This window comes from Crocodylus porosus, unplaced genomic scaffold (genome assembly GCF_001723895.1).
Source record: "Crocodylus porosus isolate Cpor-Errol unplaced genomic scaffold, CroPor_comp1, whole genome shotgun sequence".
NCBI lineage: Eukaryota > Metazoa > Chordata > Crocodylia > Crocodylidae > Crocodylus > Crocodylus porosus.
Window position 1 is genome coordinate 210,200,672 of NW_017728886.1, and position 72,089 is coordinate 210,272,760.

The 72,089-nt window shown below is 44.6% G+C and overlaps 1 protein-coding gene and 1 long non-coding RNA gene across 2 annotated transcripts in view; both read left to right on the forward strand.

The window, feature by feature from the left end:
* The window catches only part of LOC109319271, a 2,127-nt gene extending 1,636 nt beyond the window's left edge, over positions 1–491 (forward strand). The window contains exon 2 of the long non-coding RNA XR_002103454.1: positions 1–491. This exon is cut by the window's left edge and continues 220 nt beyond it. This is a non-coding gene — a long non-coding RNA (uncharacterized LOC109319271).
* A 15,178-nt stretch (positions 492–15,669) lies between these two features.
* CUNH8orf46 (chromosome unknown C8orf46 homolog) lies at positions 15,670–45,356 on the forward strand. The gene is made up of 7 exons (XM_019548763.1): positions 15,670–16,190; positions 19,189–19,450; positions 25,422–25,477; positions 38,289–38,451; positions 41,399–41,460; positions 42,043–42,125; positions 44,219–45,356. The coding sequence occupies exons 2-7, from the start codon at positions 19,384–19,386 to the stop codon at positions 44,403–44,405; spliced, it is 618 nt and encodes a 205-aa protein (XP_019404308.1). The 5' UTR covers positions 15,670–16,190; positions 19,189–19,383; the 3' UTR covers positions 44,406–45,356.
* The last annotated feature ends 26,733 nt before the right edge of the window (positions 45,357–72,089 follow it).

The following is a 72,089-nucleotide window of genomic DNA, read 5'->3' on the forward strand; positions in this document are numbered from 1 at the left end:
GCACTCAAAATCTGAGCTTCTTTTTCTGCTTCTGCCTTTTATTAATACTTCACAGACTAAAGCCTCTAGAATGTGTCTTAAAGCTTGCAAGTGCATTTGTGTTATAGCAATATCCAAATAAATTATGTTTTATTTCCTACAAATATAAGCTAATGAAAACGTTTGAAACTTGTTTAATTTGGTTGTGTTTTTCTGAACTATTAACTTAAAACACGATAATATAACTGTGAATCATTCAGAGAAAATTAGCTTTCATTAGCTGCATTGGGAAGCATGATTCTGCCTGGATAAATTGTTTGTTCAGTGAGCTGACAGTATGCTTAACAAACCATTGTATCATGAATAATAGTCAAAAAGAATGTCAAACTAGTTCCAAAATAAATAGCAAACTAACTACTATGCTTTGTCTAAACACTTAACAGATTGCACTACACTGAGATTCTGATGTTCAGTGTATGCTGTTTGAAGTTGTATTAAAAACTTAAAAACCAGCAAATTTTGAACATGATGCTGTTAACAGTAGAACTCAACTAAATGTCCACTTCTGTGGAATCAAAGACATTTTCTGAATAATTAACATATAAATCGGGGGTATGTTAAGGATCTTTCTTTTAGGAACAAATGTTTAGTGGGTCCACACAGTAAGATTTAGATAGGTTTGAGGCAAGTGCTTATACAACATAAGAACTGCCAATGTACTGGGTCAGACCATAGGTCCATTTTGCCCAGTGTTCTGTCACACAGTGGCAGAGTAGATGCTAAAAGGGAAAATGTATGAAAGGGTATGACCAGGATTTTTCCACTGTGCCTCTCTCACTTGTAGCCTCTAACATTTAAGGTTCAGGAAGTTCTGATTCAGAAGCTGTACCCCTAACTCCCATGCTCACTAGCTGCTGATGCCTCTTTTCTCCAAGAATTTATCTAAATCCTTTTGAATCTGACTAAACTGTCACATCTTTGACAATGAGCTCCACATTTTAATGTATATCCACTTAACTTGCCAGGATGCTCCAGCCCCTAATATGGGGTCCTTGGACCACCCTCTCATCCCCTGACAAAACAGTGATAAATCCCTCACTACTGTATTAAGTGAGGGAAGGGGCTTGTGGTGACTTGCTGTGTTAAAATTAAGAAAATATAATAACTTTGCTTTGGGCTCACACAGTTACTGCTGCCTACTGGACAGGTAATTCAGGCTCTGTACAGGTTTAACTTTAAACCATTTTAAAAGGTCAGGGGAGAATGAACCTGGACAAAATAGGCAGTTTTAGCTCTCTTTATACCAGCATAGGAGTAGACAGATGCAACAATTATGTCTAAACTGTTTACACTGATATAATTTAATACCAGTATAACTGTTATATATCTACACCTGCCCTAATTCTCAACTTCAGAGTCTGCACATTTATCTTTATTTTAATGGGGTGTTATATAGTAGTGTTGGCTTTGATCTTCATGCAGTTCTGATTTAAATGAACAGGTTTTGTGTGGAGGCTTCAGGGTTGTTGGTTGTAGCCATATTGGTCTAAGGACATAGGCAAGCAAGGTTCTTTGGGTAGATGTGATAGCTTTGATTAGTCCAACTAAATAGTTGGAAAAAGTTCTTTGCCAGCTTTTGGGCACAAACACGCTTAGTTAAGCGTATGGAGATGAAGGGCCTGAAAGCTTGCAAACAACTTTTCCCCAACTATTTAGTTGATCTAATCAAAGATATCACATCTACCCGAGAACCTTGCCTTGTATGAGAGCTGACATTTTCTGAGCCATCCTGGATTTTCATGAAATATTTATTTAATCTGTTTGGCTGGTGCCTGTCACAAGGCATCCAAGCCTCTTGCAGTGATTTATATTTTGCCTTTATTGCAAGTTATTAAAACTCATAGCAATTGTTTGACTTGTGAATGAATCCTGGCTGAGGTAATAACTAACCACATTCCGGAAACCCATTTAGGAAGTTCTGATTCATTCTTTGCTGTTCTAGGGCAGCACTGCATGCAGTGAAGCACTGATAAGCAACATCCTGAGAAGGATGTACTTATGTAAATATCTGGGTGCTTTCCAGAGACAGTGTGGTACATTTTTAGGACTAAATTCAACTAAGCTTGAAGCAGCATTCATCATCTTAGCTTTTTTTAATCAAATTGTTTGTGTCTTAGTTGAAACTAAAAGAGGTTTTTCATTATAACTACTTAGTTTTTTCATGCTAGTCAAAGAAAAAGTCTGGACAAGGCAGACTTTTGCACTGTGCAGCTTTTATTCCTTAAGCTTGAGGAAAAATCCATTATGATTTTTTAATTGAGATGGTCAAAAATGCAGTTGTCCTATAATATATAGGCAATAATAATGACCTTATTTTTTAACAAAACAACAAGAAAAAATCTGAAAGATTAAGGTTAAGAACAATGTAGCCTCACTGAGGACTAGTATGTGTTTGATTCTGATGAGTTTAAAAATAAAAAATCGACAAATCCTTTGTGAGCTTCTGGAATTCTTTAGAAGAGTCTGATGAAACTCTGCCCTTTTGATGACTTGGATTATAAAACTCAGAGGTCACTTACTAAAGTCAAAATGACATCAAGATGGGTGTGATTACAGAGCCTTGGAGATCAAGACTGGAATTCAAAATGATCTGGACAAATTGGAATAATTAATTCAAGTTCAATTAGTTCACATAAGTTTTTTGTGCATGTGTATTACATTATTCATGTGCATGGGCATATTGTGGTTGCTGTTTGGCCCTGTAAACAAGCAGAAGTCACTTTGTCCTAAATGTCATAGTGAAACACAGCCAAAATCCCAAAACTGCACTAATTTCAAAAGAAAAGCAGCAGTTCCCACAAATGAAACATTTCATGACAGTCTTCTATAGTCTCAGAATTAATCAAACCAAACCACCACTCTTTTTCTACCCCATTGTATTGAAATAGTTGTTATACTATAAACTGATAGAAAACATATTGCAGCCAAATTATAATAAGATCCAATTGCAATCATATACATCTCAATGGAATATTTATTTAAAAGTCTAGGTAGAGCCACTTTCATACTAGTATGATGCCAGGTCAAAAAAAATGCTCAAAACCTGATAGTGAAAAATGAACTTTTTTAAATTTTCTGATTTTTTCCAAATATTTTTAGTTCTTTTGAAAAAAAAAAAACCATAATGATTTGGGCTCCAAAGAGAAAACTGCAATATTTTCAGCTTTCACTTTCTTTTGAAAAAGTGGAAATTAAAAAAAATAGTTCACACAATCTACTTATTTTCAAACAACTCATAAGAAATAGGTGGGTTTTCTTCTTCCTTTACCTTTTCTACAGTGTGTATATTGGATGCTCAGCACTAAGCATCCAAGCTGTTGGTGCAGCTAAATAAAAAATAGTAAATCCACAAACTAAAGTTTTAAGAACAATGTTGACTCAAGTCACAATTTAAGGACAGAAACTGATTCTACTGCATTGTAACCTCATGGAAATCAGTGTTAATTTCCCTGGAGTCAATAGAGCTACAGCAGCATGCCAACAACAGAATGAGCTCATAGTCTACTCTGCTGATTAGCTGTGAACCTTAATAGAACATTATTGTATTATGCAATGTATGTCATAACACAAAGGGAATATGTACTACATCTGCATTGATTTAGAACCTTAATTTTACAGTCTGACTTCTGGTAGTTTTAACTTAGCCATATGGAAGATGTATTAGTTGTATCTTTGTGTTTTTAATATGACACTTTATTTGAATGTTTGACCTAAGCCTTAAATTAGCTATTTGATACTGAGATGCTGATTTACACCTGCAATCCAGTGGATGCTGTTTTAAAAATTGATTGTTAAAGGCTCCATGACATTGTTGCCTCATTACGTGGCAGTGTCACTTGCTTCTTTGCAATTTAAGGATACCATTGTGTGGCATTGTTGGTGTTAATGTGGACACAGCTGTGTGGGGGGTTATGCTCTGTGTAGAATTTGTCATCTGTCTTCACTTAATAGTCTGACAGAAAATCACAGATACACTGAAAGTACGAACCTGCACTTTAAATACCTATTGAATGTAAAATGTACTTCTCTGCCATAAAAGTACATCATAGAGCAAATTTTCTGTTTTGACCTTTTTCACTTCAGAAAAGAGTAATTATTGTTTAAATGCAAAATCCTAACCTGGTCCTGGGATTGGATGCCTCTGGGGACTGGGAATAACAAGCAAAGCTTTTCCACCTCTAGGTCACTAACACAGATCTTGGTAAAGCTCTAGTTCCTGTCAAATGGCCAATCAATAGCATACGTGGAATATGTTGGTGGTCTTAGTCCAGTTCCCAATGGACAGACCTCTATATCATAAAGGCTGTCACTAAAATTGGTGCCCTTACTGCTGGTATCAGCAGAGAGGCCAAAGAACGGGAAGGGAGACTTAATTATCCTTATCCTACTCTATTAAAACCAATGATGTGCCATTGACTTCAATGGAAATAGTGTAATCCTACATCCAGATGATCCTCCTGTCCTATGATTTAAGCATTACAGGCCAGTATTACTGGCATGTGTTTTCTGTGAATAAATACAGGCACTTCCTCTTCTATTCAGATTCTTACACTCCTTGCACTGGACACTTTGCATACCTACTTTAACAACATGACTAGTGTTTGTGAGGTTATGTGATTTTCCCTTCCTCTCTCCCGTTTATGTGAGGTATTTTGAGGTTGGGTTCCATCTTGGGGGTGGGGGGAGTGTTATAGGCCAGCTAGGTGCTGTGAGTGTATCAGCCATGAGGCTGCTGATTTCAGGATCGAGGAGGTGAGTCAGGAGTGAAGTAAAGGCAAATTTACTTACAGCTTAGCATACAACAGTTAACAGAAAGGTTAATGCGACAAACAGATAGTACAGTAATAAAGCGTTAATAGTGAATGGTAACAACAGAGACAGAATGACAAAGTGTTCCCACATGGGGTTGGCAACTTACCAGCAGTTCCTCTATGCCAGGTGCGCGCCAAGTTGTTCTAGGTCATTTAGGCGTCCCCAATCAACACTGTCCGAGGGGTCACTGGGAAGGTCCCTTGGTCAGGATCCAGTCCTCACTCACAGTGGGAGTCCGGGCTCCAGGCTTGGTAAGCGATGGTCCTTCTGTCCCATCTTTGATGCTGGTCACCTGACATACGTGCTTCTTTATACCTTATCTTATGCTAATCTGTTGGCTTTAGAGCCGCTCACAATCTTGCTCTATAGCTGTTACCCTACGGGATCAAAAGGTGTTAGAAATTATCATGAAAGGTTACCGCCTGAACTCGGGTTCACCCAATAAGCAAATTACACCACATTACGTTGAGGTTTGAAATTAGCATTACTCTGCCCATTGTTTCTTATTCCTGGATTCCTTGGAATGGGCTAATTATATTAGGTGGTCAGATCTTGTTATGGCTTGACCTTTAAAAAACCTGTTAGATCAGCTAATCTTCTAGCTCTGCTTATTTTGGGGGCTCAGTGGTCCCATGATCAGTGCAAACAGAGTCAACACTTTAGTTAAATTATGACAGACAAATTCCACTTGCAGATTGCAAACTTACAAGCTTTGCATAAGCTAATCTTAACTGCTTAGACCATTGCCTGAATGCCTCCAAGAGCATACATTTATTGCTTATGATAGTAACCCCTCTGGTTCTGGCTACCACAGGGGAGTGTGCATTTAACATGTGGGCTGTGCAAAATATATTTTTTCAAGGAAAAGATCAAAGCAGCAGGCTTGTGCTAGGAATGATGAACGCCAAGTCCAAGGTGGTTCCTGGATCCTGTGAGAGTTCCTTCCAACACCTTACACTGGCCTCCAGTCAAGCTTGTGTTGCTGGAAATCTGGCACATTTCATGAGCACAAAGTCTGCACTGGAAATATCCTTCTCTCCTTGTGGTGTGATACTCTTAATAAGGTACAAAGATGTAGCTGGCAGAATAGAAAATTGACAAAACGGGAGATTTTCCAAGTAAGGAAAGAACATACGCAACAAAGAAGGCATTTTTACAACAAAGGCCACAAACTAGTTACTGGAGGGCACAGGAGTTGGGTTGTGACTTTACTGTGTATCAGCTGCTGCTGCTTTTTTTTTTTTTTTTTTGAAATTCTGTGTCTCCAGCCCAATCAGCCATATCAGTTCTGAATTCTGTTGACTGAGCAGAGCTTAATCGTTCAAGTCTGTGTGGTGCTACCACCAGCAAGTATCCTGCCTCCCGGGATCTCCAACCTGGGGCTTCAGATACTCCCAAATCCATGGCAGGCATCCTATGTGCAAGCCCCAAACCTGGAGCCTTGGAGTTCAGGTTCAAAGCCCCTTTAACTGCAATGATGCAGAGTCAGACTTGAAGTGACGCTTAAACTGCAAAAGCAGAAATACGAATTTGCACTGTGACTTAAACAGCTTTAATGTATTTGTCTTTCTTTACCATATGTAGGCAAATGTTAATACGCTATTTGCTTTTGTTTAATAGATCAAAGTTGATAGTTCATGAAATGAGAGAGAGAGAAAGAGCAGATTATTTTCTTAATGTAGATTCATATATGTTAGGGGCTGAAAGGGACCTCACAAGATCATCAGGTCCAGCCCCCCTGCACTTGGGCAGGACAGACTGCTGGGGTCAGATGACCCCAGCAAAGTCGGCATCCAGACGTTTTTTGAAGATTTCCAGAGTAAGCAATTGTACCACCTCTGGGGAAAATCTATTCTAGACCCTGGACACTCGTACTGTAAAGAAGTTTTTCCAATCTAAAGTGATCTTCTAGGAGCTTGTGACCATTATTTCTTGTCTTCCCCTGGGAGGCCTTGGTGAACAGTTCTTCCCCAGGCCCTGATGTGTGCTCCTTCAATACTTATAGGTTGCCACCAAGTCCCCTCTAAGTCTTCTCTTCTCCAGGCTGAATAGTCCCATGTCTTTCAGTCTTTTCTCATATGGCCTGCTCTCCAGACCTCTGATCATAAGCGTAGCTCTCCTTTGGACTCTCTCAAGCTTCTCCACATCCTTCTTGAAGTGTGGTGCCCAGAACTAGACGCAGTACTCCAGTTGCGGCCTCACCAAAGCTGAGTAGAGTGGGAGGATGACATCCTTTGTCTAGCTTGAGATGCATCTGTAGATGCATGCCAGTGTCTTACTCACTTTGCCAACTACAGCATTGTATTTGTGGCTCGTTTATTCTGTGGTCTGTTACGACCCCCAGGTCCCTTTCAGTTGTGGTGTTAGCAAGTGTAGAGTTGCCGAGCCTGTAAGTGTGTTGTGGATTGTTTCTCCCCAGACGGAGCATTTTACAATTCTTGGTGTTAAATGTCATCAGGTTTTGATCCACCCACCTTGTGAGCCTGTCTAGGCCAGCCTGTATCCCCAGCCTATCCTCCAGCGTGACCACACTCCACCATAATTTGGTATCATCTGCGAACTTTGCCATTATGCTTTTCACACCCAAATCCAAATCATTAATAAGTTGAAAAGCACTGGTCACCATGCATCATGTTGATTCAGTTCTGTCTATTAATACTCTCTGGGTCCTGCCTCAGAGCCAGTTTCCTAGCCCCCGGACCATTAAATTGTCAAGTTCCCCAATTTTACCATGAGAACATCATAGGAGACCAAGTCAAATGTATCTTAATCCTTGTAAAAGTAACAAGTATCTAATAGCTCTGTGACTAAATTGTCCCTGTTCTTTAATATCAAAACTGCACGGATCTTTGCCCACAAGAAATCTGATGAGCCTGTTTTTTCATACTTTGCAAGCTGATGGTTATTTAGTTGTAGTCCTGCATGAAGTGGGTTTCAGTATTAATATTCTGATAGAGAAGTGTGATACAATTGCACTGTACTCACTTTACACAGGTGTAAACATTTGCAGACTGCAAAGTGGCACTCCTCTCTTCAAAGAAGATAGCCTGCAATAAGTGAGGAGATGAATCTGTAGCACACTCCACACTAACTCCTCACTCCCAAGGTAACTTTCACCACTTAGAAAGTGAAACAAATGACCACACAGGGAAGGCACAGTAAGAGGCTGTTGATTGACATTCAGTTAAGGGCATGATGGAATCTGATCTGTGATCCTAAAGATCACACCTTCAGCTATGCCACACATGCAGGTGTCTACACAGGAAGCTAGTGCAAACTAGATAATACATTCTCAATTCATTCTTTGGCTTGCTACATACTAACTTCTCCACATAGACTAGCCTTAAGTGAAGTTATTATCAATGCCCTGTGTGATTCTGTTTGTCTTTTGTTTTGGAAGGGTATGTCTCCCACCCCCACTTCTCCATTCCTCTCTGCATATAAACTTTGTGATGACTGAGAACTTGGCTGGACCCACAGATGAAATTTAAATGTCCAAATTAAAATAGTGAGAATGCAAGATCGTGACTGGGACAATGCAGAGTAGAGCTATCCCAATTGATTTCATCTCCTGTGCTAGCTGTAAATGTACCCAATTTATTATGCTAAACCATTCATAAATAACTGCATATCCCTATGTGATTGTATTCTCCTTGGTGACACATCTTCCCTTGACTAAGGCATATTTCTTAAAACAGGCATTTAGTGTCTGTCTGGGATTTTGCAAATGTGTCCTTAGACCATCACCAGTGCAGACTGCCCCACTGTTAAAAAAGTACCCAGAGACAGTGTCCTGTGATCAGTGCCCCAAGGTATTCCATCAGTCAATGAACACCCATCCCCTTTGATTGAAGCATAACCTACAGAGTGATCAAAAGCCTGCAAAAAAAAGTTTCACACCTAGACTCCCCAAAACAGGATCTGAGTGGTTAGCAATTGTAATGTGATAATCCCTTCCTACCTGCTTTGTTTGGACTTTAACTGACCAACTATCAAGAAGGAATGCTTTGAAGCTATGCAATTGAACAGTATAAGAATGAAACAGAGTTGCCAGCAAGGGGTGTGCACTCCTGGAGGGACAGAGAAATCATGCTGCACCAGCTAATCATTCCTGGGCGAGGAATCCATGCTCAGTGAAGGCTGTAAAGACAGCAACAGCTTCCTGCCTGCACTGGTAAGAGACACTTCTGCAGCTAATATATAGTAGGACTTTTGTAATAACTAATGTACTGAATATTGGAAAGGAGTCTTTTCCTGTCATTTAGGTTTATAGCTCATGCATGGTATTGTTATTAAGGTTTTTCTGACATTAATCAAATGAGGTGTTGTGTAAATCCTTAACTGCACTAGGTTGGAATCCCGTTTTTTACTGAAACAGTTGGAAACAGATATTTCTTTCAGTCGTCTTTGCAACTGACGGAATTCCATTTTCCAAACAAAACTTCCTAGAGGGGCATAGTGGAAAAAAAGTGACTATTTTGCAGTAACAGGGCTAACACACCTCAAAAATAGTTTAAAAAATCAATGTCCCACTTCTAGCAGCAGCCATCACTTTGCTGGACTTTGGGGGTTTCCAAATTTTGCCTTATGCTAAAAGGAAAAATAGCATGTAGCACTATAAACATGCTATGCTTTACAGGGTGTTCTAAGTCTAGTGTGTTATAAATAACCGTGTTAGATCAAGAGGATGTAGAATCTAAAAATATTTAATTACTCAAGAAAACATGCCATCACTGGTGTGAAGACAGGTAGCCCTTTGCTATTTTATATTAGTTAGCCCCATCCTACACTAACCTCTCCAAAGTATATCCAGCAAAGTGGGCAGGGAGGAGGTTAATTCTTCCCTCTTTCCCCTCTTCTCCCAGGGCAGCCAGGGCCAGCCTGTCTGCCCGGGAGCAGAGGGGAGGGGGCTGCAGCAGTGGCTCCTGGAGCTGGCAGACCCGGGCTGCAGGGAAGGGACGGAGGGAGGAATTAACCCTTCTCCCTGCCCCCTTCTCCTTAACGGGGCTATGCGGGGTTGGTTGTCCCGCTGGGTGGGGACTCCTCCCCTCCTCTGCCCAGGGCGGGGAGGGGGGCTCTGTGAGGCGCTGGATGGGGACTCTTCTTCCTTCTCCCCTTCCCCCACGCTGCTGTGAGGCAGGGACAGGGGGATCCGTGTGATGCTGCCCAGCCCGGGGGGGCAGCGGAAAGCTCAGTTACATGCTGGGGGGAACACTTCCCCCGCTTCTCACCCCACGGGGGCAGCGGGAGCGCAGAGCTCAGCTGGGCCGGGTGGGGGTGGGGGGTGTAGGGACCCCCACACTCCCCTCATGGCGTGCAGCAGCAGGCGGAGAGGTCAGGGTGCTCGGGCCCGGCACAGGTGCGGCTCCAGCCAGCACTTTGCGGGGGGAGGGAACAGAGCCTGCCTTCTCCCCGCGCTCTGCTCCCTGAGCCTGCAGCTCCCACACCAGCAGCAGGGGAAGCCCTGCGTTGGGGCCAGCTGTTTCCTCCGCTCCCTGCCATGCAGGTCCCCGCACTGTGCCGGGAGCAGGAGCGGAGGGAGGCCTGTCCCCTGCTTCCCTGCAGAGTCCAGCGCGAGGCTTCCTCTCTGTGAGTGCGGAGCTGTGACAGAGACAGCCACCGCTGTGCTGGGGGCGAGGAGCGCAGCTCCGCACAGCCTGCCCGGCCGCTTCTGTCCCCAGGGCCCCGCGTCATGAGCCCGCAGCGGGGAAGCCCACACTGGACTCTGCTGGGAAGCAGGGGGTGGGGATCCCTCCGCTCCTGCTCCTGCTCCTGGCAGAGCGTGGGGACCTGCACAGCAGGGAGCGGGGAAAGCAGCTGGCTCCAGCGTGGGCCTTTCTCTCCTGTGAGTGCTGGAGCTGCCGGCTGAGGGAGCAGCGCCGCCAGGGATAAGGCAGGATCCGCTCTCTCCCCCCACGCAGCGCTGGCCGGAGCCGCACCTGCGCCGGACACGAGCATCCTAACCTTCCCCCCACCCCCCATCCGCCGCTGCTGCCAGGCAGCGGGGCTGCAGGCCATGAGGGGAGTGTGTGGGGTCCCTACACCTGCCACCCTCCCTCACACCCCATACACTCGCACTCAAACCCTGCCCCGCTGAGTTCCACGTGCCTGCTGCCCCTCTGGAGGGGAGAGTCCCCCTCAGCATGGAACAGAGCCTCCCCCTGCCCTGTGGGGGTGAAGAGTGGGGGGAAGAGCCCCCCTCTGGGGCTGGGCAGCATCCCATAGAGCCCCCTCCCCCCCAGCAATGGGGGAAAGCAGGGAAAAGAGACCCCACTGGGTCTAGGCACCCCACCCCCACTCCACTGCAGGAGGGGGAGGAGGAGGGAGAAGAGCCTCCCACCAGCACGGAACAGGGCCCACTCCTGGCCCCACAGTGGTGGGAGAGAGGAAGGAGGGAGACGAGTTCCCCTCTGGGGCTGGGCAGCCCTGTGTGCTGGGAAATCCCGTTGTAAGGTAGCTGCTGGGGCAGCCGGGGCTTGGCCATGACCCGCTTCCTCAGCTCAGCTTCCCTGTGAAAGGGAGGGCTGCTCTATTGCCCCTGGGCTTCTGGCTTGAGCCACTGTAGGCATGTGCCAAATATCTATCCACTTGCAAACTAGTTCACTCTCTGCAGGTTGAACTAACCTGCAAAAGACTGAATCAATTCAGGCTCAGGCTTTTTGAATATCTGTCCCTAGCCTAAATGGATTACAACAAGGGACAAATGAAGATAAACATTTTAAAGGCAAATGGAAGAGTTCCTTGTAAAAACAAAAGTCCTTCAGGTTGGGTAAGTCAAGGGAGCTAGGCTTAAAAGCCTAGAAACCCTCCTCAGTGAGTGCATCTACACAAGATGTTCACTGCACAGTAGATTAATTAGCTGTGCAGTTAATGTCATGCATCTACGTATGTATCTCTAATAAACTAGAGTCAACTAATTTACTCTGCAGCAGGATAGTACTTGTATTGTATATTATGGAGTAAAAAACTTTGCAGCAGTATATGTGTAGACACTGGAGGGGCTGGCTGGGGCACAGAGGTGTTTCAGTGTGGGGGCTGCCTGCTAACTAGCCCCTCACTGAAGCACCCTCACGCTCCAGACAGCCCCTCTCCAGGAGCGTCTACATGTTCATTACTGTGTATTTTGTTTAGTACTTCCTTAATAAAGTACTAAATAAATGCATAGTACCTGAAGTTACTGTGCAGTAGCACTGGTGCATGGTTATTTAGTGATGCTTACTGTGCAGTAGCCTAATAACACTGTGCAGTTGGCTATTAGTATGGTTTTTGCTGTGACACGCTAATGCACAGTAAATATCTCGTGTAGATGCACCCTGCAGCATATTGAGCTGGGAGAGCAGCTGGGCTGGCAGGCTGATCACCTAGCTGAGGCTGTTCTGCCCTGGCTCAACATGCTGCAATCCTGGGCACGCATGTAAATACGTGCCCAGGAGCAATAAATTCCGGAATTTAGTTTATTGCAGCACATTAATATGCATATAGACAGACCCAGTATGTATTTGCAGCATATGTAAGTCCTGTTATCTGAGGTGATATATTTTAATCAGATGCCTAGAAACAAGTCATATGCTTAAAACAGTAAGATCTTTAAACACTCATAGTGTCAATAGAGGGGCTAGGGGTTGAATACACAGTATTTGACATATCCAATAACTATCTCAAATACAAGGAAGTTCTGCACCAAGACCACCAATCTGCCATTAATTTAGCCAGTGTCACAGGCTTTTGCAGGTTCAGCAGGGTTTCATTGCACTTACCTTGAAACTTTCCTTTTTGGTTTAAAGGTTTGGTTTAATGCCTCTCTCTGTGTTGGGTATTTCATGGTCCTGTCACATGGTATGATGCCAATGTGAAGTGACTTCTAACATTTTCATATTTTTCTGACTATGAGGGTGGTCAAGTATTGGAACAGGTTACCTAGAGAGACTGTGGAATATCTATCCTTCAAGGTTTTCAAAAGCAGGTTAGACAGGCGATTGACTGGTATGGGTGAGTCAGGAATGACCCTGCCTTGAGCAGGAGACTGGACTAGATGACCATCTCAGCTCCCTTCCAGCCTGAATTTCCTCTGATCCTATACAGGCAGTCGTCGGACTTACAACACAATTGATTCCTGAAAACCGTGTCTTAAGTCGAAATGTTGTAACTCAGAACCATTTTTCCCATAGGAAACAATGTTATAAATGGGGGATTGGTTCCTGAACCAAGGTCCAATACCCTATTTTCACCAAAAATACCCCAGAATTTTGTACTCGATCAATTATAGATGAATAATATAGCTACATTAATGTATTTATATCATAAATAGCAATCATATTGATTTGGAAGGACTTCTTTGAGGTGACTTTGCTGGACTTTTTGAAGGGCTCTTGGCTGGAGTTTTCTCGGGAGTCTTGGCTGCAGGTTTTTCTGGAGTCTTGTCTTCTTTCTTAAAGAAAGTATCCAAGCAAGTTTGGACAGATGTTCTCCAGGGAGATGAGTATGGCATCACATTGGATCAAGCATTGTAAGTCAAAACCGATGTCATAAAGCTGAAACAGTGTCAATTTATAAACTTTGTAAGCATGAAACATCGTAACTTGAAACGTTATAAGTCAAGGGCTGCCTGTATCCTCCTTTTAAATATATTTTATTGTAACTTATCTTACATTTAAGGAGAGCATAAACCAAAGAGAGCATATCCGGTGGCATCCTACAAAGACCTAAACCTGGACATTACAAATCTATGTGCTGCATGCAGCAGAGAGAGAAAGACTGATGAATGCCAACATGGCTGGACACAAGTAAGTTTTACAGTTCAAGGGGGTATCATTCTTTAGACTAATCCATGGAAAGGTGTATGGGGCATCAAATGATTTTTGCCTTTTTAATCCAGCAGTGGTTTTTGCATCAATGTAGTTTGAGCACAGGACATAAATATGCAAAATAGCTCCAATTGCAGGAACCTTCTTAAATAACTCCTCTCTTTGTCTCAAAAATCATCTTGGTTATTTTGTGAATCTGTAGCTGACCTCAATTAAGCTTTTAAATCTGTGTATGAAAAAGGACCAAAACAAACAACCAAAAAATAAAGCACATGCAAAAAGGATCTTCTTTTATTAGGAGAAAAGAAATCACTGAGTCAATATAAGTCAAATTACTTTAAAATTAACAAGTCTGAAAAAATGTCATTACAGGGTTTTTTCACCAGCATTTTCATGGTTTGTAAGTACAGCATAGTTTGAATAAATCAGACTGTTTAATGATATTTCACAAATACCTTTGGTTAATTACCAAGTTCCGGGGCTGATCTTGCAAAGTCTCTATATGCAAATTTCAGTGGGATCTCTGATCATACAGGGCAGGGCTGTCCAACAGCAGCTCAGGTGGCTGCATGTGGCCTCTGAGTGGTTAATGTGCAGCCCCCAGGCTCTCACCCAGATGCCACTGCCTGCTACCTGTATTGCTCCAGCTGCAATAGCAGCCAGTCTCCAGTCTCCAGGCTTCATTACTTTCCTCCAGAAGCGCAGGAGCTGATGGTGAGTTTGGACCCCAGGGAAAGCAGGGCAAATCATGCCTGCAGGGGCAGTGGTGGGGAGCACCCAAGTGGGTACACATTACCTCAGGGAAGATAGCTCTCATGCGAGTGCACATTGAACCAAGGTGACAGGGAATTGCACTCACACCAAGGGTGCACTGCAGCTGGAGGGAAGGAAACATATCTATATGGTTCGTCTGGTGCAGCCTACACATCATTCAGCCCCCACTAATCCAGCTCTCAGGGGCTTAGAAGTTGGACAGCCCTAATATAGAACATGTAGGAGTGGTCCTATCTTAATTATTGCTAACTTGAAACTCAAAAATGTTGACGCTAGTGTGTGTGTGAGAGAGAGAGAGAGAACGCAGATAAGGACACTATGATCTCTCCACTGACACCACTGGCATGGCTTATTAGGACCTAAACCTGTAAGCCAGTGATTCTTAACCAAGGTGCTGACACAAGGTACCACAGCAATATTAGCACTGTGCTGCGGAGTGCTGTAGAATATTAGCAGTGTTAGGTGTGCAAGCACTTACACAAGATTCATGAGATAAGTGAATCCCAGAAAGTTCACACAGGAATCCAGAGCATAAAAAAAATCCTGACCTGCATGGTCTTTCTGAGTTCTTTGCACCAAAAGAATTGCAAATTATTTTTCTGTGGTCAAAACCACTTAAGTGGGAGCTATAAGCTGGCATTATCTGTGGGGTGCCTTGAGTTGAATAAGCAGCACCTGGAGTCTAAAATGGTTGAGAACCACTTCTGTAAGCATGTGCTACCACACATTATACTTCTGACAGTGACTTACTCATAGACTTTTGCAAAACTGAAACCACAGCTTGTAAGGGCGTTGATTATCTTTGCAGACCTGTTGTATTAGATCACCAGTGGCGATGCATAGAGGGTGCACAGGTGGAGCGCTGGTGCCCCCCTGAAAGCACCGGCCAGGGAGTGGGAGTGCCAGATAAAGCACCACGGCCACTTCTGGGAGCGCCATGGCCACTTACCAGTCAGCACAATCCGGTTGGTGATATATTGGAGGGATATATTCCCCCCCCCAGTCGGTGACTGGTTGCTGGGGGGGAGCATGTGCCCCCTGACTAAGGTGGCACCAGTCGCCCATGTAGATGACACAGACAGAATAACTTTTCCCCACAATCCTGAAATATCCTTCCAATCTATTGGATGTGACATGTTGTATTTTGCAGTTGATGTTTGGGATTATTTTTCTCTTTCCTCTCTGGTTTGCAGTGGGATGGTACCTGTACTGCTCTTTTAGAATTGCACACTTTCTACCCAATCCTACCTGGTTGTCTGTTGTAGACTGTTGCAAAACATTCCATTGCAGAATGCTTTTTACATTTCTAAAACTTCTTACTCAAGTTTGGGCAACATCTATACTGCAAATTTGCAGCCAGGCACAGATTAAAATCCTTGTTTTATAAAGGAAATAGAGATTTTTAAGGTGGAAGGTCGCCACTAAAATGCTGAGAGAAAGGTGAGAGTGTTCTACAGTACACTGGTATTCCTGTGGAATGATTGTTTGTTCCTGCCTCAGTTCACCTGTAGCTATTTCTTAATTATTTTTCCCTGTTGATTACATTTCTGCAGACAGAAGTTTAAACTGCTTTCTTCCAGCAAAAAGTCTGGCACTAATATTGCACCATTGCTCTGCAAAAAAATGTTTTAGAGGACATATACTAACAGTGTCACTCTGGTTTTATCCCACTTTACTTTTAAATGGTTAACGATGTCTGTCTTTGAGTTCACAGTCCTATTCCAGAAATACCTGTGGTTTAGCCTGATCACACTGCCAAAAGTAAACATAAAAAATAAGCTCAGGTGGCTCAGTAGGGATTAGATTTACCAGTTATGCAACGAGAGTACAGGAATCATAAGACTGACTTGGTAACATCCCCTATATATACAGACAAAGAACATCCTGGGCCAAATCCTGCATTTATTGAAGATGATGGAATATTTCCCATTGACTTCACATGGAGCAGAATCATGTCTAGTTTTCTCAGAGAGAAAAAAAAACATGTTTCCCAGAGCCAGCATAAAAAAATATGTATTTCTGCATGTGTATCTCTACCGGAATTTTTTGCTAAGTTCAAATCAGTTACAGCTAAGAAAACCATGGGACTGCCCTAATATCACATATAGTGCATAATTCTAAGAGAATAAGCCTGCACAGGTATTAAGAGCCTAATCTGGCCTGCAAAACCTTGATGCAGGACAAAGACAGAAATTGGTTTGACTCATAGGGCATATGTTTCTTGGTGTTTCTGATAGCACCTCTGAAAACATGCCCTGTCTATCTACTCCTGCTTGGCACCTATACCAGACTCAGAAATAAGGCAGGGAAGCTGCCCTGAGGGCAGTCATTATTCTTGACATCTCTGTCTCCAGAGTACTGATTCTTGTAGCACAGGGCTTCATTGCCTTATTTCTGTGTTTGGTGTACACGGATCTGCAGTGGATTGGTGATGCTGTGCTCACTCAGGAGCATGGCAGAAGCAGTAGAGCCTATCTGGTGTGAGTAAGGATGAAAAAACTGAGGCTTTGCCCCTTACTATCTCTTACTTTCTTTTTACCATAATGACAAAGATCTTTCCTAAGTTTCCAGTCATAGGTAACCAATAAGAAGAATGGTTTTAAATGTGATTTATCCTGATAACAATCACTATTCTTCATTTTAATATAAAAAGAAACCTGAATAACCTTTGGCTAAATTTGGTGGGTAGTAATATATGGAGTCATATGACATTCTTCCACCAACAGTTGTCAAATTTAATAACTTAAAGCACAGGCAGTTTCCCTGAGATTCCAAGACAACTCAGTAAAAGTTGGGAATAAAATCTATAAACTTGGACCCTATTCCTCTGCTTTTGAGACTACCTTTGGATTTTGTGTAAACCCTTCCCATAGTCAATCATTTTTTTTATGGGAGCAGAGGAAAATGAAGCAGAATACCAAGTAGAGTGAATTGTATCTGTTTGTAGAGATCCAGAACAAGGCCTATGGAACATTTGAATCTGATTTGTAAGTCAGAAGTGATGTGTAGGCCATGTCCTGGTTCTCTCTGCACAGTAGGATTTTTATCAGCATGTACAAAGTCTGTTTTAGGGATGCACTTTGAAAGCAATTTGCTCAAGATACAGTATCTAAAGTATTGTGCCAGTGGGTACCAGATAGTTTTTTGTTCTTATATTTAGCATTTCGTGTTTCTACATCCAATTCCTAGGGAAAAGAGCGCAGATGTCTTGATTATTGTTACAACAAAATAAAATGTAACTGTGATTAAATAATTACCAAGTATGTTTTCAAATTGGAAAAATATTTAATGACTAAGCCCTGGAAGCATCTCTTCTTCTAAGCCTCCTAATCTCTGAAGGTTAAAAAGGCTAAATTTGTTATAGCTTATCATTTTTGTCTACAGTTCAGTGTTGGCTTTATTATTTTTTATCCCTTTTAAAGCTTTAAATCCCTACTGCATAACCTCCTCTGCTCTATTCACTGCTGAATGGATGCTCCACAGATCTTTTTATTGGTGGGCAATGGATTTGGTGTGATTGCTTGACACAAGAACAATAGAAGGATAAACAATTCCATTTGGGGCCATGAAATTCCCCATCTGTTGAGTGTGTTCATGTTTGGCGAGCACCAGGCAGAGACAGATGAGTAAGCCAGCCGAGCCTGATGTTAATGACATCAGTCATACAAGCAGAACATGTGGCACAATAAATCAAAAACTAATTGAATTTTTGGTTGATTATATTGCCATCCCACTGACCATTTTAAACACTCCAGTGTTTCCTGTAACAATAGGTCCCGTAATACATTTGCTGACCTGAGACAGCAAGAAACTGCCCTTAGAGGTAACAAGTGATACCAGGTTCTCTGTTATCTGCTTATGAAACAGGGATGCCATTCATAAAGCTGAAATATTTCTTTGTTCAGGATTATAATTTGTTTGATATTGATTTTCTTTAAAATAAAAAAGATTTGCATTAAAATGACAGTGGCATTCCATATTTCTTTAGCACTTTTAAAGCTACAGAGCTTAATAATACTTGTTAACATTTCTGGTGGGGACTAGGTTTACTTTTGTGTAGATTACACACGTGTGCTGGTAATTAATGCCACTGAATGCTCAAGTCATAAGGGCAGTGCATAAGAGAGATCACTATTACATGACCCATTTGAGGTCTCTATCAGATCTACTTAAAGTGTTTCTAATATACCCAATGTTGTAGTGTCCAAACGAAAAGATTTTAAATAATGGCATCTAAATCAGCACTTGGGCATTTAATTTTTTAGAGGTGTTTGAAGTCCTATTGATTAGTATAAGAGCCACAGTTGCCCAGCAACTTTTGATAAAGATTAAAAAGCCTCAATACTTCAAACCATTTTAACATCTTTTCTGACAAAAAATTGTCTAGTTGTCAAATAATACGTACCTGTGTATGAAATTTAGCAGACATAGAAAGCTGAAGAGCAATATACTTTTCTTACTACATGTTTCAACTGTTGGCTATGGGAGAAGAGATTTTTCCATTTATTAAAACATAGAAGTATATTTAACATTAAACTTAGACACAAAAGAATGTCTAATAGCAGTTTTGTAAATAGCAGATCTCCTTGATAATTCACAAGCTGTGTCAAACAGACCCTTGCTACTTTCTTAGTCACTTTTATTTTAGAAGATTCTGCAAAATGTGTAGTAGCTGAGACTCATAAAATAAGATGTTGCTACTCTATAAGTCCCTTATAGAGACTTATGTAACAGCCAAGTTCAATCTTTCCAGTAACAGAAGTCATACAAAGACAGATGGGAGTAGAAAATTTTGCAATGAAGAATATGGAATGAGATGAGATCACAGCATCAGTCTGTCCTTTGTAGATCTGGACAATGATCACAGAGCCCGATTGGATTAGTGAAACCTATTTACCAGAAGTTCAGAGCAGTTGCATGAAGCTGATAGGCAGTCAGTCGAGAGAAGTGGAAAATGCATCAGATTTACAGCTGCAGCGATGAAAATTTAGAAGTTTTCACCACTGTGATTTCATCCAAATGTGAGTACATGAAAGCCAGAGTAGCAGGCAACATTTCTTTTTAGATAAGATGTTTGGCCACTAGAGAATTTTTTCAAATAACACACTCACTCCTCTGTTTGTTCTACCATACTGTGCTTGCAGTTCAGAGTTCTTTGGTCACTTTTGGAGTGATACATGCAGGTGCTTAGTGATACATGCAGGTGTTTAGGTATGGTAGCTTTGTGACATATTTTCACAGGAAAAATGGGAGTTCTTGATTTTGTGTTTATATACCTAGAAGATGATCACTGATCTGCCAAGGTACAACCAAGGTTCTTTGCTGTGAGACAGAAAATAAGATGCATTTAACTCTGTTGGATCATCAAAGGAGAATTTCGAAAACTATGTTGTGGGAATAAATATATGATTAACATTAATTACATTTGATGAAAGTAAAATATTGTATTTGATTGAACACATTACTTTAAACTCAGTGACTGCTTTTTCCAAAAGAAGTCATGCAAAAGCATGGAAAACTATGTGCAAGGGCAGATGTCATCTTTATTTCCAAGCTACAATAGTGAGTACTCAGCTGTTTTATTTTTCAGAGTATAAATGGAAGCACCAATGTGGACATCACTGTAAAGGTTTTCTTTTTAAATTCTGCAGACAACATGTAAGTGTCCTTTATCAAGAAAATTCAGAAGCATCTTTCTACTTGAATTCAAAATCCCCACAAAAATGTTGAGCTGTTCTCTCCAATTTCACTGTTGCAATTGTATCCCTGTGTAAGTAGGTCACTATGGTGTACTCCAAGATTCACTTTTGTTTCAATAGCTATTTAAATAGCTGCATGTTTTCTGGCACTATGATTTCACTTTCAATGCAGTTCCTTTCTGCAGCTCATGTAAGCTGCTCACTGCTTACCCTGGTAGATGACAGGCAATGATTTGACCCGTGTCACAAAATATGCAATATTTTTGTCATTACCCACATTTGTAAGGTGCCCAGTGTGTTGTATGTGGGCATCATTCAGATAATTAAAATAACACAGTACTTCCCTAACAGCATACTACCCTGCACTGCCCAGTAAGAGATTTGGTAAGCTCATGCTGGAGAGATATGTGGGCAACTTTTTTATTGGTAAACTTTTCTGTGCTCATCTCTCATTAAAGGTTTTGCTTGTAGGACATAAGTGAATTTAGTTATCATTTCTCTGTGAAATCCTGTTTACTTTGCCCCATTGGAAATGGTGGTAATAACAGCTTCAAAATGAGTCATATCTTATTTGTGGAAAATCATCTTAATTCTTTTTGATCGCTTTTTGTCTCACTCTTGCCTTATTCTTTCACAGCAAAAGATTGTAGTGATCCTTGCAAATTTCATTGTTCTTTTGAACATGATAAAACAGTTTAACTTAGTGCATATTATTTCAGTGATGTTGTACACCCTTGTCTGTACAATGTGTTGTGAACTCGGGCAGTTAAGCATTCTGTTGTATTTTACACCTATGTGTAACTTCTTTTGTTTACTTGGTGGTACATTCTCTGTGTGGTGAGTTAACCAAGACCACACATTTTAGCAAGGCAGGAATGTAGTCATTACTGCTTAATCACAGAAGTCAAGGGACTTAGAATCTTATGTAGCCTCTGTTACTGTCTTATGAAACATCACTCAGGCCAAATATTTTGGACTTTGAGTTCCATTCCCTCATAAAGGCACCTAGAAAGCTGCCTAATTTTCAGTGGCAGTAATAACACCTCTGAAAATCAGGTCATCTATGTAATCAACCTCTAAGCTACCTCCATGTAGGCACTGCAACACCTAAAATGCAGGCAGCTTGCCCTGGGACAGTCAGCCAACTTGACAAGGCTAGGCACCAAACTGTTCTCCAGGGTATTCTAGACCAGTGTGGTTCTCAGGCTTTTTTGTACCAGGACCCATTTGTAAACATCGACAGCCAGCCCCAAACCAGTGTCCCTCACTCCCAACCCACTGCCCCTAGTCCCCAGCCCCCTACTGTGTGGGTCAGGGTGGGGGCCAAGCAGCCCCTTGGCAGGCTGGAACACTGCCAGCCTGCAAGCCACAGTTTCCCTCCTTTTCTCCTTTAAAAAAGAATCCATTTTTAAAGTTTATTGATTGATTTTTAAAGTTTGTTCATGACCCTTTCATATATCCTTCTGACCCACTTTTAGGTTGCGACTCATGAAATGCTGTTCTAGATCTCTCAGCTGGGAGGTACCCAGAGCTAGGCAGCAGGAAGTGCTCAGCAGAGAGGTGTGTCTAAACTCCATGCTGCTAAGACTGTTTATGCATTTTAACTGTTAGAAAGCCCTTCATTAAAAACAGAAATAACTCCATCAGTGGGGAGTGGAACCTAGGTCTCCCTCTCCCATAAGGCTACCGTCAGCCCCCCTCTTGCCTGCTCTCCTTCTGGTACCATGGGTGCTACACTCCTTTTTGCCTAGTGACCCAGCTTCAAGAGAAAGCCTACAAGTACTATCGCTTTTAGGCCTCAGTACAAAAGATGGGTAGCGCAGCCCCTGCCAGTCACCCATATATTAAGGCATAACTTTGGCACATATGCCTAGGCAGGAGCTTTGGGCTGTGAATCCCAGTCTCAAAGAAGCACCTAGCCAGGACTACAGCTAAGGCTCAAACTGCTCGCTAAGTCTAGCAGAGGAGTGGGATTCTAGCTACACACTCAGCTTCCCATCATATAGCTCAGGGCATCCCCTGCTCAGCATGCTGTGTGTTGTACATGCCAGTCCTCATAGGTGGATCCAGGATTTAGACAAGGAGGGTATGGCAGCAGAGGTTGTTGCTGCTCAGAGCATAAATAGAGAGGGAGTCGAATGGGTCCTGGTACAAAAAAGCCTGAGAACCACACTGGTCTAGAATACCCTGGAGAATAGTTTGGTGCCTAGCCTTGCCAAGTTGGATGACTGTCCTAGGGCAAGCTGCCTACATTTTAGGTGTTGCAATGCACTGAGCACAGAAGGAAAGGGAGGGGCACTAAGAAGGGGATGACATTCTTATCTGTGTTAGGAACTTAATAAAAGTCCCTGGCTGCTGCTCCCATAGCATGGGCCAGACTCCACAGTGGACCTTGGGTCCAGGGACAGGTGGAATCAGAGCTCCCAAACTACACTGGGGAAAGGGGAGTGCCAGTGTGCCACTACTCCCACTCTGAATCCCTTCCTGCCAGTCCTAACCATCTAAGCCAGAGGTTGTCAACCGGGGGTACATGTACCCCTGGGGGTACTTGGAAAGGCCCTAGGGGGTACATGTGGGCAGGTGGGGACAGAGAGGCACAACCCACCACCCTGCACTGCCACCTCCCAGTAGCAAGGCTGGGGAGGTGAGGGCACCAGCACAGGCGCCGCTTGGGTGGTTGGATGCCAGTGGGGTGTGGGAGGGTGGGAAGTTTGCCGCCATCTACCACCCCATGCAGCTGCCACTCCACATCCGGCCACATGCCACTCCCTGCTCCACGTCTGGCCGTGCGCCAGCCCCCTCCCTCCCCACTCTGTGTCTAGCTGCCAGGGGTGCACTTATTAAAAAAGGTTGAAAATCCCTGATCTAGGTTAATTCATTTCATATACAAGGAACTTGGGTACCTAATATGGGTTTGTATATTCCTGTTAAGAGGAGATGAGTGAGTGGCCTTCATGCTATTTGATAATGCTATAGAGAAATCCAGAATCCAGCATTACGTGATTCATTCTTCATATTATACTGATGTTTGTTCCTACTTATGAACACTAATGTGGTGAGTCATCATTTCAGTTTGACCAGAGCTTCAGGCTGCCTGGTTCAGCTTTCTCCTTGCATTTACTCCAGCCCCACCTAAAAATCTGGAACCAGATTCAGATGTGATTTGGGCTGACTTGGACAGATTTTCTTTCATTATAATTAATTGAAAAGTCAAAAATTATTTCTCTGCAAAGTTTGACTTGATTCAAAATGGAGTATTTTGCTTAGACATCAATTGTTTTTAAAAAGGTTTTTTAAAAACACAAGAATAGAATTGGTGGGAATTTCTTGATAAAAACTAGTTGAAAGTGTCTTGTTTGAAACATTAAAACAAAATGCCTTGACTTGTCAAATATTTTTGACATAAACATTTCCAGTAATAATGAGACAAAGTCATGAGATTTTGTTGCCAAACATGCATTTTTTGATGGAAAAAACTTCACTCACCTGTAGCCACAGACCTCTTTCAACTGGATGGGCTTACTAACCACCCTTCCTTCTGACTAAACGAAAGAAGCAAGTAAGCTCCTTTCTGGACTGAGATAACTGAAACAATAAAAAACACTTCCCAAAGCACTGGCCAAGCAGGTCTGAATAAAAAATAATTTTGTGGGGGAAAAACAGAGGTCTTCCTAGAAACTGATGGAAAAAATGCATGGGTTGCAGCTCTGTGCATCTGTATGTGTCAGAGGCAGGAAGTGGGACAGGACAGTGAGAGGAGGACTGGTAGAATGGCCTTGAAAAGAAGCCGAGAGCATAGCTTCTATTGGATGGGGTGTTGGCTGGAAAGGTAGGTTTGGAATTGGGAACAGGGAAGTTCCTGTTATTGGTTGTTCCTACTTTGTTCGGGAAAATAAAACCCTGTGTCCATTCTTTATACATATATAGATAGGATTGTTTGAAAGGAGTATGTGACTCATATAATCAAGTCCTCCTAACAATTCACCTCTAGATTCCAAATAGAGATTAACCACTCAGGCCAAAAAGGCAACAATATTTATATCTTCTTAATTGAGTAACAAATCAGTATCTGCCGCTACAGCAGCTCCATCACCTGAATCTGAATCACCATGACTCAAGCCCATCTCTCATTTTCATTTAAAAAAAACAAACCAACCCTAAGATGTTGGGCCTGAAACAAAGTACATTACTCAACTGCATTTTAGGTGTATAATGAAACCAGCTGAGTTTGACCATAAATTTTTCACACAGTTGTAGTGAAGATACTGACAACTCGTTGACTTTACAATATGATGGCGAGAGCAATCAAAAAGTCTGGCAGAAATGTTTTTACCAGGCAACGTTGCATGCTTTTATTTCCTAATAAAAAAAGAGAGCAAACAGTTATGCCACATTCTGTGCAGTTGTCTTGAAGGCTGTCTTTCTATCAGTGGCATCTTGCTCTGCATAAAGTTATTGGAGGTTTTGAGAAAGACATCAAACCACTCTAAAATAACAAGCACTATCAGCTAAAACAGAAATTTTGCCCCTCTTCCTGTATTTCATGACAAAATGAATGTGTTCTGAAGTATGTTGCTGTTGAATTTGGCTTCTTTCTTCTTCATGGTGTGCACATACACTATTTTCAAGTGCATGCTTATATCACTCTCACAGCACCTCCAATGCCAGGCATTCCAAAATTATGAAACTGGCTTTAAAATAATGAAAGGGGCTTTTAAAACAATATAAAGATGTGGTTTCCTTTTATTTTGCCTTCTGGTTCCTGAACCTTTAAGGGGTACTGAGATATTAGACCTTTTCTCCTCAAACCTGAAGGCTAGAAATTCATATATTTTAAAGTGAAATGTTGGATTCCCATGTAATGACAGCATTGTGCAGGGCTTCAGGACAGTCACTGAATGCAACAAGACTGGTGATAAACCTATGAGAATTGGCAGCACTTATGCTCCTAATGTGCCAGCTACATTAGACAGAACACACTTCCAGGCTTGCCAGTGGTATGTTGGACCCACAGCTTTCTCGCAGGCTTTCAGTCGAACATGGAAGCTAAGCTGTCTCAGCTCTGCTGCAAAAAGGGTGAGGATCCAGCGTAGGCATTAAAATTAATTAATTAATAAGTGTTCACATTTTTATGATCTCAGGACATATTGCACCAAAGCAAAAATTGCCAGTTTCCATTGCAAGCCAACATAAGCATCCTAACAGACCATTTTAAATGTGCATCTGCACCTGAAGCTGTTGCTTCTGATGTCTGCTATAATTGCCCCTGATCATGTTTCTGTTTTCTTTGCAGCATGCAGTCCAGCCAGAAGGAAAGCCAAAGGCACACAACGCATTCTAGCAAAGAGCGTAAGAAAAACAGCAATGTTTTTTATTTATGCTGGCTTAGGTTGTCCTTGGAAATGCCATGGATAATAGGAAGCAGATCTTTTAAGGCTGGGACTTGGAAAGTGTATAGGGATGAAATGGTATCTGGAATTGGGAAAGAATTTCTGGAAAGTTGCAAGTGTTTGGCAAAAGGTTGTTTGAACTCTTCCAAATCATTGGTGCTTTATTTTTCCATTCACTATCATTCCAAATGAACATAATGCACTGCAATGAAATCAATTACTTCAGCACTTGTCAAAAAAAGATCTTCTGAAGCAATGTGCGGATCATTCACATGAATAAAAAAATAATAATCATGGCAGGCAGAGAGGCAGGTGGGGTAATCTGTCTGGAAGGCAGGCAAAGCAAACAAGATACATCACCACATGAATACCTAGTAGATACATGTATTAGAAATTGGTGCATTAAACTAATGTGCCAAGACAGACATCTAGACACTGACCTAGAGCAAATTGCTCCCAGTCAGCCTAGGCAAAAGGGGGCAAAGAGAGCTGCTCCAGCTCAGCAGGATGCTGCCTGCCAACCACATGGAGATCAGGACCTGTCTCAATCTTCACAGGGCAGGGACAACCCTCCCGGCTGCTAGGCAGCTGCCTCCCAGCCACATGGAGATCAGGACACATCCCAATCTCTACAGGGCAGAGAGACCCGTCCAGACTGCTAAGCTGCTCTCCCTCACCCCGCAGAGATCAGAACCACCTCCCATACCCCCTGCCAGCCCAGGACTGGCACCTGGGGGACCCTGGAGCTCCCCCTGGCTGCTGAAGAGGGACAAAGCAGGGCAGGAGCAGCCTGGGACTGAGTTGCTCCCATTGGTCATGTCTAGACATGCGTGGAAAAACTGTCACTGCAGCAGCACCAGGTGGCCCCCCAGGACCTCAGGTAAGGCTGCTGGGGCCAGCCCAGTGCTGGCCCCAGCCTTCCCTACCTCACCCAGAGTAACTTGCTGCGTGCCAAAGCACATGTAGCACAGGTGTTCCCTGAAGACAAATAGTTGTGTTGCAAGATGGTAGCACAACTTGTCCCCAGGAACCAAATGTCCACGCTCGTCTGGACCCACCCACGGGGAGCAAATTTGCTCCCTCCCAATGGGTGCACATTCATATGCGTGTCGGGGTGCAGTTTAATGTGCCTGAATTTTCAGTGCAGAAAATTCAAGCACATTAATTGCACATGTAGACACACCTGGGCTTTGCCTTCATAGCTCAATGCAATGTGAAGCAGTCATACCAGAGCTAACTGTCTCTGAGATGCCACAAACAGTGTAGGTACACTAACACTGCCCTCTGCTCAGATTTATATGCCCTGCTTCTCAGCCAGGGTAATTAGTCCAGATGAAGTGGCATGCACAAAAGCAGCTTCCATTACCTCAACTAGCTCACTTATATATCTTGCTCATGTGCTCCTGAACAGTACTGCCCTGCGTAGGATCAGCATATACTTGGTCTGTCCGTCACATACAACTACTTGAAAAAGGTTAGTCTTAAATGGAATGTGAATGCCAGAAGTGTCCAGTCTAGGAGAAATGTCAGACCTTTGTTGTTTGAAAGAGTAAAACAGTTCACAGATGTGCATTCCCACAATCCTTGGTCATAAGTAAAGTTGGCTGAAAAACAGAAATTGCACCCCAGAAGAAAATCTGAGGTTTGGAAAACTGATTTTTGTCCCCAAGTCAAGACAAGAGTCAAGTCTCAGAATTGTTCACAGAATAAAATACATGTATTTTGAACTTTTTAATTTCAATAAAATGTAATGTGATATAATAAATGGAAATCATAATGTACTAGTCAAAGTGATAATAAAAAACTGTAACCATATCAGAATGAAATATTTGATAATTTCCCAGCAAAACTGTTGATAAAATAAGGAATAAAATAATCTGTGTTCTGCAATCAGGGGAATAACCAGGGATTTCTAAAATAAATAACTGCACAATCAGACCTTTTAGCTGGTCTTTCCCTGTCTCAGTTTAATGGAGCTGAGTGCAGTTAATACATAATCATCCAAATACATTGCATGTGCTGGAAAATACCTGCCTTTAAGCAGGTTGCAATGGTCAATTTCTTCTCCTGTAAAACTTTAAAGACTGGTTATCTTGGTTTTCACTTGTGCATTTGCTAACTGTTAGCACTGTAGCTCTGCTGGGGATGTGACAAGGTCTGCTACTGTGATAATCAAAATGGATGCAAAAGTTTAATGCCAGACAAGGGCAAAAATAGCGAGCAGCCTGGAAACCTACCAAGTTTTTCCATAGCCCCAGCACTAGAGCATGCCACTGTAGTGCTAAGTGATTTATAGATATAGTTGATTAAATTTGTGAGGTTACCTCAGCCATTTCAAATGAACACTTTACAAGAGAGCAGGAAATAGACCAAGAAATCATCCACAGGCTAGATAATGTTAAGTCTAGTTTAAACCAGGGGTGGGCAAAATAGGGTTCGCAGGCTGGATCCAGCCCACCAACTGAATCTGTCTGGCCCACGGGGGGTCCCTTGGCCCTGCCCAGCCTAGGTGTGGGGTGCAGCCCAAGCTATGGCATGTGTGGCGGCGGTGGCTTGCTCCTGCCCTCGCACTCTGGTTGCTGCTGCCAGTGTCTTTGCCACCACAGCCAGACCAGGGCATGCTGCCTAGGCACCATGACCCATTAGGTCTGCACCCACTGCTGGGAGCACCAGACAGAGCAGGGAGCCAGGTGAGGTCTCCTTGGAGAGCAGCCCAGTGCCCCCATGGGCAGGGTGCACTCAGCCAAGTGGATGGGATGGGGCCATGGGCAGGCAGGGAGCAGCATCCAGGTGGGGCCAGGGCAGGGGCAGAGCCGGGATCTGCTCCCGACACATTGCTGTGACAGGTGCCATTTCCATGGAGGGGCCAGCCACTGCCCAAGGAACCAATGCCTGTCACAGGGACATGTCGGGAGCAGGTCATGACTCTGTCCTGGGCCTTGTGCTGTCACTGCCCTGTGATCCTGGCCCTGGCCCCAGCCCCAGCTCTACCTGCCCGTCCTGCTTCTGCACAACACTCCTGCCCATGGCCCCAGCCCATTTGCCCGCCCTGCCTGTAGGGGGGTTCCAGGCTGGTCTCCATGGAGACCTTGCCTGCCTGCTCCATCAAGTGTCCCTAGCAATGGGTATGGGGCAGATGGGCCAAGGTACCCACCAACCCACCTGCTCCATCCAGCAGTGGGTGCAGGGCAGCTGAAAACAAGTAGGATTAATTGGCATCTCACCTCCCTGGGTGGCTCAAACAGCTGTGATGGGGGGCTGAGGCCAGGTCAGCACCTGCCCCCACCCTACAGTTTTCAACAGCTCACCAAAACTCTTTAAGTGGCCCTTTAGCCCAAATAATTGTCCACCCCTGGTCTACAGATTCTTATCCCATTTACCCAGATTACCAGGTTAGTTTTGATAACCCCTATGTTCCTCATTGGGTTAACTGCTTTGCTTTTTCTCTTCATAGATTTCATAGATTTCATAGACATTAGGACTACATCAGAAGATCATCGAGTCCAGCCCCCTGCCCCAGGGGCAGGAAGTCACCTGGGGTCAAAGGATCCCAGCAAGATAAACGTCCAAATGTCTCTTAAAGGAGCCCAGAGTAGGTGCTTGCACCACCTCTGGAGGCCGTCTATTCCAGGCCCTGGGGGCTCAAACTGTAAAGAAGTTCTTCCTTATGACCAGCCTGAAATGGTGTTGGAGGAGTTTGGGACCGTTTGATCTTGTCATCCCTTGGGGCGCTCTGGTAAACAGACCTTCTCCCAGATCCTGATGTACACCCCTTATACACTTATAGGCAGCTGCCAGGTCCCCCCCGAGCCTGCATTTTTCGAAGCTGAAAAGTCCCATGGCTCTCAGCCTCTCATCATAAGGCCTGTTCTCCGGCCCTCTGATTATGTGGGTGGCTCTCCTCTGGACTCTCAAGCTTCTCCACATCCTTTTTAAATTGTGGAGCCCAGAATTGGATGCAGTACTCCAGCTGCACTGAGTACAGTGGGAGGATGACATCCTGGGATTTGCTTGAGAAGCATCTATGGATGCAAGCCAGAGATTTTCTTGTTTTACCAGCTGCGACATCGCATTGATGGCTCATATTCATCTTGTGGTCAATCATGACCCCCAAGTTCCTTTCAGCCATGGTGCTAGCAAGCCTAGCACTGCCGAGCCTATAAGAGTGCTGCGGGTTTTTCTTCCCAAGGTGAAGTATCTTGCATTTTTTGGTGTTGAACGGCATTAGGTTTTCATCCACCCATTTTCTGAGCCTGTCTAGGTCAGCCTGGATCACCATCCTGTCCTCAGGTGTGGACGCTTTACCCCAAAGCTTGGTGTTATCGGTGAACATGGCCAGTCCACTTCTGATACCAATGTCCACATCATTAATAAAGATGTTAAAGAGTATAGTCCCAAGGACAGAGCCTTGGGGGACACCACGATGATTTACTTCTATCGACTACCACTCTCCGGGTCCAACCTCAGAGCCAATTCCCCAGCCATCAGACTGTGATGTAGCCGAGGTCACAGTTGGCTAATTGTTCCATAAGATGATCATGGGACATCTGCTCAAAGGCTTTTTTAAAATCAAGATATATGATATCCATCTCTTCTCCCTTGTCCAGGCAATGTCACCTGGTCATAGAAGGAGATGAGATTGGTCAGGCAAGACCTACCTGCAACAAACCCGTGTTGGCTATCCCTCAGGATGTTGCCATCAGCCAGTTTGTCAAGAATGGTCTCTTTGATACTTTTTTCCAAGATCTTCCCTGGGACAGAGGTCAGGCTGATAGACCTGTAGTGTCCCTGATCTACTTTTCTCCCTTTCTTGAAGATAGGCCCCACATTGGCGTTCTTCCAATCTTCAGGCACTTCACCCGAGCACCACGAGTTCTCGAAGATCCGTGCCAGTGGCTGAGCTATGATGCTTGTCAGCTTCTTAAGTACCCTGGGGTGTAAATTGTCGGGGCCAGCTGACTTGAAGGTGTCCAGCCTCTTGTGGAAGAAATCAAACTTCACATTGTGGTTGAATCAGAACTGACAGAGCTAGCTTTTCTTTATTTAGGGCTATACTGTGATCACAGGGAGGATTTCATACAGCAAGGGGAATCACCCACTTGTCTGTTTCAAAGGAATCTTCCTCCTCTCTAAGTTTTCAAGCATTTTTATACTTAAGACAGATAAAGAGAGGAAAAAAAATACAACCTTGGAGAAACTAAAACAAGTTTACTTAATTGGACATCTGTGCACGGGGTAATAAGACATGCAGGATTTCTTATCTCAAAACATGCAACTGAAATAAGCAGTATCAGCACTTCTGGTCTCTGTCTGTTTTTCTAGTCAAGTAGGCCAGGAGCCCAACTAAATTTACTCCTACACTCTCAAGGTGTTCCTTCACATGGTCTACATTGATGAAGGGTAATTATTGTCCCTCACCCTGGCCATCCCGTACTGTACTGAGCAGGGCCATCCCTTGGGACTGGTGAAAAACCGACACAAAACACCTATTAAGCAGGTTGGCCTTTTCTTGTGTGTCAGTTGTCCCATATGGTTTAGCAGGGGTCCAATGTTACCCTTGCTTTTCCTCCAGCTCCCCACATATCTAAAAAGGGACTTTTTATTGTCTTTGATACATGTAGCCAGCTGGACTTCAGTCACAGCCTTGGCTTTCCTGGTTCACTCCCTACAGGTCCGGACCAGTGCCGAATACTCCTCCTTTGAGGTGGATCTAGTCTTTCATCCTTTATAGGTCTTTCTTTTTAGACATAGGAAGTCCACAAGTTCCCTGCAGAGCCAAGGGGGCTGCTGCACCTTTTTACTGCCCTTTCTCTAAGATGGAATAGACCTTGCTTGTGCTTTCAGGATCACTCCCTTGAGGAGCAGCCACCCATCCTGAGCTCCCGTTGTCTTCGAGTCGTGGTCCCTTAGGGCCTCTCCAGCAAGCCTTCTGAGCTTGTCAAAGTCAGCTTTCCTGAAGTCGAGGACTTCTGCATTGCTAACTGACTTGCCAGCTTTACAGTGGATAGTGAAGGTGATAAGCTCATTGTCACTGTCTCCCAGCTTCCCTTCGATCATTAGGTCACTGATTAGATCATCCCCCGTTGCCAATACTAGGTCAAGCAGCGCTTTGCCTCTTGTCAGTCCATAGACTTCTTGAGTCAGAGCTCGTCCACGCACACGAGGAGCCTTTGTGACCATTCAGATTTGGCCGAGTGCTCTTTCCCCAAGATGTCTAGGTAGTTGAAGTCTCCTATGACAACCATGCACTGGGAGCGTGCAGTGGCAGCCAGTTCCTTGGCAAATTCCTGGTCAAGCTCATCATCCTGATTAAAAGATCTGCAGTAGACTCCTCCCACTGTGTCCCCTGTGCCATGTTCACCATGGATTTTTACCCAAAGAGTCTCCAGTCCACCCTGGTGCCAATGTCAGCTTGCAGAGACGTGTAGATTTCCTTGACATAGAGAGCTACACCCCCGCCCCTTTTGTCTACATGATCTCTCCTGTACCAGGTATAGCCATCTATACCTGTAGCCCAGTCATAGGTGGAGTCCCACCAAGCCTCCATTATCCCTATGAGATCGTAGTCATTCTTGTTTAGTAGGAGGACCAGTTCCTCCTGTTTGTTCCCCAAGCTCCTGGCATTGGTGTATAGGCACATAAGTGTCTCATTGGAGGCCGTAGTCTTCCCTACACATTGTTCCAGGGCTGGGGTAGGGGTGGGTTCCCTTGAGTGCCTGCTGGATTTGCAAAAGTTGCCCAGTGGGTTTGCTGTGGCAGTAGTCCCCCCATTCCCTGGCGGGCTCAGTTTAAAGCCCGGTCGAGCAGGTCAGCCAGTCTGGCTGAGAAGAGCCTCCTCCCCAGTGCAGTAAGGTAGAGGCTGTCTCTACCCAGCAGATGACTGCCTCTTTCACCAAAGAGTGGACTGTGATCTTGGAAGCTGAAGCCTTCACAATGACACCAGTGCCTCCGTGACACAAAACTACCCTGATCCTCCTCTCCCTCCTCAGCCCATAGCCCGAAACTGGGAGGATAGAGGAAAACACCACCTGTGCTCCCAACCCCCTAAGCCCTGGTCCCGAAGCCCTATAGCCTCTCATGACCCGGCTAAGACTGCTCCAAGCTGTGTTATTTGTGCCCCTGTGAATAAGGAGTATATAGTAGTGATCGGTGGGCCAGATGAGCTTAGGGATCCTCTCAACTACATCCTAGATATGGGCTCCTGCGAAGCAGCAGACCTCCCAGGCTATAGGGTCGGGGCAGCAGATCATGCCCTCAGTCCCCCTCAAGAGGGCGTCTCCCACAACGACCACTCAATGTGTGGCCTTAGGGCAGGGGCGGGCAATTATTTTGGGCAGAGGGCCACTTACCAAGTTCTGGTAAGCTGTTGAGGGCTGCATGGGTAGCCCCACCCCTTGACAGGTGCCCTGCCCCTTGACAGGTGCCCTGCCCCCTGGTCACCATCTTGGGATCAATGTCACAATGTCTTGGGACCAATGTCCCAGAGCCAGCACCAGCGGAGCCCAGAGTAGGGCATAGGCTAGCAGGGGGCTGGGCTGCACGAAGAGGAAGAGGGGAGAGCTGACCTGGCTCCATAGAGCCCCTGCTGGCCAGGACCCTGTACCCCTGCTGCCCTGCTGGCACTGGCCCTGGGACATGGGTGTGGGCCCTGCTCCCGCACCCGCTTGCCCCCAGTGCCCCCAGTCCCATGGTACAGGTGGGAGCAGCATGTAGCCCCAACCCCCTGCTCACCAGCAGGTAACGAGCTGGTGCTGAGTGTGGGGGAAAACGGCCCCTCGCCTGTGCTCCCTGCTGCAGCCGCTCACAGCCTGCACAGGGCTGTCTTGAGCAGGCACAGGCAGCCCAATGCGGGCTGTGAGCGGCCGCAGCATGGGGCACTGGCTGTAGGTGAAGGGGCCACTTTTCCCCCCTGTGCTCAGCATCAGCTTGTAACCCACCCCGCTGCCAGCCTGGGCCCTGCGCTGGCTCCAGGCTCACCTGTTGTGGCTGTGCAAGGCAGCAGGAGCTGTGCCCCCCCCCCCACTTGCATGTTGGGGCTGGCACATGCAGCAGGGCACAAGCAGACCGTGGCCCTTTGAGACCAGCCTGGGCCCTGCGCTGGCTCCAGGCTCACCTGTTGTGGCTGTGCAAGGCAGCAGGAGCTGTGCCCCCCCCCCACTTGCCATGTTGGGCAGTGTTTGCTGCTGCTGCTGCCCACCCGGAGCTCACAATCTGGGCAGCCCAGAAGCAGCAGTGGCAAACACTGCCTGGTGTGGCAAGTGGGGAGATTGCAGCTGCTGCCATTGCAGCGCAGCCTGGACGGGTGAACCCGGAGCCAGCATGGGTCCCAGGCTGGCAGCGGGGGCAGGTTACAAGCTGGTGCTGAGCACAGGGTGGGAAAGTGGCTCCTCATCTGCCCCATGGCCAGCACCCTGCACTGCAGCCACTCACAGCCCACATGGGCTTGCCTGTGCCTGCTCAAGACATCCCCACATGGGCTGCAAACAGCTATATCAGAGAGCTCCAGGCACGGGGGTGTGGGGAGGGTCTGCTTTTCCCCTGCGCTCTGCACCAGTTCCTTCGTCCCCCTCCCCCCCCGCACCTGAGTTTCCGGCTGGGGTGACGGGGCAGGTGGGCCCTGCTGTTGCAGGAGCTCTCCAGGGCTTCTCCTGGGTCCTGTTGCCCTTAGTTCCTGTCATCTTTGACAGGAACCAAAGACAGATAAATTTTAATTTTCTAAATTTTTTTAGGGACTCTGCAGGCCAGATAGAATGGCCTCACGGGCCTCTGCAGGCCGGAGCCACAAGAGGTTCATACCTGTTGCAAAGCTTCAGAGGGGAGGGGATCCTGGTGCAGCGGGCCTTGGGATCGTTGACCCCTGGCTGGACAGTATGGGAGATCCTGGAGTCCTCCCTTGTCCTGGAAGGTGACCCTCAGCCTCCAGGGGTGAAAGGCCTGGCAGTAGGAGTTTATCTCCTGCTTGCCATCCCTGATGGCACATAGTCTCTGGACTGCAGCCTGGAGCTCCTCTATTTGGCACCCCAGAGACTCCAAAGTGAGGCTGACCTCGCAAGGGGAGGTGGCCATGTACCCAGTCCCATGTGCCTGGAAACATGCCAGGCAGCCCCCGCAGCCAAGAGCCAGAGGCTCCATCTGCATGGAGCCCAGAACCATGGGTTCCATCTGGGTGGAGACCTCAGAAGTGCCTCAGACTTCAAGGGGACCCTCAGGGTGTGGTATGTGGCCATCCACATTGTGCTGCTGGTAGTCTGGCTACTGCTGTGACTACCTACCCTGAGGCTCACTGGCAGGGCCTTGGGCCCACCCACACAACCTCCTGCGCGAACTCCTGCACTAACTTGCATGCTGGGCCCACACTGCCTCTCTTAGCAGGGCTGCCTCCTTTCTCCTCCGCATTCCCTGCCCTTTGTATTCCAGTCACTGGTTTCACTTAAGCAACTCAGCTTCCTGTAGTCCCTTCACAGCTTCTGATTTATTTACAAAAATGTATGCTATACACTTCTGATTTAGTTAGTGCAAATCTATTCTGCCTACTACCTTTTCTCCATACCAGCATCCTCAAGTTCTGGCACAAGTTCTTTGCCATGCATCATGGCGTGAAACACTTGCAAGAAGAGGAGGGCCCTGCAAATTAACAGATCTGGCTCTGGCGGAGCAAGGAGCAAAGCAAAAACAAGAGCTAAGGGACTTTTAGAGAAGGCTCTGCCAATCAGTCTTGTTCTGCTCACAATGCAGAAGGTGAAGACTAAGGACCTTGCTGTTTTCAGTCTGGTCATGTGTAATGTAGGGTTATCATATGTCTGGGTTTTCCTGGACATGTCCTCTTTTGGAGGCCTCAGATCTCTGTCTGTCCATCCAGTTTTTTTTAATAAGAATCTAGGTTTTGCTCTGCTCTGCCCTGCTCTGCTCTGCTCTGCTCTGCTGGCAGGAGCACGGAAAAGGCGATTGAAGGTAGGGGTGGTGCTGGGAGGTAGCTGTCTGGGCACTGGAGCTGCAGCAGGGTGGGTGGGCAGGGGCTGTTTGGGTACAGCAGGGAGCTCCACGGCCGAGCCACTCCCTGTGCTCATGGAGGATGGACGGCCCCAGGAGACACTGCCCAGGGGAGGGGGAGGCATGGCTAGGGCACCTGGCACAGAGCTGAAGCTCCAGCCCAGGGCAGAGGGGTGCCACAGGCCTCCCCTCCTCTTCCCTCCAGCCTGTGCTGGAGAATCATTCCACCATCACCCACACAAATCAGGACCACCATACTCTGGCCCAGGCAGGACCGGGGCAGTTGGGGGCCCTCTATGGCAGGGCTGGGGGCTGCGGGTCAAAAGTGAAAGTCACCAGCACGACTGAGGAGCAGGGGGCTGCAGGTTGGGAGTGAGGGGTACCAGCAGTGGGGGTGGGGGGGTGCCACAGGGGCTGCAGATTGGGAGTGAGGGGTACCAGCAGGCCTTGGAGAAGGCAGGAGCTGTGGGTTAGTATTGCGGGGAACTTGCAGTGCCAGGGGGCTGCAGCTCAGGAGTGAGTGGCAGTAGCATGGCTGGGCAGAGTTGAGGGACTCTGGGTCGGGAGTGAGGGGCACTAGCAGGGCCAGGGGTCTATAGGGGTAGGAACAGACATAGGGGGGCTATAGGTTGGGACGGAGCAGCACCAGGATAGCCTGGGGGACAAAGGACGGTGGGTTGGGAATGAGGGGCACCAGCAGGGCCAGGAATCTGCAGTTTGGGAGTGAGGGGCAGCAGCAGGGACGGGAGACTGTAGGTTGGGAGTGAGGGGCACTGGCAGGGCCAGTGGGCAGTGAGTTGGGATTGAGGTGTCCCTCCAGCAGGTGTACTCTTTTTTGGAACTGGAAATATGACAACCCATGCTGACACTAGATTTATTAGCAGCTGGTGCAGATCATGGAACATGTTCTGCCAGCATGAAATGTCATTTGATACATGGACCATTGCCCTTAAGAATTCACAAAGCAAATGCAAGAATTCATGTAGCTTTTGCAGTAGGACAAGGAAGTTCTGGACTTAGTCCAGCAGCAGCTGGGAAGAAGCCAGCAGCAAGTGCTTCAGTGACTGCAGGAGGCCGACTGCCACCAGCATCCTTTGGCAACAAGCTCATTTTTTAGTTATCAGAATGACACAGGCTCAGGTCTGCTTCTGAACTGCTCTATGAGCTCCAAATCCTTGGACTATGGAGTCAGACCCCATTTAGCAAGGTCCTTCAGCACATGCCCCCCTCAACCACACAGGTAGTCCAAATGATTTCAGCTTAAGTTTAGGTACACACTTAAGTACCTTATGAAGTTGAGGCCTACATGAAGACCTGATCCAAAGTTCAATGAAATCAAAGGCAAAAGCCCCTGCTAATATAAGTGGGCTTTGGCTCAAGCTCTTGTTAATGCTACTACAGCTATTCAGCAGGATCCTTCTACATTTGGGTCAGTTTCATCTGGTCATAATCTGGATTATTCAGACTTCAGAAAGGAAGTACTTTTTATTTATTGAAACTCTATATTGTTAAAAGTGGGAATTTTTCTGTGCAGTTATTGTAAATTCATGTTGATAGAAGTAAAAAAACCATTAACTTCAACATTAACTTAGAAAGTCTTTTTCTAAGGAAAATTAGGATCTGATTTTTTTTTGTGTAAACGAACCTTTTTGAAAAGTCATTTTGTTTTGTACACATCCTAAATGTAAGAAGCAGATAGCTAGGGGGAGGATTTTCTAATGTACAGTTAGTCTATTAATGGTAAAACAATTCTGTTGTCAGACCTGAGGCAAGGGAGGACCCTTTTTAAAAAAATTAAAAAATATGTACTGTATTTCAATAGTGCAAACAGCAACTAGGTGTTCTTTTCAACCAGCAATGAAATCAAGGTAGCTGCCTTTGAACAGAACATGACAGAATTTAGTGTACTGTGCAGACAACATCCACACTTGCTATTTAGTGGACTTGTGAGTTTTTGCATTTTATAACCAAGACTGTAAAATGCAAATGAGTGGAGAAGTCTGTTTCAGTAGCACTTGCTTTGCAAAAGTGTAAATGATAATGCAAGGCTATGGGGAAACCCAAGCTGTATTAAGTCTACTATCCAAAAATCAGTGACCACTTTAAAAATATTCACTTTAGCCTTTCTAAACATGAAAAGAGACAAACACATCCCTTTGTTCCCAGAAAATGTAACTAATTTTCCAATGCTTTTACATGCCTCAGGCTCACACCAAGATCAAAAAAATCCTCTTCAGTTTATGACCAGGCAAGTTTAAAAATGAAATGCTGCAATGAAAATGCAGATGACAGAACAAGGAGCAATGGTCTCAAGTTGCAGCAAGGGAAATTTAGGTTGGATATTGGGAAAAACTCTCTCACTGAAGGGTAGTAAAGCACTGGAATGGGTTACCTAAAGAGGTGGTGGAATCTCCATCCTTGGAGGTTTTCAAGGCCTGGCTGAACAAAAGCCCTGGCTGGAAAAATCTAGTTGGGGATTGCCCCACTTTGAGCAGGGATTGGACTAGATGACCTCCTGAGGTCCCCTCCAACCCTAATTTTCTATGATTCTAATGCTATTAACATAGATACAAGAGGCAAGGATGTCTTAAGGTGATATCTTTTATTAGATTAGCTGAGCAGTTGGGACTGAGTTGGACAAGCTTTCAAATACAAGACACTCTTCATCAGGTCACATTAATATAGACTGCACTCACTGTAGTAACTTGAATGAAGGCTCTAAGTCCGGGCACAGCCTAAATGGATACATGTAATGGAACAGTTTTGCCTCTCTCCTGTAGGTGGTAGCAGTGTCTGATTATCGACCTCCCAGGATGGGTGAGTTGCTGCCACACCAATGTGATCTCATCCAAGTCCTGTACAGGCAGGATGAGGTGAGGAACTTTGGCTGCCTGCAAAAGAGCCAGCAGCAATTCTTTCCTGGCAAATGTGCAGCCAAGCACAGTAAGTTCTAAGATATGATTTTATGACTCTGCCCTCTCTGTGTCAGCTGCTTAGTACATTCTTGCCATTGCTGCTTTCTACTTGCACAAAGTCTACACTGAAATGGGGCATGGTGCTATTTATCTAAAAGATTCTTCCTCATTAAAAACTGCAATTAAAACAAACAAGATAATGATTGGGAGAGTACAAAGCACACATCCCTGAAGCCATAAGCTGAAGCAACAGCATTTGTGTTATTCAAAACTGTCAACTCTTCCATTTGAAAGGCTTAAAATGTGGTACAGATGGATCCAACTCTGGGTTTTAAGACCCTGTGTTCAGTTGCTCACATTACCATCTCTAATTCTTGCTATGTGCTGGCTGCCAGCATTGAGCTCATTGTTTTAACTGCAGCCATTTCTGAGAACAAGGCTAAGAAAAAATGTTGTTTTGCCACAGTAAAAAAAATTCCTCCCGTTTTGGAGTAGGAACTTGAAATTTAACAGGGAGGTAGCCTTTGTGTCTTTTTGTCCTCCTGTGGAAATACATGTGAATTTGGCTAACTTCTAAGTCTTTTTTAAAAATCATGCTTTTCATGTACACAGTAGGAGCTGAGGTCTTTAGCTGATAAAAATCTCAGAAAGTCCCATTTTGATTGAGCATGCTCCACCTCCCAGTCCTGTATGTGACCTCAGTGCTCATGTGTCATAATCCACAGAATAATTGAATATGCTGCATCCCAGGGCAGCGGGGCTCAGAAGGGCTTTCTTTATAATAGTTAATTTGGACGAGTGAGGCTTAACAAGGGAAGTGAAAGCAAAGAGCCTATTTTCAGTACTCTCATTGATACTGTCAGTGACATTCTGTTTGAGGAACCCATTTGGTGCCAGAGAAGGATGAACAAGGGTCAGATATATGCTTAGGGGGAAATGAGGGGAAAAAAAACAATCCAGCATAAAATGATATGGATGCTAGCCCAAGATCAGATGCCTATAGACACCTGTTAAATATCATTAGTACTTAATATGCAAGATGGTTGGAAGTGCTTTAAATTAACATCTAATCTAATGGATGTAGTCAGAATGCACTACACACCTAAGGATATTATGGGAGACATAGATCATAACTAGAGCCTTTATCAAAACCAGATGCTACCATCTGGAAGCAGACCGCTGGGAACCCTGATTGCTATGCTGGACAATTTATTTTTATTATGTTTTCTAATATTTTTTTTTTCCAGTTGTGGTGGTCTCATGTGTCACACTGTATCATGATGAATCCTTGATTTGCCTGTAGGTTTCTGATGTTAACTTAATTGAAAACTGTAAAACAGCAGCAGAAAAAAAGACAATGGGCACATCTACACAAGACATTTACTGTGCAGTCACCTAACTGACTGTGCAGTAAATGCCTCAGTGTCTATTACGTGTGCCCCTCTTAGGGCATACAAAACTAATAAACTTTGCCTCAGGATAGTGCTTGTAAATACTGGTCCTACCCTGCTGTGGAGTTTTTCCATGCATAGTAGTGTACGTGTAGACACTGACTGGCTGGCTGGGACATGAAGGTGCTTCAGCACTAGGGCTGCCTGCTGGCTAGCTCCACACCAAAGCACCCTTGCGCCCCAGCCAGGCCCTCCACAGCACATTGAATCAGGTCAGAACAGCTCCCAGCTGGCAAGCTGACCCCCTGGGGCCTCCTACCAGCCAGGGCTTCTACAACCTGTCTCAATGTGCTGTGCTCTAGGCGTACATGATATGTGTCCGGGAGCTCTGCAGTTTATTACTCCCCCTAATGGTATATGTAGAAGCACCCAATGGGCTCATCTACACGTGTCGCTATGGCATTGTTGTTTCTGTGCTATAATTTAGTACTTCCTTTTAGAAGTACTAAATCACGGTGCAGTAACAGCCCATGCTACACCATACACGCAGCATACGGTTATTTTTAGCAACTACTTTGCCATAGTGGCATGTTATACTGGGAGAGCGTGTCACTATGGTGAAGTAGCTGCTGGTCACATGTAGATGCCTGCAGATGTTATGTCACCATAGTGCATTGCTACAATGATGTATCATCACATGTAGATGTACCTAATTAGTAGGAACAGAAAAAGGCTTGAAAAGAAGTCCATATTCCTCTCACTGGATGGGCAGATTCTGTATGTGAAGTCAGATCCTTGGGTCCTTGAAAAAGACTCCCTCAGAGAGTGGGATCACATGCATATGAAATATATAAGACACTGAGCACCCATTTTTGGTTATAAGGCACATTTTTGGTTTGGGACCAGTGCATATGAATAACACCCAGCCATGATGCCTTCTGGTCGTCAAGGTGCCTGGGTACAGAGAGCTTCTGTGGCTACTACATAACTGTCACTTCTGGCCAGACCAGCTCTGATGGTGGATCTCTTGGGAGCTCAAGAACTACACTTGTCCAGCTTCTGCTTAACGGAGGTAGGAAGAATGCTCCTTGTAGCTTCCTTTTCTGCCCCCAAAACAAGGGCACAAAATACAAGCGCAATGAAACACTAAACAAGGGCTTCAACATTTGGTCTACTGCTACTACCTGAAATTGTCATTTCAAAAACAGGAAGGTAAGTGACTCTTGGCTATAGCTTTCCAAGTCATTATGCAAGAGGCAAGTATGTAAGGGTACTCAAATGCTTGTCTAAGACTATCCCAACCATGCAGTTGGTCCAGTTAAAAACATCAGTTACAAAAATGCTCACTTCTTGCAAGTTAATATTTGTGTTTTCTAGCTGTCTTACTGTGATGCAACAGACTCAAGCCATTTATATAGAGCTTTGCAGCTGGCTGTGGTTAAAACTAACAGAACTGTAACTAATTACTGGCACTTTCCATATTATCTTTTAAACATGTAAAAGTCTGAAGTATGCTTTTAATCAAGAAAAGTCCATCAGAATAATGATTATTTACTAATAATGCCATATGTATTATGCTTGCAGTGGGAAGTTCTGAACAAGAGTCATCCAAGCCCTATGCTAACCACTCAGATGGAAAATTTTCAGTAAGTAAAATACAGTAAGAGGAAATACCTTTGTAACATACCTGGAACTGCAGTACTTGTTAATACATTCAGTATCTTTTATGAAGCAGTAATTCTAGAACCTCAGCACTGTATATAAGGATGGTGTGATCAACCTAATCCCTTTGTGGAGAAGCACCCTCTGTTATGGGATACAATTTCACTTGTGAAATGGAGGGAGGAGTATGGTTGTAGTAAAGCTGAAGCTACTGGCAAGTCAGCAGTTGGCCCTCAAAATTTAGAAAATTATTTATCAAAAGGGCAATCAAATCCAAAAGCTATTTTAGGTGTTGATCCCCCAACATTTGCTTACTTGTGCAATCCTTAGTCAAGGGAGTAGCACCACTGAAGAGAACAGGACTACTCACATTATTCAGGATTGTGTGCATGGTTGAAGGTACAGAGACCAGAGTCTTTGATTTCGTCTCACAGTAATTTCTGGTTCTGGTGGGGTTGATTTTTTTTTTTTAATAAATGCCTCTCTCTCTCCAAAATAGCTCCAAGTTTGCCATTCATTAAAGAAACATAGGGAAGTTTGTAATGACTTTTTTTTTTTGCCTGCAGTTTCCGGCATCCCCAGTTACCCGCATCAAAACAAAACAGGCTGTAGTCACATCAGCTACAGATGACAGTGCTTTTGCAGAAGAGTAAGTCCCTTTCCCAACCCTTGCAGCTGTGTCTGGGGCCGCAGGGCACTGTCCCGAAGGACAAGTTAGCAGGTGGCCTAGATTGTAAGCCACTCATATATGCATGTGCGCACGCACACACACACATGCACACACACCAGTTGCAAATTACCTCAGCACTGAAGTAACAAACCTCAACCATCAATATTACATTAATAATTTATTTTCAGAACATTTGCTGGAGGTGCTAGTTTATTGATTATGCTATATTAACATAGGCTATTTAAAGTATTGAACATAATTAATTTTCTTACTTAAATAGGAAATACAAAAGGATGTCTGAGTAATTATTAACCCCCTAACTATTGTGTCACCATGATTCCCATTAATTAAAGCTGAAGTCACTGTACAGAAATACTGGGTCCAATGTAGTTTGATTACACCCTTGATACTTCACTGGAGTCAGCTGTAGAAATTGGCCCAGAGCATTCAGATTGTCCAGAAAAATACAACAAAATAGAACAATCCACAACTGTAAATTAATCTCTGTCAATGCAGTTAACAAAAGATGAGTTTGGATTACTTCATTTTTACCTGAAGGCAATAACAACAAACCCATATTTGTGAAAATTGTTTTTAGATAGTACCAAAAGAAGTGTACTGTACTTCTCACTCACACTGATTCAGGGCCTCAGCTGGTATAAAATGTGATAGCTCCATTGGCATGAAAGAAGCTTTGCTAATTTATATAATTTTAAGATCTGCACAATCTCTGCCACAGAGATATTATAATCTAAGAAATTTCTAAAAGTCCCTAAACTAGAGCTCAGCACCAGACACTAGCTTTCACATAGCTAAAATGAGTAACAAACACTACATTCAAAGCATTCTCAGGACTAGGTCCTAATTACAAACATGACCCAACAGACCTATTTCTCATATGAATATTCTCTTTGCAACCAAAGGAGAGAGCTGAAGTTAGTGAACAAGATCAACCTTTTTGCTGTTTGGGAAGAGAAGTGCCCCACAAGTAGTCAGTCTACCCAAAACTTGATTCTGGCCTTGATGCCCAACACAGCTCCTGCCCCCTGGATGCTGCCACTTTGTAAACAAACGGGCAGGATAGGAATGGCAGATTTTGGCTAGGTCTTTATGTGCTGATGAGAATAGTAGTTCATATGAGTGTACATTTCTCCCAGAGCAAGGGAGCTTTGTAGTGTCAGTGTCACTGTTCTTCATTGTGTTCATCTTTAAAATGAGTATCTGGTTCACTCAGCACAGAGTTATTGGCCCATGTTAGAGAGAGATTCAAAATAAAGAAAGGAGGTAACAGCAGAGCTGTATTTGGGAGCAAGCAACCAGAACAATTACCTTTCCCTGGCTATGAGAGGTGGGATGGGGAGGAAGAGGGAGGCATAGGATACAACTAGGCTAAGACAGTGCAAATCATCCAGTATGCACGTGGGCTGTGAGAGGGTAGGGACCCCAGGCAAAGGCTAGCAGCACTTCTGGGTGGCAGAGGGATCCGTTTGTAATTACATTCTCTCTGCTTTAAGTTGCTTGTAATGTGAAATTAAGATTGTTTAAACACAATGAAATGTAGCAACAGTTGAAGATACAGATAAACATGGAAAGGAACCACAAAGTAAATGCTTTGTGTGTTCTTTATGCTTTAGCAGAGAGATTCAGTTAGTAGTATTAGCTTGAAGTCAAGTAGAACAAATTTGAATGGGAAATTGCAGAAACAGAAATCATCCACAGACTAGACTATATTACATATGGTTTAAATAGAGACTACAGATTCTCATTCTATTACCTGGGTTAGCTTTGGTTAACCCTTGCTTCCCATGGATTTAATGCTCGTTTCTCCCAGCACTGCTCCCTTCCTTCCTTTCTCTCTTCCTACCCCACATCCTGCCCCTCCCCACCCCCACACTTTTATATTCTAATTTCTCTGTCCTTTTATAGTCTGCTTTCTGCCCATCCTTTCAAAGCATCTGATGAAGTAAGCTACAGCTCACAAAAGCTTGTACTGTATATGCATATATAGTATACATCTACCTTGGTTAGTCCACAAGGTGCAAATCTGCCCTGCCTTCTACTTTATCCTCTAGCTACAGAAGGCACTCAAAGAAGAGCACCGACTATGACTTAGCCTTGACCCCAAGAGCAGAAGCTTCTTTACCTCTGACAGGCAGCAACTGGTGTGGAACACCTGGCATCCTGAGAAAAATGTGGATGAAGCACAAGAAGAAGCCAGAATATCTAGGAGCAACAAACAGCGCCTTTGAAGCAGACTGACAAGCCTCAGCTTTGCTTTTGCAAGAAATTTATTTACCAAGGCCAAAACATGGACACAATACTTACCAAACAATATCTCGGGGCTTTGTCTTACTTGGACAGGAGAAAGGATAATAGTGAGGGAAAAGGTGAATGTGAGCAAATTCAATAGTCAGTATTCGTATTGCAATATTTCTGATGCCAGTCAAGTTGTAACAGATTCTACCCTCGATTCTGTAATACAGTTAACATATTCATCACATTTCCTTGTCCTATCTTAAATAACTTAGCTTCATAATGACAAAAGCCTACAAAGAAGTTTGTCTATCCCACAAGACCTCAACTTCAGTATGCCATTAAAACCCAGTTCTGCTTTCCATTTTGTACTACTACACTGAACTATTCTGTCTTCCTCCCTTGTCCTTTTCTCTGAGGTACAAGAGGTAAAAACCAAATCCCCTGGAGGACACACTTTGCTGAGTGCATTGAACCAATACATGTTTATTCTGTTTTGTATTTGAGACAGGATTAGATAATTGAAAGGATGCAAAACGAATGGGTAGGTTGGTCAGAACTGAACCAAAACTTTGGTGCACAACCAGCAATTGGTTGTTTTAAAATACCATGCCCAGATCACATCATGCCAGCATCTGAAAGTCACTCAGGAGTTATACTGTTTCATAGAACCTGCTCAAATGCTAAATATAAAATTTCAGAGTAATACTATTAATAGCATTGTGGTACAGAGCATTTTGCCAAATGCATGAGTTACTAAGAGACAAGATAAGATGTTGATAAGATGTACAACTGGGCTACTAAGTAGGATTTTAAACTCCTGCAGTGAAGCTTGCTCTTAAAAGCTAATCACTTTAATAAGATTTCATCAAAAGGAGAAAAATTGCTGATTTCATATTTCTGGCAGTGTAGGAGCTGCTGATCATATTTCTTCATCTCCCCCCTGAAAAAAAAAAAGAATATCCCAAAATAAATTGTTTTTAGAAGCAGTACAGGCAACTTTATATTTGATAAGACTGAAAAGATGACAAACGCACATGACGCACATGGAGTGCGTCTACCAGATCTGGCCCTTAATTTGCCAGAATGGACACATTTTGCATTTGTTCTAATGCAGGACTTCAACATGAATTTTCTGACACCCCTTTGTCCCTCTGAACATAGTAAATATCTTCAGGAATGATGCAAGGTGCAACACTCCAAAATGTAAATTAAAAAAGGTGATAGGACTAGTCCATTGATTATCTGCATTTTAAAGGAGAGTGGTACCCACACAGTCAGTGTAATTAAAATGGCTCACCATCATGTGTAAAGCCCCTTCCCCCCCACTCCTCATGTTTCAAAATGGCCAGGGGGCACTTTAGTTAAAGTTCATTTGACATGCATTAGTTCAAATGCCCCCATGACCATTTTGAAATGCAAAGGGCTTATAACATGTGATGCTGAGGCAATGCTGGCACGTTCTGATTAGAATGTGAAGCAGACTCAATTAATCAAGTCTGCTCCAGTGTGTTCTAATTAGAATGCTAATAAGCATGTCTACAGGCACCCTTAAAAACTGAAACTCCACAACTGAGAAACTAGAACTTCACAGTGAACCACTGCCATCCAGTGCACTTGGCTCCATATTAATGCTTTATTTGCAGTTGTATCCTTCAGAAAGAGGTGCTGAATTATTCTGGAAAGCTAGGAAAATCATTTTAGTTCAAAATAGCTCAATCTACTGTCTCTCTCTTCCTTACCAAGTACATAATCATTCCCTAGTCCAGGATGATTACACAGACTCAGTCCAGAAAGGCAGATCACTACATGAGAGAAGAGAATTGAAAGTTGCTGCATGTGTCACAAAGACCCAGCCTCTGCTGTTCCCCCACTCCTCCCTACACATGCATGGGGTGGGGGGGTTGGGAGGGGAAGATAGTGGTCAGATGTTGAAGAGTAGTTTGCCAGTTAATGAAGTGGCAGAGAGATTGTCACAGTTTATGCTATAAACACTCTACATGTTGGGGAGATTGTAGGAGTGGCCCTACCTGCCTCTGAGGGTGTGCACAGAAGTTACATTTTCACATGAGGCCCCAGAAAGTTCTCTGTAGCCACAACACAAAATGTTCACAGCTGCAGAGCACTTAAAATGGCCAAATCACATGAAAATGTAACCCTCATCTGCTGTAGTATCAGGCAGGGGTGCTGCAGGGCAGAGCACCTTAGGGAACCTCTGTACAGGTTCCCTGCGAGGGTTAATTTTGGGTGATGCCACCCACATCCTATGCAGTTTTGTGGGACTGGGCTAGTCCTCATGAGGGCAAACACAGACCCAGCCCCACCCCCAGGCTGTCAAAGAGGAGACAGAAAACTTGTTTCCTCCCCGTGCAGCCAGATGGGGTGAAAAGAAGGGAGCCCCACTGCTGCATAAGCCTCCCACCAGCTACCCCTGCTGGGGTCCTGGGGGGAACTGGGCTGGGCCCACACGGCAGGGGGGTCTCCCTTTCCCCAACTCCCCACTTCCCACACAAGCATTTTGACAGCAGCAGAGACTGCCTCACCCAGAGCTGGGGGGAAAACAAGCTTTGTGGCCCATCCTAGCTCCCCCCAAGACTCCAGCATGGACAGCTAGGGAAGCACACAAAGTGGGGGGGGAGGGGGCTCCATTCCCCACCGCCCCAGTTCTGGGTGCAACAGCCTCTGCTACTGTCAAGATATTCAGGTGGAGGGTGGGGAGAAGGAAGGGAGCCCCCCCTGCCATGTGGGCCTGGCTCAGCTGCTCCCCAGACCCTAGCAGGGACAGTTGTGGGGGGAAGGGAAGGGAAGGCATGCAGTGGGGGGCTCCATCTCCCCCCAGCTGCTGCTGACAGCTGCAGCTGGCTGGGGTTGGGGCTGGGGAAAGGGGTGGTCTGACAGCCTCCTGGGAACATGGCTAAAGCACCTCCCCAACAGGCTGCCTAGACTTCTGTACAGACCCTGAGACATACTGCCATTACATGGAGCAGAAGAGAGGAGAATTATGTTGGAGGAGGTCTGTGGCTTTTCAGGGAACACCAAATATGTCAATAGCTGAGGAAAGCTGAGTTCAGTCACGTCTTCATATCTTCAACACAGTTCGAGGGGGTTAACAGCACTTTGCAGAAAATTTAATTTGTTGAAAAACAAAGGGTTTTTTGTGTTTTTTTTTTTAAAAAGGCTCTTTCACTCTGCAATATACCTGACACACATTTAGTGCTCCATGGATAACCCATATAATCCTAGGGCAATTAACCCATCAGAAATCTATCATCTTGGATGACAGCAAGTTGCAGTCAGAATGAAGGATGATGGAGACCAGCCAGGAAAGGGAAGATGGGAGCAAATTACTATGTTAACACGGGGTTTGATGCTGGAAGGGAATGAGCACCGGCAACTTCTACTGACATCCATGAATGTGAAGGGTGCCCAGCACTTTACAAGATCAGATCCTTAATGTTTGCATTAACCCTTAGTAGTAAAAAATGAAAGAGAAACAAATATACTTTACCCCTGAAACACACCAATTTCCAACTACTTCCCAAGTTTTTCATGACGTATTAGTAGCTCTTGAATGATGCATCACACCCACCCCACAGACAAAAGCTTTATCATAGGCCCCCATCCATGAATAATCCTACTTTAATGAGACTACTTACCTGCATAAAAGTAAGGACCAGGGCTATAAAGTCCATCAGCTCCGTTGATCTAGTTTCTTTGGATTGGTCCAAACAGAAAATGGAAATCCTACATTGGAAAACATAGACCTAATAAGACTTATGGAGACAAAAAAAGATCAACATGTGCGCTGTTGCTGCTTTGAACCTCTATTAACCAAATCAATCTATTCTTCTTCCATAAATTAGTCCTCAGGTCAAAGCCCATATATTTGTTTCTGTTGAAAGGTCTGTTTGTTTATCATCTTGGTAAGTAATCTATTTAAGCAGTGTAGGGATGGGAGTAAAGAACAGATGATATGTGATTGTATTCAACAGCCACTGTGCCCTAAATGTGTACCCTGAATTGTTTTCTCATAATTTATTTAATTTATAACTCAGAGCAACATGACAATGGAATCACTTAATGTGAATTTTAAAAGTTGCTGTCAAGATTTTTTTTGTATTGTGGCAACTGTGCGTTTTGCTGATTCATACGAAATAAAACAAAATAGGTAGCAAATGGCTGAACATGGCCTTAGTGACTGAAAGAGAAGACTCCAGAAGTACAGGAAACTCTCACTATTTGCAGTTTCAAATATTCACAAATACTGAACCAGCATATTAAATACACTTAAAAGAGCTCCCAACATAGTTCCCTGTGTACCCCCTGCCCAGCCACTGGGGGCACTGCATTCATGAACGCAGACAGTGTTCATGAACACAGTGCCCTTTTTGCAGATTTAGGGGAACAAAGCCCCTGCAAATAGCAAGGGTCTCCTGTATTTAACAAAAAATAAAAGCAGCACCTAACAACAAAGGAACTGACATTTTCTTTCCTTTCTAGGAATGTTGGCTCTAGATTTAGGACCCAGATGCCTTGTTCCAGTCCCACCCTCAGACTGACAATAGCCTTTCCATTCAATAATAGGCAAATTTATTGATACACAGCAATAACAGAAAAGAAACAATACAAACAATCAAGCAGTTCTATGTATCTCCCAATTCTAGGGCTGTCATCAGAGTCAAGAAATGTCTGGACAAGACACAGGCTTCAGTTTGAGGCTCTCTCTTAGGTGTCAGATGTCAGCATGTCAGCAGCCTCGAGGTCGAATACCAAGGCCTACATCCCCCCGCTCCAGTGGGGTGGATGAGACAGGCTGGTAGTGTGCCCTCTGTCCATGGTGGCCTTGGGGACCCCTTCTGGGGGACAGGAACCTCTCTCAGGGACCCTCTGAGGGAGGAGGACAAGGAAGGACCCAGGCAGAAGGATGAGGACAGGGAGGGACACTTTGCTGCTCCAAAGTCCTTCTTTTGTATTCTCCTTCCCTCCTGATGACTCTCCATCTCTGGCTGTCGCTGATTGGTCTCTCTCTGTGGTTGTCTTACTGTCCATGACCTCTTCCATCAGCATGTTCCAAGACCATCACATGCACACTCTTACCAAAACAGGAATTTTAGGCCTCCCTCTTTGGCCTTGCAAGCTGGTGCCACTTCACCTCATGTTATAGAACAGCATACTAAATGCCCCCACTTTCTCAGCCTATGTGTATCCGATGGCCTTGTTGTGTTAAGACAAGCCTGTCTGCTTCTAAAGGCTGAAGTAACTGTGTGTGTGACCCAGGCTTTTAAAAATGGATTAACCCCTGCTGCCCACCCTGACCCATTCCAATGCATATTATATATTGCCCACCCACAATACATATGCATTAGAAAGGGTCAGAGTGGGCAGCAGGGGTTAGTTGTGTGTATGCACATTAGAATGGTTATATACATACATATACACACACAACTATAAGTCAATTCCCAAAAAAGGAAACCTTTAAATACCATTTTGAAACCATCAGGAAAAAGTCTGGATTTGATCTTTTAGGAGTCTGGATTTGACCTGTGAACAACAGCAGTATTAGTATTTTTAGTCAGATGGAAGGTACTAAAGAGAGATGGAAAATCAGATATAAAACAACATTTAAAAAAAACTGGCACTAAGTATATAAGCTATTAATTCAGCCTTTTACTTACCTACAGATGAGGAAGAGCAAGAGAGATATTCCCCAAAGTCCTAAAAAGCTTGTGGCAGAGATGGTTATAGAATCCAGGTCTTCTCGCACCTAGCTGTTTGGCTGAATGACAAAAGCGCAGTATAACACACTGTGCTTTAAGCTGTAGCACTTGTACTGAACCACAAAATAAGGTATGTCCCTGATTCTGGAATTTAAATCTAGCAGCATTCCACAAATAAATGAGGTCCCCATCGTGATAGATCTGACATCTTAAAGAAATAACAGAAAATTAAAATCTTGTGTGGGTATTATCTAAACAATGTAGACTTCTGGAATACTATAGAGTTCAACTCAGAATGACATGTCTTCTCTTTCCGATTCCCTTCATCCCATGTAGCTCATGTTCAAAGATGTGCAAAGCCTGAGGACAGTTTGCCAGTGTGGGTGGTACCTGAATTAAAATGGCTGGAGTTTGAATATTCTTTGGATGAATCATTCATGCCAAAAGTTTCCACTTTTTCAGGATAATAAAAATGTCATCCTTCTTGGGGATTCAGCTGAATACACCGTGTTCACTAAAAATATTAACATGCATATATCAGCATGCAGATTTCCAATATGTCTTATAACATGCACCAAAAAAAATGTTGCAATTCAGCCAACTAGGCTTCTGTGTATTAAATGTATGAATGTTTTGTCCAGCAGTTGACCCCAAATTAGCTGTAGTTTTTAATTTGCAGGTAATCATTGCCTATGTTTTGTCACTACTTCAAAATACTTAATTTTGAAAATGAGCTACTCCTTTATAAAAAGTCGTGATTTATTTAGATATCACTTCTGAAATGAGACTACATTATGCAAAAAGCTGGGCTGAAACATCGTATCATTTTTTCCCTGTGAAGATTTGCTTGATTGAAACCATAAATTTGTTTTTCCTGCTTTTTATTCTCATTTACGTTTGCTTTAAAAAGGCCCTAACAAATAAGTTTGCTGGCAGGAATGTTCACAGAAACAATCTGGTTGTAGGAAGTGGAGGAGAATATTTTCAGAAAGTGAGTTTTGCACTTAGTACAAGAATGTACATAATAAATTGCTCTAACTTCTAAGAAACTCGAAATCAGAAAACTGACATGATATCATCTGATCTGCATATGGAAAAAAAAACTAATGTGGCTTACATGTCACATATCAAACAACTGCAGAAAGAGCTGCTTATACAAATAGTCCATAGACGAATATTTATACATTAAGTAATCAGGTTTCGAATTACAGCGGAGCTCGTGGAGGCTGAGTCCCCCCCATAGGAGATAAGAGCCCTCCCCCCGGTCCCCCCAGCAGCTGGGTAAAAACTGCTGTTTAGCATAGGAGAAAAGTGGCCCCTCCCCCTCATTACTGCTGGGTGCTTTTTGCTGCAGCCGCCTGGAGCCCATGCCCGAGCAGCTTCTCTGCTGCTTCCACCACTACTACCTCTGACCCTCCCCAAGAATCAAAGTGTAATTCAAACCCTGAAAATAATGTATTCAAAAGACTACAGTTGAGGAAACTACAAGTTGTGTAACCCGGGTGTACCTGCATGTGTACCCCATTCTCCAAATGAAGGGAGATGTTGGCAGAGCAGGTGCACAGTGAAGGGAAAACTGCTAGCTGCACACAGCTTTCCTCCTTCCCCTATAGAGAGCCAAACCAGGACACTATATATCTTAACTATATACAAGTTTATTAATATTTGCAAAACATTAACAGATAAATATGCATATAAACACACACACACACACACCATTTACATATTCTATAAGACTATTACCCTGTTCTCTCTATATACACACACATCACTAGGGACAACAGGTGAATCATAGATAAATACAACAGTGGAGGATCCCAGCCAGGCCTCACTAAAAGTCACACACTCATATTATATTATACATTTAGAAGTACAACAATACACAAATATAGCATACAACATTGAACTCCATTTAAATCTAAATTCATATAAACATTGAATACTCATATACTAACATACACTTCTATATCTCCATTTTAAATGAATACTCAGCTCCACAAGATTAAACAAATATTTCAATATAAATGACATAACCTTAAACTCCATCAACTCACAGTAGGCCCAGTAACTCATGACTCCAGGGTTGTGCTGAAGGGTCCTTCTCTCTCTTCCAGAGAGTTGCCCCCTTTCTTGCTATGGCTCCAACCGTCTCTGGCTTCCTCTGGGCCCACCAGCCACTAGTATCCCTGTGCACCGTGTTGTGCAATGAGGACTTTACTTGTCTTCCCTGGGTTGGTGCCCCGAGCTGCCTTGCAGGATTCCAGGGTCTCAGTTCCAACTGGGACCTTCTGTGCAAGGCTTTTACTTTAAATCCCTGGCCTCATGCTGGGGGCTGTACACCTGAGCCACCCCACGCAGCTTCCAGGGCCTGGGTTCACTCCTGGATCCACTGTGCAGTTCTGCCTGCACTAAGTCTCCCTGGCCTTGTGCCAGGGGCAAGAGACCCAAGCCACCTCATATGGCTCCACAGTCCCAGTGCCACATGGACGTGCCATGCATCCACTGCAGTCCGCTCCTGGACTGCTTTGTGCAGCACCGCCTGCACCACTCCACCCTGGCTGCATGCCAGGGCTGGAGACCCAAGCCACCTCATGTGGCTCCCAAGGTCCCACCCCACGCACTGGGCTGTGCACCACTCCTTGCTCCTCAGTGGCGGGGGTGGCACGCAGCTGCTCACCACTCTCCATCCGGCGAAAAGAAATGGTATTTGGGCTCTTCTGGGACCACTGTATTCAGCCCTCTGGGCAGCTCTCCCCAGCTCTTCTTTAGCCCATCTTCCCTCTTCTCTGTCCCTCACAGCTGTGTGTCCATGTGCCAGGCACACTGTTCTTTTATAGCCTCCAGAGGCTCTGCCCCCGGATTGCAAAAAGGACCAATCAGGATGAGGGCAGTAGGGTCCTTACCCAGGTCCAGGCTCTTCATCTCGCCCCAGGCAGGGGCAGGGCAGCCTCTCCTCCATCACCTTCTGATCAGTGGGAGAGTCCCACCAATGGCTCGAAGCCCTCTTGAGCCAGCAAGCCAGGCTGCTACTGGCATGCCTGCCACAGTTGTTTTTACCCAACACATGAATAAAAGCAGGAACTCAATTAATTTAATAAATTACCACCTATGGTCAGCTCTAACTACTAGGCAATTTAGTCCATGTCCAAACAAAGTTTACACCTTTGTACATTTGAATGGGAATAAATATTAAAATGAGGAACTCAAATTTAGGGGGAAAAAAGCAGCCCAGAATCATTAACAGAGCTGCGCACAAACTGAAAGCAAGGGAAATAGAGATAATCTAGTAAAAGAACAATTCAGCTCTGTACACATATCAAAGAGCAGCCCTTATGAAAGGAGTTGATTGAACTGAACAGAGACCATTCCCAGTGGTGAGGTTATTTTAATCACAAAAAAGGATCACATTTGGCACCCTTGTAAACAGGCACAGCAGAGTGGCTGAGAACTGAAACTGGATTCAAAGCCAGTTGAAATGAAAGCTAAATACCCCAGTTTGAATCAGGTACTGCATGTTCTTGAACTTTAGTTGTATATTCTAGCATTACCTGCCAGTTCTGCCTAACTGTTGCTTTAGGCTAACGTTCTCACAGTGTAGTCACATTTTATGACTGAAGTGGTAAAGGGCATTCCCACTTTTAGCCCATCTCCCTTTTCTTTTTTGCTGTTCACTGAACTGCAATAGCAAAGAAGTGCAAAAGGCTATGTGAAGTGCACAAATCCCCCACATACACAACTATTCACTCCTTAAATTAAGGGAGCCCTAAGAGGAAACTTAGTTATTTGGGTGTAACTAAGCTGATAGTTGACATTTCACAAATACTCCTCCAAGGCATTTCCTGCTCTGCTTTGTGCCAATGAAAGCAAGGTAGAATTCAACCAATGGAAGGAACCAATGACATCATTGTCAAACTGGTTGCTAGTAACAAGCATCATTAAATGCACACTAAAAACTTCATCAAATAATGTCTAGTACAGCATGGAGGGTTAGGGCTAATTAGGTAGTTTTTATTTTATTTTTAGATCAAATGCAAGTGAAATATTATTGCAGTACACTCTCCAGTTAAAACTGCAGTCCTTTCCATTATAATCCTCATTTGTTCTCCATCCTAAAATCCTGGTTGTCACACTCAACATTTACCTGTATAATTTGGGACTGAAGTACAACTTCCCTACCAGATTTGAAAAGAATAAAACAGAATGTTTGTCCACTTTGGACCTTTATAGATGTCCAACAAGGTCCAAAGACTCTTCTAGGCTAACTCCAGACCGTCAAAAAGCCCAAAGCTGAATCAATTCAATCTTCTCAGGTTAATCTAAACTGCGCTGATTGAACCAATAAGGAAGCGAACAGACATTCACTTTTGATTCCGGAAATGGAGCCACATGCCTGCAGTGGTTCTAACCAGAAGCCAAGGGGTGCTAGAGCCTGCCTCTCTGCTGGGCTGGAGCAGACAGCTTGGGCCAAGGCTAGCCCACCAACCCTGCAAGGGGTGGGGGGTTCCATGGGAAGTGCAATGTATACTGGGATGCTGGGGGACTATGAGTTAATTTGAATCTGGAAAGGATCTGGGATAGAAGTTCAATAGACAGATTTAACTTAAGTCAGTTAAGTCTGATACTTCATCCATTCAGGATTCAGCCATTGTGAAAACAGTTTATGTCCACTGAACTTCTATTGTGTTACAGATTTGAACTGGTTTCCAATCACTTATACTGGTTTATGTGTAATTTCTGTCCCAGTAATGTTATTTTCCAGTAAAGAAGACAGAAATAAAAGGTGTATGACAGACTCCTCTAGTCAGTTCTTTACATTGCATCCTAAAAGGTCAGCTGATTCATTTTTAAAATACTATTCACATTTTAACGAATGATATCAGGTTTGCTTACAAGCTTCAATGTGCTTAAAAAGGAGACTGTGGAGACCTAAGTTTTCATTTAAAAATGACCCAGTTTCAGGCCATTTTCCTTGCTGACAGAGCTGAAAATGGAACATGAGAATATCTCCAAAATTATAATCACCTAGACAAGCCATTGGTAAAATACCTTGCATTGAACACTTACAAAGTGATAGGTAGGCTTTATATCCACCAAGAATGGTTTAGATATACTTAATTCTGCCTCTCTGCATAAGGGGCTGGATTAGATTCCTCTTGAGAGTCTTTCCAGACCTATTTTGCATGATTCTATGCTCTGCTATAGTTTGTGGGGGGGGGTGTTACCCTTTACTCCCAATACAGACTTTACCATCATATACTCTCTTTATCTAAGCACTTACTAGCTACTCTACTTGCATGTCATTATGAGCTCCATACAATAATGGCACTGAGACCCAGCACGAAGGCATACAGCCATCAGTTGTATTGCTTATGTCTGTACTGCAACCAAATCTACACCAAGCTCTCTGAAGTCTTGTCTTTACTTTAAGTTCAACTATATTTTTTTCTTTTTACAAGATATTGATACTCTCACTGGGGCCAGTAACAATAAATAGTTGAGACTGTCCAACCCAGCAGCATTTTTTCCCTAGACATGACCAGATAACAATTGTGTTTACAATTTGATACCTTCTACATGCCTATGAGTTTGGACCAGTGCATTGTGGGAAAACAGACAACTCTCTCAGGCTGCCTCAGCAATGCATAGATTGTGTGTATAATGTGCATCCAGAGCACAGCTTAAGTAGCAAGGGTCTTTAGGATACCCTATGGCACAGGAAGGGAAGTGTGCCTGACTCACCTGGTTACACATGCCCAATATAAAACAACAAACCCCTGGGCAAGCACATTACAAAATAAGTTACCAGCATTACTAATATACGTGTGTGCATAGTCACAAGCCATATTTATTACCAGAAATGACACCAAGTGTATAAAACTGAGTATAATGATATGGACAGAATTTAAGTTCCAGTGTCTTATCTTAGGATGCACTTAGCACTGTGTATTCCCTATGCCTGAAGAAGGCCAATTGCATCCGAAAACTTGCTATGAATATTTTTGCCAACTACTCCGTTGGTCTAATAAAAGATATCACATCTACTCGAAGAACATTGCCTATATGCAAAGTACATATTTTTAAAGTGAGGGCCCCAAATCCATACTGCCTGGCCCCATCACTGGTAATCTGAGGTGTGCAGCAAATATATTATACCTCAGACGATGAATTTTTGTAACCTAAAAAAATAGGACAAACTCACCCACTGTAACAGGGGAGATGCTTTGCATGTGCTCTGCATATTCATACCAAAACGGTTTACTTAGCGCATGACTCAGAGCCATTGTTCTGTTCGTGAATATCGTGTGCCCCCAGAGGCTGGGGAGACATAGTGAGCTCCTGCAGGTGGTGGCAGCACACGATGGTGGGGGGGGCACTGTTGGTGGTGGGGGATGGGGTAGGAAACACTAACCTGTGGTTGGCAACCACCTGCAGATGCTGTCGACAGCAGCCAGCAGTGATTGGAGACTGCCAGCAGCGTCGGCAGGGAGGTGGGGAGTGGCGAGCACTTTTTGCAGGGGATGCACAAGCTCAGGAGGCGCACCCCCTACGCATTGCCAATGGTTCTGTTTGTGTTCAACTTTTAGCAGGTTAACAACTCGAGCCACTAATCTCGCTGGTTGCTCAACCCAATCCTAGTTACATAAAAATGTACTGGGCATCCCAACTATCTACCTTTATTTCCCTCCTGGAAGAAAGATCTAATGAATATACAGGAATTGCTGGTAACAGCATTCAGTGCTCAGCAAGCAATATTTCCTCTTAACAGGAAAAAGCTAAATATGCAAAGCACACACTTCCCTCATGTGCAAACATGCAGAACAGTGTCTAGTCCACTTTGCATACAAACCACAGCAGCTGCTTGAAACATACTGCAACCCCTTTTACTGACGCACTTAGCGTCAGATCTCAGAAACATCAGACTTAAAAATACTTTCTTACTATGTCTGATCGTTTCTGAGGCTAAGTATTCCGTTAAACTGAGAACACAAAAGAAATGCCAGCCCTGGCGAATTCATTCACAGAAATGGAAACCAAGACCCGTGGATCTTGGCAGCACAAAAAATCTGCTACTTGATCTCAACCAGCTTTATTAGGTTGGAATCAGTAGCAGATTCAAACCCTCTTTTTATTTGGTCCAGCCAAAGATCACAAAGATCTCATTGTATTAATGTGAGTTACATACTAAGAAGGAAGACTGCACACTAAAGTAGAAAAAGACAAGAGTTTTGTAAAACCATGGGTCTAGAAACTCAAGATTTGGGGCAAAGCCCTGCTTGCCAGTTCACCCAGTAAATTGCTTATAAATGACTGAGATTATTTATATAAATAAAAGGAGTAAGATCTGAACCACAGAGATCAACACTCCAGTAACATTAGGACATCTATTATCAGTGTCTATAACATTCCAAAACAGAGATTATAGACAACACCACTTAAAATGAAGCCCTGTCAACTCCACCCCTCTTTGCCCTGATATGTGCTATACCAATACCTGCATCAATTTTAAATAAAACCTTGTTTTAGTCCAGTTATTCCTAATCTGGGTGCCTTGAGATTTTTTCCAGGGTGCTATGAAGTGTCACACAATGTTAGCACTGTTAGGTTTGTAAATATGACCTAGAGATTTAAAAAAAAAAAATCTATAGTAATGGTCCCTCTACATTCTTTGCACTAGAAAAGCTGTTATATTATGATTCTGTAATCTGAGTAAGGAGTGAGAGCTGGCATTTTCTGAGGGATGCCATGAGTCCATCCAGGGGATCCTCGAGTAGTGTAAAAAAGGTTGAGAGCCACTGCTTTAGTTTGTTGATTTCTTAGCAGTCCTGACGTACCTGCTGTGACAAATACAGTTACCACCAGCCTGCTTTTGCACTCTGTGACTTCACTGCTATGTATGCAATGATGAACAAAAATGTCTTGATCCAAAAATCCTCAAAGGATGCTTGAAAATTCTTTGAGAGGGTATGAAATTCTTTACCATTTCCAAGTATCTGTTCTTGCACTTCAAAAATGTCTGTTTGTGAGTCAGTCAGTGGCAGCCTGGCCTCTGAGCCATGGAGCACCAGCATCAAAGTAAAAGGCACTTTGCTGCTTTGAGATGGGATGCAAGATACAATTTATGACCACTTGTCAAGAACTTGTCATCAATAATTCCATAGTTCTTTTGGTGAGAAGCCTAAATTGTAAGTTGGGTAATTGCATCCTAGCATACTTAACTAAATTCCCCCATTTGCTTTAACTATATATAGATTTATAGTCAAAACCTGACTGAACTAATGCAATGCAGGCTCTGTACAAACAGCATCCTGGTGGGTTCCATCAATGTCTGTACAAGTTTTAATTCATATTATATCTATTCATATATACATATTTACATACACACACACACACATACACAGGCACACACACATAGGTAGAACATGTTTTATAGTTTCTAGGGTCAGAAGGGACCTGAACAGATCATCAAGATCACCTGACCCCCTGCCCTGGGCAGGAACGAGTGCTGGGATCATATCACCCCAGCCAGATATCTATCCAGCCTCCTCTTGAAGACCCACAAGGTAGGAGACAGCACCACCTCCCTTGGGAGCTCATTCCAGAGCCTGGCAGCCCTAACCGTAAAGTAAGGCCTCCTGATATGAAGCCTGAACCTGCTCTCAATCAATCTGTGGCCGTTATTTCTTCTTATCCCAGGTGGTGCCCAGGGGAACAGAGCCTCACCTATTTTCCCCTGCCCCCCCCGGTGAGTTTATATATGGCCACCAGATCCCCTCTCAGTCTTCCCTTGTGGAGGCCGAATAGATTCAGGACCTTTAGTCTGTCTTCATAGGGCCCGGCCTGCTGATCCCTGGCCATGCGAGTAGCCCTCCTCTGGACCATCTCAAGGTTAGTCACATCCCTCTTTAAGTCCGTTGCCCAGAACTGGACACAGTACTCCAACTGCAGCCTGACCAGCGCCGCATAGAGGGGAAGGATCACGTCCCTGGACCTACTTGTGATGCATCTGTAGATGCACGACAAGGTGCAGTTAGCCTTACTGACCGCTTCCTCGCATTGCTGGCTCATGTCCATCCTGGAGTCAACACTGACTCCAAGATCCCTTTCAGCCACTGTGTTGTTGAGAAGGGTGTCCCTCAGCCTATAGGTGTGCTGCTGGTTCCTTCTCCCTAGATGAAACACCTTGCACTTGTCTGTGTTGAATGCCATTCTATTCTCATCTGCCCACCTTTGTAACCTGTCTAGATCTAGCTGGATTCTGTCGCTCCCCTCCAGTGTGCCTGCTTCTCCCCACATCCTTGTATCATCAGCGAATCTGGACAGCATGCTTTCCACACCCACATCCAAGCTGCTGTTAAATATGTTGAATAGCACAGGCCCAAGAACCGAGCCCTGAGGAACTCCACTGCCCACATCCCTCTTGGTCAAAAATGATCCATCCACCACCACTCTCTGGGTGTGACCATCAAGCCAATTTCCCACCCATCTGACTGTGTAGGCAACAATGCTGCTGTCATCTAGTTTTTTTTATGAGAATGGGATGAGAAATGTAAATGGGGACCACATTGGCCCTTTTCTAGTCCTCCGGGACCTGGTCAGAGCACCGGTCATACAGCCATGCCAGTGGCCCTGCTATGACCTCTGCCAATTCCCTCAGTACCCTCAGATGAAGAGCATCCAGACCTGCTAATTTATACACATCCAGCCCCTCAAAGATCATCCCTGACGCTAGGCATGGCATCGTGTCCTCTGAGCCTGTCTGTAATCCTACTGGGGGAGTTGTCCTGGTCCCTGCTCAGAAATATGGAGGTAAAGAACTCATTGAAGAGATCAACTTTTTCCTTTGCTGCAGTCACCAGACTGCCAAGCCTGTCCTGTAGGAGGCCCCACATTACCTGGTGCCTTCTTACTCCCTAAGCATTTGAAAAAGGACTTTTTGCTATCCTTAATTCTGGTCACCAGCCTAGTTCAATCTCTGCCTTGGCTTCCTAACCCTGCAGTCACGAGCAACAAAGGTATAATCCTCCTTGGTGATTCCCCCTTGCTTCCACTAATTGTATAGCACCCTTTTTGCACCCAGGCCCTCCTGGATGCCTTTTACTGAGCCAAGGCAGCTTTTTAGCACTTCTGCCCACCTTGGTACGCATTGGGACTGACTCCCTCTGAGCTTGGAGGATTGTCTCCTTAAGGAATAACCCCACGTCCTGGACTCCCATCTCATTGAAGCTCTGAGTCCCCAATGTCTCTCTTACTAATCTCCTTAGCTCACTGAAGTCAGCCAATGAGCTAAGGAGATGAACAAGAAGTTTCTAGACTTTAGAATTATAAAAAGCAGTCCAAATGTAACTGAATGAAATACTGTCTTATTAAAACTGAAAATTGACAGCTAGAAGCAGTGGACTAGATACTGCTAGCAAAAAATCTGGCTGACATTGACAATTTATACCTCCTTCTGCAACCAGAAAGGAACCTAGCCCAAAAGCTCTATGCAAGAGATGTGATGCAGCCCTATTCAAAAAAGAAAAAAGATGCCAGCTTTGAAGCCTCAAGCTAACATTGCACATCGCAGGTACTGTTCAGTACTTAAATTCTGTCCATTTCTAAAACACCATTTGAGTACTTTCCATAAGGTATTTTTTGTAGGTCTTCAAGATAACTAAACCACTTCCCTGGGATTTCTCACATCTAAACTGTGATGAAAAACACTGGTTTCTAGCCCTCTAATCAGCTTTTTTAAAGTCAAGGCCAGATGGCTTTTAAAAAGATATGCTAGAGCTCAAACAAGGTATGGGTGAAGTCACAGAAGACAGCAGATAAGGTTCTGCTATGTCCTGTTTTGCAGGTCAGGCTCTATGGCAGTGCTTCCTAAACTTTTTCTCAGCATGACCCCGCTTATGATCACATTTCCTCAGCACAAACCCATTTCCTTAGCATGGCCCCTCACTCCCAACCTCCAGCCCCCCACAACCCCAAGTGCCCCTCACTCCCCATCCACAGCCCCTTGGCCCTACCAGTGCCCCTCACTCCCCACTCACAGTGCCCCACCTCCCAGGTGCCCTAAGGCCAGGGTCCACAGCCCCTTGCCCCCCCATAGCTGCTGCCCACAGGAGACAGTGGCTGCTGTGGCTGAAGTGGAGTGCAGATCCTAGCTTTCCCCTACCACACACCATCCCCTCCCTCTTCCTTCTTAGCAATAATTCAGCTTGCTCCCCCACCCCCAAAAAAATAATCAATTAACCCCCTCTATAGAGGAGAGGTTATTAGCACTTTGCTCTGGAGTGAGTCTTTACCACTTAGGTGCTTATTCACCCTTTTCTGCAACTCTTTCAACAAATCTCCGCAAGTTTTTCAGAAAGTTTTACTGTCTTCTCAGACGGATGAATTATCAGATCCAGTTTCTAATTTGTTCATTGTGACAGTGCTTTTCCTCCAAGTCCTGAGAGACGTGAGTTCTTACAATAGGATCCAATTCTCCTGCGCTTTTGCAAACATGCTTCTGCACATAGCACAAAGTTTATTAGCTACAGACCACTGAGGCCGATTTCCATTTTTGCATGATGGGATTTGCATTTGTCAAGAAATGCACCTACAGACGTGGTTGCTTCTTGTATTCTGACACAACTGGTTTCTTCCTAAGAAGATTGGCCATCATGTCCCTAATTTGGACAAGTAGATCATCATCAGGAGTCATGAAAGTTGCGTCTTCTTATACTGCAAGCGCACATGCAACTAGATTCAGTTTCTCACAAGCCGCCAGACACAAACCTGGTATCAGCTCCTTAGGTATCACAATCAATGGGATTTTGTATACTCTATTTTTATATTACATGCTAGCAGCACACCGCCCTTTCACTGGTATATTTGCTCCTGCATAGCCAGTAATTTTGATGGTTGTTACATTCACTTTTGGTCTTAATTTTAATTTTCTATATCCACTTTCTAGTAAAACAACAACTTGAGCTCCAGCATCCAACTTAAATGAAACCATCACTTCTTCCACTTCCACTGGCAAAATCCAGTTCCTTGATTGTTTGATTCAAGCATCTCTATTAAAAAAAATACCTTCTCCACCTTATGCTCAACAGTATGTACTTGAGGATTTAGGGTTTGGGATCAACAGCATCTGGCAAAATGGTTCCCCCTGTAACAATTAAAACAGAGTTTTCCAAATGCAGCACACCACTTGGGCCCATGCTGCCTTCCACATTTCCTGCATCTGCCTGTGAGCGTTCCCTCCCTTAAAGGGCTCTTTACCAATGGAAAATTCCACTCATGAGACTGTGGCCAGAAGCAGCCACCTGTCTCACTGACTGCATAGACAACCCATTTTTGTACAGTCAACTTCGCAGCCTGGGTCTTCACAGTTTCTGCTGCACGTTCGGACAGTCTTTTCTAAGAACAGGTCTCCCTCTCGCAAGAGCTTTTCTTGTAATGTAGCATCTGCAATACCACAAATAAGTACAGTTCTTACTCATTCTCTTTCACTCAATTACATACTGATCCTAAGATGTACCTGAGACTTCTGGGATTCAGCAAAAGATAGTTACTTCCTTTCTTAGGAGTACCTATGGATTACTTCAGCTTCCAATGTATACTATGTACAGTCCCTCTTAGGTTGCTCTAAATTGCACCAGCCACATTCTCTCTCCTTCACAGCTTGCCAGGTCTCATTGGGGAGAAGAAATGAAGGCCAGAAACAGATGGGGAAGAGATGCTACATTGTTTCTGGGCCACCGGGGATCTTCCTATGTAAACAGAACCACCAGCTGCTGCGTTAAGGCAGTTTTCTGTTCCCTTTGCAATGCAAGAGAAACACAAAAGGGGATAGAATAGGAACCAAGGATATGGCACACTGTTTTTGTGTAGGTGGGGTTACTCTAGATGTCAGTGGGAGTCCCACAAACCAAAGACCTGCACAATCAGGTACTTGCACCTAAGACACCTAGGCAGATCCATTTCTACCAATATATTAGCTGCTAGTGTTGCCCTCAGCTTGTGCCTCTGGGCCCTGATAAGCTAGTCAAGCAGAAAATGACTTCTAAATAGCTGGATTCAAGTCTAGCAGCATATCTTGTTGGTGACTTGCTGTAGTACTTTTTTAATGTTCATAATGAAAGAATTTCAATCCATTTTATAATAATAGAAAAATAGGGTTGGCAGGGACCTCAGGAGGTCATCTAGTCTAACCTCCTGCTCAAAACAGGACCATCCCTGACTGTCACCCTTACAGATGAAATGCTGAGCCACAGCACTACCAAAGCACCTTTAGAATAAAGATGCCAACCATTTACTCAGATTTCCTCAGATAGCATTCATATCCTCAAATTGCCTGCAACACCATTAATGCTCAGTTAAATCATAGGCAACTGGTACGGAAGGCACAGAGGGGCATGTGCCCCCCCTGAGATTGGCTGCTGCCACTGGCAATCGCCGCTCGCTGCCACCCGCTTCTGCGGGCGGTCGCCACTCGCCACCAACACTACTGCCCACAAGCTGTGCCCCCCGTCAGTCTGAGGACGCGCTAGTCACCCATGGTTAAAATGGATCTTTTCTTATTTTCCTTTGGACAAGCTAGCAACATACAAATTTCTCTTCCCTTGGTATGGTCTAAAGCAGTGGTTTTCAACCTTGTTTCATTTGCAGACCTCTAAAAATTGTAAACGGAGTTGCAAACCCCTTTGAATTGTAGGTATGGGTATTCATGTAGTTTTGATTGATCATAGTCATCTCTCACAGACCTCTTAAACAGTCTGCAGACCGCAGGTTGAAAACCACTGGTCTAAAGGGAAAAGTTCCAATTTGCATAAGCTCCAGCAGAGAAGGTTTTCATGGCAGGTGCAGTGAACCAGATTAAGGGACACAAACTGTTGGCACTGGCAGGGAAGTAGGAAGAGAAAGAGATCCCTGGGAGAGATTCAAGTAGCAAATGGGTAAAAAGTAAGATGGGAAGCAGTGGTTTATGGTACTTTCAGAAGCTCTTAGCCGGGACAGATTTAAATTTGAATTTAAAATTGTACTCAACTTGAAATGCATTAAAATTTCAATACTGTTTAAAGACTAGCAAATAAGCTAACATGTAAACATCCCCATGCAAAAGGTGTCAGCAGCTGCCAGAATGACTGAATCAATCCGATAAATCACTCGGCTTTGCTAACCCCACAAGTAGCAGAGACATTAAGTGCCAAGTCACCCTGAAAGAGCTGTCTCAGAAGTCAGTAGACATGCAACTTAAAAGGTCTGCAGCATCATTTTTGGAACTAACTGGTGCCTCCATGCAAATGATCAAGTTAAATCTTAGACCTCTGCATTCAAGCCTGCCTACTGTTAGCATTAGAACTAAAATGCTGTTTTTTTGCTTGCCTCAAACCAAAACATCTTATTAACATTATCCCACATTTCCAATTATTGCAGGAGAGTGGAGAGATGGGGAAAAAATAGCCATCCAGAAGGTAATAAATCTAGAAAATAATCAACAGACTTGTATTTGATTCTGTGGAATAAAGCTCTGCTCCTTTTGAGGTGGTATGAAGTCAGTTGCTTTAAGACCTGAATTTGACTAGCTTTGCAGCTGTCATGCTGCAGAAAAATCAAGAGAGGACATGGCTTTATTCATGTTTCAGAGTCAAAGAGAAAGGGAGAGAGCCGTTTTTGTGTATTCATCTGAAGGAACTAACATATAATTTAAATATTTGGTGCAGAAAAGTCTTTAGAAGTAAACTTGATAGTTTAGTTCATGCAATGTGATAATCTGTTTTATTTATAGCCTCTAAACTCCAAAAAGCAATTAACTTTACTCCCTATTAAATATATGTTCTAGTTCAGTGGTTGTCAACCCATGGGGTACTTAAAAGGGTAGTACAGGGTACGCAAAACTCTGCATGCGTGCACGTAGCCGCAGTGTGGCACATGGGCAGCCAGGAGTGCAGTCCAGCCACAAGGAGAACAGCTGGGTCTAGCTGATAAGTTTGTTGTGGGAAGAAGAAGCGGTGCCGGGGAAGGGACTGCCCTGCCAGGGTGGGGCACAGGACTGAACCATGTGGAGGGGTGGCTCCTGTCACTAAGCACACCCTGTGTGGGTATGCACAGCATCTGCCTCCGCATCTGCACATGGGGTGATGGCGGGCTGCGACTGTTGTGGGGGGGGGGAGGGCAGATTAAGGCCCCAGCAGTAGGGCAGGGGCAGCCCAGCCAGGATGGGGCGCAGGACTGAGCTGTGAGGGGTGCTGGAGGGTGGCTCCCACTGCTATGTTCACCCCAGGAGGGCATAGGGAGCATGTGCCCCTGGATCTGTGCGTGGGCTGTTCCAGGTGAGGGCTGGACCTGGCTGTGCTCGGGGCAGGTGGCAGCAGCGCTTGGAGGGGAGGTTGGAGGGGCTACAGTGAATTTTGGCATGGCTGCAGCCCCCCTCATAGTCCCGCCCCCATGGCGAGGGAGGGAGTGGGGCTGGGGTAGTAGCTGCCCAGCCGGGGCAGAGCCTAGGACAGAGTCATGAGCAGATTGTCTGGGGGGCGTGGGGCATTGGTGACTCATAGGGAGTGCATGCAGGTGCACGTGCACCCCCTAAGCTTGGCAGCAAACCCCCTGCAAAAAGTGCTGCTGATGCTGCTGGTGGTGCTATGGGCAGTTGCTGCTCACCACCTCCCCCTTGCCACCAACACTGCCCGCGGCATCTGCAGGCAGTTCATGCTCACCGCTGGCCACCGCCAACGTTTGCAGGTGGTTGCTGACCAGTGCTTATCACACCTCCCCTCCCACACCGTGGCCACCTATGGGAGTTCACCACTGCCACGCTCCTGCCACCACTGCCTGTGGGAGCTTACTGTGCCTCCCCCAGCCTCCGGGGGCACATGGTGTTCATGGGGCGGGGGGTGACGGCTCCTGCCACACCACACACCCCAGGAGAGTATGGGGGGTGTATACCCCCAGATCTACATGCACGGAGAAGGCAGGCTGGAGCCAGGGCTGCACTGGGCTATGTCTGGTGGAGGCTGAACCGGGCTGCACTTGGGGTGGGTGGCAGTGGTGCTGGGAGGGGCCTATGGGAGGGGCTGCAGCCACCCCAAAATTTGCCGTAGCCTCCCCAGCCCCCAGAGAAGCCCAGCCCAACACCTCCGCCAGGAACAGCCCAGCGCTGCCCCGGCCCCAGCCCACAGCTCACTGCACCCTGTGTGCAGAGCCAGGGACACCCCACTACTCCTGATGCCCTCCCAGGGTGCATGCAGCGGCAGGAGCAGCCACCCCATCCCCTGCAAACAAACTACTCGTGGTTCCATCCTCTGCCCCACCCTGGCTGGGCAGTGCCTGCCCTTGCTCCAGCCCTAGCCCCACTCCCTCTCTCACCATGGGAGCAGGGCTATGGGGGGGGCTGCAGCCACCCCAAAATTCACCATAGCCCCCCACGAACTCCCCTCCCAACGCCACCATTGCCTGCCCTGAGCATAGCCCAGCCCCTGCTGGGAACAGCCTGGCACAGATCTGGGGACACATGGCCCCTGATGCCCTCTCAGGGTCTGCGTAGCAGCAGGAGTCACTCCGCCTCCCCACCACCTCCCTGAAGCTCAGTCCTGCACCCAGCCCTAGCTGGGCAGCCCCTGCCCAAGCCCCACTCCCTCCCCCACAATTTGCCCCACCCCTTCAGTGGCAGCCCACCCTTGCCCTGCATGTGGATCTGGGGGTACACCCCCCATGCCCTCCTGGAGTGCACACAGCAGCAGAAGCCACCCCCCCACTCCCTGCATCCCCCAGATGATCCACTCATGGCTCTGTCCCACATCCTGCCCCACCATGGCTGAACAGTTCCTGCCCCTGCCCCTCTCCCTCCCTCACTGCGGCGCCTTGATCTGCTCCCCACCTTAAAAACAAGAAGAGATGTAAAAGGGTACATGAACTGAGTCTTTGAGACAGAAGGGGTACACTTATTAAAAAGGTTGAAAAACCACTGTTCTAGTTGAAACAGCAGAACCAATATAAACCAAATCCTTCTCAGAAGTGGGGCTGGAAAATATCCATACCTTCTGCACTAAACTCCCACCTCACAGTTTATCCAAACCTGAAACAAACTGACCTAGTACAAAACACCAAGGAACCAGCCAAGAGTCTGAGCATCCCCCCCTTGACTTTCTGGGGGATTTGAAATGCTCTATAAAAACCTGAGCCACAACCCTATACTCAAATTGCCAACGAGATTCAGATCTACTTACATTGTCACTTTAGACAATCATTGGTGCAAGGGGTTCCCAATCAGTGGTTATATCTATACAGCAGAGCTGTATCTATGAGCTGCAGTCACAGGAGAATCCAAATTCTTCACACAGTTAAGGTCCCCAAAAAAGATGAGGGTTTGTGTCAGGGTATATAGCCACAGCAAATTGACTGATGTGCTCCAACCAACTAAAATAAAAGCCATAGAAAAGGGTCCTGCTTCTCCAGTCAGCCCAGCAGGATAATGAACTCCAGCTAATCAGAGAAGCACTGCCCTTTGAAGTAAAAGCTGCAGCAAACAGCTGAGCTGATTATCCTTAATTTGGCAACCTACTGCAAAGGAAGTGCATTGTAGTCCACCGAGATAGAAATGATGCAGGTCTTCCTGTACCGGGAGGTGGGGGGGCGGGGTGGTATAGCTTTAATCTAACTAGTTTGGCCACAAGTACTAGTGAAGTTTCAACAGTGCAGGTCATAGACTTATCTCAGAGCCTGGATAGCTGAGGCCTGTGCAGCTATAGCTTCACTGCCGTAAGTATGGGTGTTATAGTGCCAAGCCCTAGCTCATCTAACTCAAACCCACTGCCCATCCACATTACAAATCACCTAACTTGCCCACTGCACACTCTCCTGAAATGGTACTACCTGCTAACTCATGTCCTACTGCAGTGTGTTTATAACTCACCTGAGCAAGGCAGAGTATAGCTCAAGATTTCCATGAAGTACTTCATTTCCTATCTATCCTGCCATAAGACTTGTGTACTGTACAGAAGAAACATGTCCTGGATAGAATCAAATAGGGAACCAAAATGAGTCCTCCTAGGAATCGCACACACTACAGCAAAGTAATATAGAGCAGGGGTAGGAAACCCCCAGCGCAGGTGCCAAAGTGTGGCAAGCGAAAGGCATTTTGCTTGGCATGCATGCCTCAGGGCACAAGGCAGAAGAGTCATGAGGGGCCTGATCTTTGTTGTAGCAGCGTAGCCTGGGCCCCTTCCCCACTGTGCCTCAAGGTGCCCATGCACCCACCACTGGCAACAAGCCAGGCCAGGGCTTTATGGACCCCAGTACAGCTGCTTGCAGCCTCCCCGCCGCCTGCTGTGAGCAACCCAGGTTCTGTGGCAGGGGCCCTCCCAGGGCCGCTGTGGCAGGTAGCCAGGAGGCTGCAAGCAGCTGCATCACGGTCTGAGAAGCCCTGGCCTGGCTTGTAGCTGGAAGTGGATGCCTGCATGACTTGGGACAGGCACTGGGGAGAGGGCTAGGGCTGCGCTGCCACAACAAGGATCGGGCCCCTTGCAGCTCCCCTGCCATCCACCCCTGGCATGTCAACACCTTACAAATCTAAGTTGTGGGTGTTTTTGGCGCTCTGTTCAAAACATTGCCAACCCCTGATATAGGGGGAGTGAGGTAGTTCAAATGTCTGAAGGTAGTTAAGGACCTTCAACTCACCCCAGAACAGATGGGTGCAAATACCTTGCATTTGCTGTGAGAGTTTTCCAAATTAGTATAGTCTTGAAAAATGACTTCACACAACCCAATCCACATTTGTTTCGTCAGCTAGAGAAGAATGCAACAGAATATGTAATACATGTTACAAATTTGTCCAATGCAATTAACAACTTGTGTTTATTTGATGGACTCTGCTATTGAACTCAGCTGGAATCAGCCCAGCTGATATGTCCTACTACATTGCTTTTCTTTTACAGACTGGTGACTATAGCCGAAGAACAACTGTATAGAGGCCCAACATGGCCCCAATCTATGAAGAAGGCAATCCAGATGCACACTGATTGTCCCCCAGGTGGTTCTACTGTGACAGAGCTGTTGATAAGCTGAGTTTCTTTCCCTGTTGATCTCATTGTTAAAAGGAGGATATCTGCGCTTTTCCTTTCTGCTGTTGGAAGGAGAGAAATTGCTGGTTTGCCAACTTACTGCAGTGCTTGTGCCTGCCTGCTCCACAGGCCAATGTTTGCTAAACACAATTTCTAATCGATGTTTACTGTAGATTAAAGCAAAAGCCAGACCTAGAAAGGGTGCTATATAGCATGACCTAACCAAAAAACTACATGCCCTGTAACTAAGAAGTAGCTCTTAAAAATGTGTTATAAAAGAGAGAGGTTGGCTGTTTTTCACAAAAAAGGAAGCTTTCTGCTTCCCGCCAAAAATTATGCGGCAGCAGGTCCATGGAGCGTCTGCCAGATGACCTGCTTGTCACATTCATAATTGCTTCCCATCTGGTGTCTGGAGTACACAAAGCCTGGCCGTTTGCCAAAACAGGATGACACACACGCTGGCCTACTTCTAGTATACCAGACACTGCTGATCTGCTCATTTCCTTATGGTCACAGAGAATATTTCATTCAGCTGTAAATGGCAGTGGGCTGATTTATAAAGCTATTCCAGCTCATTTGGAGCACACTTCTGGCTTGTGTGCCTCAGATATTCTCTCTGCGCTACAGTGTGAAACATCTACATCCTCCCATTTGTGACCCCATCTTATGCCATTGCTGCACATAATGAACTGAATATACAAAACTTGCTCATTAGGTCAACAACATACTGCAGCAAACAAATAAATGTTTGCAGGCATCAAAAGAGCAGAAAGTGGGACTCATCCTCTGCTCTAATGCAGGGTGTCTTTAAAGATAAATCTAAAACACTACTCAACCCAAAGACCAAAGACACACATACACAAAAAGTTATGCTCAAAACTCAGCCAATTCAACAAGCTCAAGAGGGTTTTTAATCAAACCTTTTCTATTCCCCACTTCAATGAATGAGATGCTTTAGTAAATAATAACAAATATGTAGAATAACTGATATTGCCTACAACTCCCTACATGCAAAAACTTCCTATGCACTTTAAAATGAAACACAGGTTAAGGACCTGGTCCATCAAGGGTAAGCACCACCCAATTGATACAAGTTAAATGATGCTAATATTATAGGTGATCTTAAATTACTGTATTTTGATCAAATTCTTTTCCTTTATAAACCATGCCAATTTCTCTCTTCTTAACAGGTTTTCACTAATCCCTACAATTACAATTACAGCATTTAGTAATCCCTGAATACACAATTCTTAACCTGGAGGAAAGGATGTTTCAAGCATGAAACCATCCTAATAGCATGCAACAAAAATCAACACATGAAAACTCACAAGAACCCTATGTGCACCCTGTGTTTCATTTCTGTACCACCTCTTTTTGTATCTGTAAAAAAAGTCCAAAGTCACAAAGAAAGTATGAGGCAGGGCAACTAATAAATTAGATGTGATGCCTAATCCTATGCTTAATAACAAGACCATCCTTTCCCTTAAAACACAACCAAATACACTTCATAGTACCAGGCCATCATCTGTAACATGCAGACAGACTTCTACCTTATTCCTGGAAGCCTGATACTGTTCTGTAATGAGAGGACATGTGGATAGCATATTCAGGAAGCCAGGAATCTGATATTTGGTCTAGAAGTCTTTAGAAGTAAATTTGAATGCAGGCTGCGCCTTGAAGACAGCTATTGAAAGGAATGCAGTGTAGGAAACAGAGCATGGGTCAACAGAAGCCTCTTGCAACTGGTATGTTAACAAAGGGAACAGGCACTCTGGCTGCAGAAATCACAGCTTTTTTGCAGTCTACAATAAATGCAATGAAGATGTATGAGTGAATTGATGGCAGACAGTAAAAGTATAATTGAAATAAACATTATTCTGTTGTATACAGAGGATAAAAAATGTCCAACCATACCTGTGCAGGTACATTAGCAACTGGAAGAAGCTACAGGGAATTTATTTCCTGCCAGCCCCATGCAACTGGGCAACATACCAAACTAGTGCTCTAGGGCAGTGGCGCTCAACCCATGGGCCTCATCAAGCCTCCAGGACTCCCACAGGTTTTGAAGTTTGGCAATGGGGGAAAAGCCATAGCAACTAATGCTGCTGTTGCTCTCCTGCCACCAGATTTCCAGCCCCATGGGTCTGATGACATAGCCCTATGCACTGCATTATGTTAACATGAAGGGTCACTCCTCAGCTGGGCTGGCATATGAAGTCACACCCACAGACTGACCCTATATCCTGATCCCACACTGGCTGTGCTCTGTGGACTGGCTACAAGCCACTTTGCCTGTGGGGCCAGAAGGTGAGAGCCCTCATCATCACTGCTCTAGGGAGAGAGGCAAGTTACTAAGATAACTAGTACACCAGGATTAAGACAGTGCAGCCCGCCAGCTAAACTGCTACTGGTCATTTTTTTTAGTGTTGGGAAGGACTCTGTTTGAGCATCATACATACAACAACTTGATTATCATAAATAATTGACAGTTTGTATTAGGAGATGGGGTTCTGCTTACTATCAGAACACTGAATCCTTAGAGTGTAACCATTTTTTGTTATCAAAATGATGAAAAAATTAGTTCTAGCACCACTATTTTTTCCATAAATTTATTGGTCTTCCTGCCCTAGTTGGACACTAGTATTGTGAGTTATTCTGTGCAATTTTGTTCTTTAACACCACTTTCTGGATTATAAGTAAAACAGACCACCTACTAGAAATTCATGGATCTTTGTGGTCAAAGACAGAAGTGATAACAAGAGCTACATGTACTGTTTTGCGCCAATTGAAAAAAATCAAATCAAATTGAAAAAGCCAAACAATTTTCTCACTGACCTAGAGAGTTATTAAGTGGAGGAGGATACTGTCTAGCTTGAGATTCACACTTTACATATACCAGTACATTTTGATTAAACTCTAGATTTAGTTCACTACTGCATTTA

Bases quoted from the DNA above. Each gene is read 5' to 3' on its own strand.
- CUNH8orf46 (XM_019548763.1), top strand. From the start codon at position 19,384: ATGCATCAGATTTACAGCTGCAGCGATGAAAATTTAGAAGTTTTCACC. The intron at 41,461-42,042 runs GTAAGTAAAATA...TTTTGCCTGCAG, and splicing joins ACTCAGATGGAAAATTTTCA to TTTCCGGCATCCCCAGTTAC. The intron at 42,126-44,218 runs GTAAGTCCCTTT...TTTATCCTCTAG, and splicing joins GACAGTGCTTTTGCAGAAGA to CTACAGAAGGCACTCAAAGA.